Source organism: Equus quagga, chromosome 4 (assembly GCF_021613505.1).
Source record: "Equus quagga isolate Etosha38 chromosome 4, UCLA_HA_Equagga_1.0, whole genome shotgun sequence".
Lineage (NCBI taxonomy): Eukaryota > Metazoa > Chordata > Mammalia > Perissodactyla > Equidae > Equus > Equus quagga.
Window position 1 is genome coordinate 81,928,132 of NC_060270.1, and position 72,089 is coordinate 82,000,220.

Here is a 72,089-nt window from a genome sequence, read left to right on the forward strand (position 1 = left end):
ATTTCATGCAGTAATGGCAACAATTTCACCTTGCATGCATAGAGTAATTTATAAGTGCATAAGATGACTTTATTTACTATATCATTTGAACTTGTTATATCATTTGAACATTACAGTTATCATGTGAGGTTAACAGAAGAGTACTAGTTGCTCTATTTTACAGAAAGGGGAATTTAATTTTAGTGGAAATAAGATATCTCCCATGTGACATAGCTATGAAGTGGCAGAAATATGATCTACACTAGTCCTCCAGACCCCTGGTTACAAATATAAACTGGACAAATTTTGAATGTCAGAGAAGGAGCAGGCAGTCACTTTGGCTCAGTTTATTACTAGAATCTTCCACGCAAGTCTAGAAGAACAGCTCTGTCTTGGTCCACGCAAAGTCTAGAAAAATTAATGGAATTTGATAGAGACTAAAGAACCTCTTCCCTGACATCCAAATGTAGTATCCAACTTTTTTTTAGCAGAAGCCCTTTTTCATAAGAAAACGTTTAATTTGAGCTTCTCTGGTTGAAGGGGACAGCGACCCAGAGAACTGGAGACTTGGCTTAACTCTGTCTTCTCCATATTGCTCCTGAGATGCCTGCAGAACCATAAGATTCCAAGAAAAATAGCCATTAAAAAAACAAATTTTAAAAAATCATTTTTAGTATTCAAGATTCCTCTTTATAAGCAACAGAAACCGAGTCTAGCTGATCTAGGCAGAAGAGGCATTTATTTACTTTAATCCTCCCAAGAATTTTGATTGTCTCACAGGGAGGCCTGGAAAAGTGGATCTCGGCACTGCTTGCCAGAAACCAGCCTGAAATGATGCCCTGGAATTGATGTGATGAGGATGCTGCTGCTGCTGAAACTGATGCTAAGGTGGACCTGCTTCCACTGTTGCCCAAAAAGTAATTCTTGGTGTCACAGTCACTGCCACCAGAGCAAAGTCGCTGTGACCTCTGTATCCTGGGGTCTTCAGTTCTCATTCAAAGTCCAGGACTGGTGTATCTGATTGAAGGAACCTCACTCTCAGGCCCTCACACCCTTCCTCCAGCTGCAAGGGAAGCTAGGGAACATGAGGAAAGGTGCTTCCTCTAACACAATCCACAAGGTGGGGGATCCCCTGGACACAGGGCCTGCGTTCAGATGCTGGGCAGCCAAGACGACTGACTGATGTATATTATAGCTTTGGTTAATATTTGTTGTTCTGAAAGCTGGATGCATAAAGGAATCACCTGGAGAGCTCTGAGGACAAATTAAATGACAAAATACCAGAGACCAATTGAATCCAAACCCTAGAGGTAGGGCCCAGGTATCCAAACATTTATTTCAGTCTCTATCCGGGATTTCAATACACTGTGAGGGTTGAAAACCACTGGCCACAATGCTCTCTAAAGTAGTTCTAGTTCTGCTATTTTTAGGGTTTCATTACAAAAAGCCCTGTGGTCTTTCCACAACTTTTTGCACATTTTACTTCCTAGGATACTGAGTTTCCCACACCAAAATGGAGCAAAAGCTAGGAATAATCACTTTAATTTTTGCCTTCCAGCCTGTTCAAATTTTGCAAGAGGAAACCTCATTCTTCAGGTAGAAAGAGTAGCTCTATATCCTCCTGCTGCTCAAACACCCCTGGTGGGCAGTCCATGTATCCACAATAGTCTGACATGAGACATATTCTTCCTACCGTGCAAAGTGAGGAATGAAAGGGAGAGAAGAAAGTCTGTCTCTGGCTTATAAAGGAAAGGCAGCACAGCTTTTCTGGAACATATGGGCACTCCCATAGCAGTCCACTCCATTCATTAATTTAACCTACATCACGTGCCAGTAACTGTGCGAGGCATTGGAGATACACACAAATCCAACCATGGCTCAAACACACACCTTGCTCCCTTGGTATTTCTGCCTAATGAAGAAGATTTTCATAAATGTTTTGAAGGAAACGAGCTAAATTATATCAGAGAAAAATAGGCTGCAGGGGGCGAGGAGGGGATTGGATTATGGGGATCAGGGATCATTCCTCTGATGAAATGACTTTCAGGCATCGCTACATGAGTTAATGTGGCCAGATCAGATCTGGAATGGAGCCACCAACTCTCTTCCATGATTTTCCTCAAGCCAAAGGCGATTTCTTTTTCTCTATTTAAAAAGAGGAAATTAGACAACCAGATGGGCATTTGCTTAACTGGTTTGCTTGCTATTTATACTTTGAAACATATTGAGAAATACTGAATCTACTACAGAAAGCAAAACACACAACATTTGGCAAAACCAAAGTCTCATGAGGAAATTTCTCAGGAAATGCTGAGGTCCATCTTTCCTGAAGTATTTTTGGCTAATAGGACTAGCTATGTGCTTTCCCAGTTAGCCTTCTCAAATCATTTGTGGAACAAGGCACAGAATAAGCAAAGGTTTTTATCTCTAGCTAATCAACTTCTGCCTCATGAGGGAAAATCTGTCTGTCATGTTCATCCTTGAATTGATTGAATTCCTCTCCTTCAACACATGGGAGATGAGATCTCAGGCACCAGTTTCTGGGTTTGAATTTTCAATTTGATGCTGCCTGTTGTGGACGTGGCCTTTGACTGAGAGAACTCTGAGCTACTTATTTCTGTAGCTTTTCTAGACCAAATTAAAAGAGTAAGAGTGAACCCATCAACACAGAATTCGCTGCAAAGCTATCCCTACAAAACAAGCCCACAGTGGAGATTGCTGACTCACTTCCTACCCACACCCTTTGGGCAACTGACTGCATGGATTTCACTGGGTGTGACCCTGCTGTCACCTGCTTTGGGCTCAGTAATTTGGCAGAGCTACATGGGTTGTAGACTGAAGCCAGTGCTTAGAACCAGGGATCCTAGCTCAAGTATAAGCTTTTTCATATACTAGCACTGTGACCATGAGCAATTCACTGTTCTGGACTACAGCTTCCCCATCTATAAAAAGGTAATAATGATCCCCACCTAAAGTAGCAGGTTGATAGAGAACTATAGGAGTGAGCTTAGGATTATTGTAAACTATAAGACATTTTCCAAATATAAGGTAAGATTATTATGATGTCCTTGTCTTCATTTCTCCCTATTCCGTCTCTTTCAGACTCACAGAGGTCTTGCAAAAAAAGGAGCCCCACCCTCACCAACTTGCTGTGTGAAACTTTTCCATCAGCACATTTTCCCCACCATCAAAATGCTCTTTCCCACGTCTGAATTCTCTTCATCACCATCATTAATTTGAGGCCTTGGTTTTCTTTTATAAAGAAGAGAAATCAGGAAATCATAGCAAACCCTGGGGAAGCAGGGAAACTGAGGAGAGGTGGGAGGGAAGGGGGCTTTGAAATAGTAACTAGGGAGGTGGAGAAATACCAGTCAGATGTCAAGTCTACTGGTGGACACATGTAACATAAAGCCAAACTGTCATACTTTTTAAAAATGTTGTAGTTTGATAATGTTTGCTTGTTTATTTATTTTTAAATTTATACACAGTAAAAATCTCTCTTTTTGAGTTCCAGGAGTTCTAGGAGTTTTGACAAACGCCACCACCATGCTCAGAGTATAGAACAGTTCCATCATGCCAAAAATATGCCACCTTGCTGTCCCTTTGTAGTCTGACCCTCTCCCAAACTTTAACCTCTGGCAACCACTGACCTATTCTCTGTCCCTACCAGAATTTTAAAATTGGAAATGAAAATTTCCCATCTGGGTGGTGAATCTGGTTTCCTTCTTACCTCAGCATTGCTCTTGGTCTGGATTTTTGTTGCACTGTAGCTCATAGTAATAAAATTCAAAGAAGAGCTATTGTCTTCCTATCACACATTCCTATCACTGTTTTGGCAACTGCTCTCCTGTAAGGATGCCAGAGGAAGGTTCTGGGGGTGGGGATATATTGTGCTTGCAAAAATGAACAAGATCTCACAGAAAGGCCATTTTCGGCATAGAATTGCAACCCTGGTATAAAATTAGAATTGCTTCTCAATGAGAAACAGCCTTTATTAAGGAAAGTACAAATTCTTCCAGGAGAATCCCAAGTTTGATATAACTTTTAATTAAGTTTCTCAAAAGCTGGAGCTCATTTATTCTTCCCTCTGTCTGCATCTAGCAGCAGTGTGCAAGGCTCTGTATTCACTGAGACCTTGCTTTGAATTCTAATTCCAATTTGGGTTTTTATACATAAGTTGAGTTCATTCCATGGGTTTTCTAAAATTATTTTCTTGAATATCATCAATATCTACCTCCCCCTCTCCTCCATTTTCATGATGGAAATCTCTCTGGATAAGGCTATTAAGGAGTTTGAGCTATCTCTTCTCAATGCTGGATTGCAGTTAGTATTATAAAACCAAATTAAACAAAATGAATTCCCTAAACAAATTAAATTCCAATATGCATTCATTTCTTATCCTGACTGGAGATAAAAAGGTGATAAAATGAACCTTAAGAAAATGACTCTAGCAGCAATATTATAAAAAACAGGTGAGTTTTTCCGTTTTAATCTGACTAGTGAAAGGACAAATACTGTGAAAAGTTTTAACCAACTTTGAAATTTCAACCAGCGTTTCCTTTGGCATCCAAACTAAAAGCAGACTGTAAAATAGGGCAGGAATTTGTGGGAGGCAAAAATCCCTCTGTGTCTTTTTGCTTTTTTGTGTGGTAGTATGATATTTTAAAGGCAGGATAGCCCCCACACATGTATTAAGAATTCCCAAAAGCAAATTTTCAAAAGTAACCAAGTTAATTCCACATACTTTCACTGTCTTTGACCCAATCTGCATTTCATTGCTGCTAGAACTGTACCAATGGAAGTACTTATTTGGAACAACAGAATAGAGAGGTTTTATATGCACTTTGTATACATTCTGCTTCCTCCTTTAATCCTATGTTTATTGACTGCAAATTTGACTGCACAAAATGCATTCAGAATTGATAACTCTGAAATGTAACGGCAATTGTGCTTACAGCTACTTAAACTACTTAAACTGCCTGACACCCCATGTATGACGTCTGATTACAGAACATCCTGGGAAAGGAGCGAGGTCCTTAGGTTCTATAGATATCAGCAACAACTCTTAGAGGCCTGTACAGGAAATGATAAAACAAACATTGGTATATATGCTTTTCGTTTTTAATTGGCCATACTGATAAACAGATCTTAATTATTTTCTATTGCCTGAGAGCATATGGATAATTACTATGATCCCCTTATGTTTTCCAAATAGTTAGTGGATTATGATGGTATAATCTGTGCTTAAAAATGAAAAATAGCATTGAGTTTAGAGAAAGTGGGTACCAAAGAGTCAGAGAAGGAGGCATACAGAGTGCCAAGTTTTTGAGAAATGTCATCTTGCTTCCAACCTGAAATATTAGCTGTATCTCTCAATAAGAGGTTTAAATCCAAATAATCTTAGAATTTTAGAACTGGAAGTGAGATGACGGGACGTAGTTCCTTACATTTGAAGAAACTCCAGCTAACTGATTTAATTCCTTGCTCGAAGTCACAGAGGGAGCTAGTAACTAGAGTGATAAGAAGTAGAACACACTACTCTACTTACTAACTCCATCTGAGTGCCTGAGGAAAACGGGACCTACTGACCCTGCTCATGGCCGGCTCTGAAACTTTCAGAGGCCAGAGTAGTCCAGGTGCCCACTGATGGTTCTTTCTAATGAGCTCAATGAACCCCTTATAGATTCCCAAGAAATAATTTTCAACCAAATGCCCTCCTCCCAAAACAAAGCCAATCTTCCCAAGGACCTGAGGAAGTTAATGATCACTGTCAATCATCTCAGCTCTTTAAGACTTCAGGAATACTGGCCTTCCTTTGACTCTGCACCTATCATGATAACTATAATAATATCATATAATATATAACATATAATAATATCATAATAGCTATAATAATAGCATAATACAGTGAGAATAGCTTTTATTTTCACTATTTTACTGTGATTATCTGGCATTCATTGAGCATTTAATATATTCTAGTTGTTTTGCTCTATGATTTTTTTAACTTAACTCTCATAGCAAATTAATATAGCAGGCACTTCTGCTGGTCATTGCCTGTGTGCTGTCAGATCCATTTCTGGGCCTTCTCCTGTTCTGTTCAATACTACAGAGGGCTAAATCCTGTATGTTACACTGCCCAAACTTTCCTGCCAACAAGTTCGCAGTTAGTTTCAGCAAAGGGGGAAACTGGCAATGATGAGACTGTAGAAACAGGTGAGATGTTGGGTATTTCTGCTAAATTCCTTAGGTTTCAGGTAACTTCTCCAAGAGGGACTGTGTCCCCTCCATTTTTTCTTTTTTTTAAAGATTTTACTTTTTCCTCTTTCTCCCCTAAGCCCCGGTACATAGTTGTATATTCTTTGTTGTGGGTCCTTCTAGTTGTGGTATGTGGGACGCTGCCTCAGCGTGGTTTGATGAGCAGTGCCATGTCCGCACCCAGGATTCGAACCAACGAAACACTGGGCCGCCTGCAGCGGAGCGCGCAAACTTAACCACTCGGCCACAGAGCCAGCCCCTGTCCCCTCCATTTTTATAGCTCTCACTAGGTAGCCCAGGTTCAGAGCTTTGGTACCACCATGTTCTTCCTTCATCCCTCCAGCCCTACAGGTGGTAGGAGCTTCCTGGCGCTTTGTCTCACCAACTCTGTTTGCCCTTTAGGTCTTCTAGTACCTTCACAATTAGATCCCAGTATTAAAAATTCCCCCCAGGGCTATCAGAAGAAAAAGGATTATCTCATCTATGAGACTTTTTATATAAACCACATGGTAACCACAAAACAAAAACTCAGACCAAAGTCATAAAACAAAAAAAAAGGGGGAAAACTGAGAAGCACATCACAGGGAACCACCAGCTGAAATGGCAAACAAACACAAGGAAAAAGAAATAATGGAAATATAGAGCAATCATGGGAAAAAAGATAAAAATGGCAGTATTAAGTCTACATATATCAATAATCATCTTAAATATAAATGAATTTAATTCATCAATCAAAAGACACAGAGTGGCTAGATGGATTAAAAATGAAGACCCAGCAATATGCTGCCTCCAGGAAACACATCTCAGCTCTAAAGACTAACATATGCTCAAAGTGAAGGGATAGAAGATAATACTCCAAGCAAATGGCAACCAAAAGAAAGTGGGTGTAGCCATACTTATATCAGACAAAATAGACTTCAAGCCAGAAAAGATAACGAGACAAAGTTGGACATTATAAAATGATAAAGGGGACAATCCATCAAGAAGACATAACATTCATAAATATATATGCACCTAACATAGGAGCGTCAAAGTATATAAAGCAATTATTAATAGACCTAAAGGGAGAAATTGACAGCAACACAATAATAGTAGGAGACTTTAATACCCCACTTACATCAATGGATAGATCACCCAGACAGAAAGTCAACAAAGACACATTGGCCTTAAATGAAACATTAGACCAGATGAACTTAATAGATATAATAGAACATTCCATCCAAAAGCAACAGAATACACGTTCTTCTCAAGTGCTCATGGAACATTCTCAAATATAGACCATATGTTGGGAAACAAAACAAGTATCAATAAATTTAAGAAGACTGATATAACATCAAGCATCTTTTATGACCACAATGGTGTGAAACTAGAAATCAATACAAGAAGAAAGCTGGAAAAGTAACAAATATGTGGAGATTAAACAACATGCTACCAAACAGCTATTGGCTCAATGAGTAAATCAAAGAAGAAATAAAAAAAAATCTAGAGACAAATGAAAATAAAAACACAAGATACCAAAATCTATGGGATGCAGCAAAAGCAGTAGTAAGAGGGAAGTTTATAGCACTACAGCCCTACCTCAAGAAACAAGAAAAATCTCAAATAAACAATCTAAAATTACACCTAAAGGAACTAGAAAAAGAACAAAAAAAGCCCAAAATCAGAAGAAGGAAGGAAACAATAAAAATCAGAGTATAAGTAAACGAAAGAGAGACTAAAAAGACAATAAAAAAGGGTCATGGGTGTTAGCCTGGTGGCGTAGTGGTTAAGTTCATGCACTCCACTTTGGTGGCCTGGAGTTTGTGGGATCAGATCCCAGGTGCAGACCTACACACCTCTCACCAAGCCACGTTGCGGAAGCATCCCATATACAAAATAGAGGAAGATTGGCACAGATGTTAGCTCAGGGACAATCTTCCTCACCAAAAAAAAAAAAAAAAAAGAGGATCATTGAAACTAAGAGCTGGTTCTTTGAAAATCTAAGCAAATTGACGAACCCTGAGCCAGACTCACTAAGAAAAAAAGAGAGGAGGCTCAAATAAATAAAATCAGAAATGAAAGAGGAGAAATTACAGTGAACATCACAGAAATACAAAGGGTTGTAAGAGAATACTATGAAAAGCTATATGCCAACAAATTGGATAATGTAGAAGAAATTGATAAATTCCTAGAATCATACAACCATCCAAAACTGAACCAAGAAAAAAATAGATCAATACAATACAGTTTAAATAATGGACAAAAGACTTCAACAGGCCCTTCATAAAAGAATATATACCTTTTATGGCCCATAAGTATTTGAAAACACACTCAAAATCATTACTCAGAGGAAAATGCAAATTAACACCACAAAGAGATACTGCTGTTTCACCCCCAGAAGGAATAAGGCAAAAGTGACTGGCACTACTAAGAACTGGTGAGGGCATGGAGCGACAAATACCCTTATACTATGTGATTGTGGATGTTTGCAAAACTTTTTTGCAATACCTTCTAAAGCTAAACTTTTACTTATGACATAATTTCATGGTAACAAAAATGAGTGCAAACTTCCATCAAAAGACATATATAAGAATGTTTTGACCAGCTTTATTCATAATAGCCAAAAGCTGGAATAGCCCAAATGTCCATTAAGAGAAAAATGGATTAAAAATTATGAAATAGTTATACAATAATGTCCAGCAATAAAAAAGAATAAATGGCTGCCCGCCTCCAAAAAATAGGCAAATTTCAAAAATATTATGATGAGTAAAAGAGGCCAGACACAAAAGAATATATTGTTTATGGCCCTTTTATATGAAGTTAAAGAACAGGAAAACTAATCTATGGGGATAAAAGTCAGAATGGTGGCTATCTGGAGCAGGGGTCGGTATTATTGATCGCAGACATGAGTTAATCTGCTAGGATGTATACACATGTAAAGCTTCCTCAACCTATGCACTTGAGATTTGTGTACTTTAGTGTATATAAATTATGCTTTGATGATTTTTTAAAAAGTAATCTTTGGGTCCCATGGACATGAGTATTCCTTTAAGTCTCTGGATGCATACATAAGGCTTCCCGGATGGGAAACTGTTCTAGTCCAGCATATCCCTAAGCACACGCCTCTGCACCAAATGCTGCAGAAGTTTGTTTACCATTACCACTCTTTCTATAAAAACTTCTCTTACATGAACCCTTAACCTTCGCCACATCCCTAATTCAACCTTAGACCTACCTCTTAGGGTCACTGAAGTCAGTAACTGAGATGATCTTACGGACTCAGGCAAAGCTTGTTTGATGAACTTTTCTTCTATGTTCATTTATTTATTTATTCAGAGAAAGACTAGTCCTGAGCTAACATTTGCCACCAACCCTCTTCTTTTTGCTGAGGAAGACTGGCTTTGAGATAACATCCCCAACTTCCTCTACTTTATATATGGGATGCCTGCCACAGCACGGCTTGATAAATGGTGCATAGGTCCATGCCCGGGATCTAAACCAGTGAATCCCAGGCTGTCCACTATGCAAACTTAACCACTATGTCACTGACCTGGCCCTTTGTTTTTGTTTTTTGATAACTGTCCAGTTCCTGATAACTTACCAGGTTCTGCATACTTACCAACCTCTATCTTTGAAAGGGGATCTAGACCTTTCCAGGTGATTTTTTAAAAATTTTGGATTATTAAATACGAACTGTTGACCTTAAACAGACAGCCAGTTACTTCTCCAGAAAAAAATAGGCTTATTCAGGATCAGCAAAGAATTGCAATTAGTGGTCTGCAACCATGGCAAGCCATGTGTAAGTCCCAGAGCTGCAAGGTCAGGAGAAATTCTTTCATAAAGGGGAAGAGGAAGTTGGGAGGGCTATTGTAAACTAAGAGTCCACTGGAGGAATTGAAAGTTCAAAGTGTGGTAGCTTTTCATTGGCTGAGTTGGGACAGTCTCTCATTGGCTGAGCTTTTTGTCAGTCAAGAAGAGGAAGCCTTTCTCTTTCCTGTTGGCCTCTTTTATGGACACAGGGCATGAGCACTCCCCCTTCTGGCCTCCTGACTCCATTTTAATGAGGTCTCTGTTTACCAATTTCACAGACTATTTCTTCTTTGTCTTGTCTCATTACTTGTTCCTACCCTTAATCATTTCACATAAGCTTTATGCCTCTAAATATCACTGATTACTATTCTATAGCTTTTAACATTCTTTGTTTACCCATTCACCCTCTTCTGTCTCAACTAATTATTCTCCAAATATTTCTTCTGCATTATTTCATTTGGTTTGTCTCCTCTCTGGGTATTTGGGGCCTTTTTTTTTCTGTTTTAAGTTAATTAAAACAAAACCATTATAAAGTCCATGTTAATAAAGTGCAATTGAAATAACTATGCCATTAAAAACAATGAGACATATGGCATTATTACCAGCTGTGTGAGCTTAAGCAATTTACATTGATAAAATGTGGCTAATGGCATTTTATATAAATTCAAGGGGCTGCTTACCCAGAGACTAGCTTCAGGTTATCATTTATGATTTATTGACAGTCTTTGGATACAGTGGCTCTACTAGCTACGTATATACCTATTTTTAGTTTAATGAGCCCATAGTAATTTATTCTCTTTTAAAAGACGAAGACTAATTAGAACTTCAAGAAACCTTAAAGATCATCTAGTCTACTTTCTTTCCCCATATTTATATATAGCAGGGAGGGGGGTTAATTTAGAGTGGTTACTTCGTTTACCTGGCAAGAGGCTAAGCTTGTGTTACAGTCAGGTCTCTTGCTTCTTGGCTTGCTTCTACACTTTAGGAGAAACTTAGCCAAATGTCCTGTTGAAAGTAAGATTCCCGATATCTATCATATTTGCCTGAAATTACCAGACTAATCAAGCTCTAAAATTTTATGTACTATGATTTCAAACCTCCATTTAAGACCACAGTTGGGTCAGCCTGCCTGCTAAATTTCAAACAAACCAGCACATCAAGTGAGCCAATCAATTTTCATCAGATACCTTCCTCCTTTTCTTAACAAGGGAAAATAAAATGGGACTCTTCTAACTATTTGATTAAGATAATTTAACAATACTGCCATTATAATATACATATACGTTGTGCTATGGGGCATTCAACTAAGGATAAGAGGCCAGGCCAATAAGAATACTGTTCAGAAGGCTACAGACCAGGGTGAATGGAGATAGCTGAAGAACGCTATGTACAATAAAATGAGTCCTTAGGATTTTGCTATTGTTTATTCTTCTCTTTTGTTCCTTTGTTTGTTTTTTGGCATAGCACTTACAGAACAACAAGAATAAACAAGGGAAACCCTTTGCTTTTTGACTCAGCATGGATAGTATTATATTAATAGGTGATAGAAAGAATACAGAATTAGTCCACTTTTTCTTTGTTTCAGTCTTCTCTAACATGGCAAATGATCTTCATGTTGGAAAGGTACAGAGTGGTGGGGTAGTATGATGTAATTAAAAAAAGAAAATGGTCCACGGAATTAACCAACATGAATTTGGATCCAGACTCTTCTCTCATGAGTTACATGATCTTGTACAATTTATTTGCTCTCAGCCTTGCTTCATGATATCAATAGTTCCATCCCCAGAGGGTTAGGAGTATTAAATGAAATAAGGTATGGAAGGCACTTTGACACAGTAACAGCTTAATAAATGGTAGGTAACAGGGGACAGAAGCCCAAAATAGGTAAGGAAACTGCTAAGAATTCTAAATTAGGCAATCTTTCAAGGCCTAGAAGAATCACATCCCAATATACTAAAATGATTTGTAAAAGCAATAACGATGTTGTTGCCAGTAACCTTTGAGAAGTCATGGAAAATAATAGATATGCCAGACTGTTGCCCCCATTTTCAAAAAAAGCGGAAAAGACGGATTCTCAAAATTTAGTAATTCCAAAAAGCCAGTTAGATGTTTTAATCCCTAGGGACACTCCAGATGCATTAAGGATTATGAAACAGATATCCTATATGCAATTGTAAAAGGAAGTTGTGATTGTCAAAACCAGCATTTACTCAAAATCAAGTCATGCTGAAAACAACAAGATTCCCTCTTTTATTTTTGAAGGGGCCAAAAGACTAACCAGAGAAATGCTATAAACATAGTGTATTGGCATTTCAACAGGGAAAGTGACAAATGTTTTATGAATCTTTGATATGTTAATGTCCATTATGACTATCCAGAGGAAGCAACTGAATATGCTACTTTCTGAATTATTTGACCATGGAAGTCATTTTTTTTGGAGAGCACCTAGTAACACCTGAAAGAACTTGGGTTGTGCAGAACATTGTTGGGAAACACTAGTCTAGCCTAAAGCTGGACAGTAAGAGTCTGCACTGGTTAGGCAGCCTTTGGTACATTGTATTTGTTTCCAGACACCAATTTTTTAAAGGAACCCTGACCAACTAGAGCTTGTCCAAAGAAGGAGAGCAGCGTAATGGATTATATAAAGCTATATTGTAAAGGAAATAATTAGGAACCGTTATGGACTGAACGTTTGTACACTCCCCAAATCATATATTGAAATCTAGACCCCCAATGTGATGGTATTACGAGGGGAGGCCTTTGGGAAGTGATTAGGTCAGGAGGGTAGAGCCCTCTTGAAAGGGATTAGTGTTCATATACAACAGATCCCAGAGCGCTGTCTTGACCCTTCTGACACATAAGAATGCAGTGAGAAGACAGCTGTCTAAGAACCAGGAAATAAGCCCTCACCAGACACCGAATCTGCCAGTGCTTTGATCTTGAACTTCCCAGCTCCAGAAATAAATGTGAGAAATAAATACTTGTTGTTGAAGCCACCCAGTCTATGATATTCTTGTTGTAGTAGCCTGAATGGAGTGAGAACTATGAACTATGGAAGGGACACCTGTAGGAGTAGGGCTGTCCTAAGATCCAATTTCAAGTTTTTCAACGGGTGTTATATGGAGAAGGAATTAGACTCATTCTGTTTAGTTTAAGCAAGCAAAGAGAGGAACACTATGTAGGAGTTACAGGGAGGCAGATTTTGGCTGAATGGAAAGACTTTTGTGAGAGCACTGGTCCTGGGATTTGACAGACTAGAATTACATGCCCAGTCCTGCCACTTCCTCGTTAGGCATCCTTGAGCAAAGGACCCAACCTCCCAGAATCTCGGTTTTCCATCTGTAATATAGGGAAGCTTACAGAGGTACTGCAAAGTGAAAGTCCTATACTAAATTTGAAAAGATGCACACAGTTCCTGGCACATAGTAAATGCTCAATAAATGGAATTGTTAGAGGTATTAACAACAATTAGAGTTGCTCAATAATGAAAGAGATGAAGAACATCTGATAGTGGAGAACATCTCAAAAGAGGAAATGCTCAAGCACAATTTTAATCATTTAAAATAATTAAAAGCCTCCCGTGGGCAACACACAACGGAGAGAATAATCATGACTCAGTTCCTGTCTTTATGAGCTGGCAATCATGTGAAGCTGAGTAGGGATGTTGAGGATAGGACAATGTGGACGTCACTCATACAGGGGGTTGCCAGGAGCTGTAGGTGGCTTGATGGCACATAACATAACAACAAACAATCACATGGGACTAGCAGGGGAGATAAGGCAACTATATTAATAGACCATAACACAAGGATGAATGCTGTCAAAGTTGTATGAGGCTCAGAAATTAAGAGCATGAGTGCTAATCCTTTTGAGGGAAACATGTAAGGCTTCAGGAAAGTGGCAGCACATGAAAAATGGGGAGCTTTTCAGTGAGTGGGGTAAGAGGGAAAGCCAGCCATTATAGAAGGAGGGACGACTACGAGGGGAGACTACATGCAGGAAGGCACGGGGATATATCCCGAGAAGCCGTACTTTGAAGGGGTGCAATGGTAAGCCTAAAGGAAAACAGAACAGAAGTCTGGATGACTTGGGAGGGCCACAGAATGAGACTTGGACTTAACTTGGGGAACAGTGAGGAGACAGTAAACATTTTGGAGAAGAGGAGTGACTTTATCAAAACTGTGCTTTAAAACACTGAACTTGGCAGAGACAATAAAATTGACCAGGATCTGTGTGACTCTAACTCAGGAGGGCCAGTAAGAAAAATAGCACTGCAGGTGAAAAAAAAAGAGAATCTCAAGTAGGGTGGAAGCAACGGGAATGGAGACGAAATCCTTAATGAGACACACATGAACAGCAGACTCTGCTGGAGAAGATTTGACGAGTGAGGCAGTTTTCTCCGCAGGAGAAGACTATGTTTCAGTTAAAGGTAGGTTTTAGTAGGAACTTTTCAAGATAAGGTCAAGGAAATTTCTTCTCAGTAGAATAGCACACAGTAGTCCCCTACCAAATATTTGTTCCATAGACAAATACATGAATGAATGATTTGGATTAAGTTCTAAAGACAAGAGTGGAAGATGGTAAAAGAAGAACCCAAAATCTTGAGAGAGTCAGTTGGAGGAAGGTGAGGCTGGTTGGACAGCAATGGGAGTTAAGAAGTAGCATAGCGGGGCCTAGAAGCTAGATTAGGAGTCAGCCAACTTGAGCCCATGGGCCAAATCCAGCCCACAACTCGTTTTTGTGCAGTCCATGAGTTAACAATAACTTTTACATTTTTAAATAATTGAAAAATATCAAAGAAGAGTAATATTTCATGACATGTGAAAATGATAGAAAACAATTTTGTGTCCATAAATAAAAGGATAACTTTTTCGTTGTTTTATTATTGCAGAAGGGACCAGCCTGCACCTTACAGGAGCAGTAACAATGTGCTAAGCACTTTATAAACGTTATCCACATAATTCTCACTACAACCCTAAGAGACATAATTCATTGTTCTCATTTTACTGATGAGCAAACTGAAGCTTACGTTGCAGCCAACGTCACACAGTTCATTAGTGGCAGAGGCAGAAATGACACCCACATCAATCTGCCTTTCCAGACTTCCCATTTTCCCCTGGGATTAAAGCACTGGCTTTAAGACCAGGGAGGCCAGGAAATGCTTATAAAAGAGGGTTGGGGAGTGTGCCAAATGCTTAGAGGGCAGTATTAGAACTGAGTCGGAGGAAGGGGATGGTTTATGTGACGACGCAGTTCTAAGGGATGTGTATGAATTAACTCATTTAATTCTCATAACTCCTCCACTAGTTGGATACTATTATTAAAAGTCCTGTGTTGGATAAGTCGTGGCCTTCTTAAAGACCACCTTCCAGGTAAAAGGCCCAGTGTATAGATACTTTAACACTTTGGGTCTTTTGATGGATGACACCCCTGGGCCTCCAAAGGCTCATCCAATCCTAAGTACCTATGATCCCCTGTTCAGAAGCATTTAGGGAAGGATTCCTATGGAATCCTTTTACCCCGTGTCCTGCATTCCTGCCCTAAGACTCCTCTGGAATCTCCCTCCTTTCCCCCATAGGCTTCTGAGACTTCCTAGCTCATAGTTCTCTGGTTCCTCCCTGATGCTTTCTCTAAAGAGACTGTCCTGAATCACAGCAAGTCCAAGTGCTGAGGGGTGGGGAGGCACGAAGCTCTTCCACAGAAAGCAGGGATGCAGAGGACAATCTTATGTCAAAGATTTCAGCAGCTGTAGATTTCTGAAAGTGGTATCTAGCCTTGTAGCCAGTGTGTTTATTCCTGCCTTTGTCACCTTTCGCCCTTAAAGCAGCCACTTCTCACTCGGAACTGGCTCCTGGCAGCTGCTGTCCTAACAGGAAGTGATTAGAATGCGGTCTGTTTTCACAACTCTCTGAACTTCAGGAGTTTTAAAACAAGTTTCAGCAGTGGATTTACTGCCTTGCTTTATTCTCCCTCTTTCTTATAAAACAACTGTGTAGGGGTTAAAGTTTCAGCACAAAATCCTCCACAAAGACTGACTTAGTTACTCTCCTTACTTAGTAAAGTGACCAGCCCCTCCTGCATATTAAATTCAAAGCGAGCTTGGTTTTTTTTTTTTTTGGATAGAAATTGGTGGGGGTGGGGAGAGAAAAGGAACTGGGAGGAGAAGGAAGGAGGGAAGTTAAACCTGTTTCCTTCCCTGTCTTTCTCACAAAAGCAAATATGGCATCTTCCATGAGGAGCTTGTTTTCTGACCACAGCAGATACGTTGATTGTTTTCGGAAGTTTCTCGACAATTCCACGGAACACCAGTGCATGCAGGAATTCATGGACAAGAAGCTGCCAGGCATAATAGCAAGGTAACAAAAAAGGACGTTTTTGTCAAAGGGACAAGCCTTGGGCTCGTTTGGTGCAGTGATGGATGGGGCGAGCCAGGGGCGCGGGCTGGGCGCGGGGATAAGAACGCGCTACCGAGAGGCTCGCTCGGCCCCCGCGCCCCCGCGCCCTCGCGCCCCCGCGCCCCTTCCCCTGCGGAGCTTTAGTTAGACCTTCGCTGCAAATGTTCAGAGGCGCAGATTCGTGCAGGATTTCCAGCTGCACCGAGATAAACGTTAACCATTGAAGGCACAAATCCACGTTCATTTGGGAGAAGATAAGATACAAATCTTTCAGCTCAGATTTTTCAGCTGCCCCTCCAAATTTTACATTTCAAAAACGTCCCAAACAGAGTCTAGTATTTTCATTAGAATCAAATATAAGTAATTGCCAAATACTGTTTGCCCCTGAGGGTTGAGAGGGTGCCTCTCAGTTCTCCTAACATCTATTTAAATTCATTTTCCTTATCCATTATTATAGTTATCACTCTCCAAAAAAAAGAAAAAATGTCGTTTCCTTTCAACTTAATATTAGCAAAAAAGCATTTTCCCATTATCAGTGAAACTCACTAGTTCCTATCCTTCTCTCGCAGACTCCTTTTTTTTGGTGATTAATGTGTTCAATTTGTGCCAGAGCCGATAAGCATTATAAGAGTAACAGATTCCACATGCTAAAGATAATCAAATCACCCATCTGGGGGTGGATTGCTGTAACATACTCTGTTTCAGGAAATAATGATGGAAAACTGGGAAGAAATGACTGTGGATCCAATTTGCAACAGCGAAGGAAACTGATATTTTTATCTTTTACTGGATTTCTCTATTGTAGGCCTAAATTCTTTCACCAGGACAGTACCTCTGCCTGACCAGAACAGGCATTCTTGGATGTATAAGGAATTCTGTTTCCTTTTCTATTTTTCATGGTTCAGTTTTTAAGTGTGATTTTTAAAAATAGAGTATTATAGAATATATTAATAAGTAATAGGATAGTTAAAAGTCAAAGCAGACAGCAAATACAGACAACTTCTTATCTAGGAACTAATTATAGTGTACTTCTTTGGGTCTTTTTGCTCATTTCTAAAATTAGAGGTAATGAGTTAATTTCTGAGTTATTTTGCAGTACTAGACTTCTGTGTTCATGTCTGTAGCTTATCCAGATCCTTGGTTTCCTTCAGCCATCAGTTTGGTTTGAAGAGGCACCATAGATGGATGTAACATAGTGAATGATGAGCCCTGTCTTCAAAGTGTATACAGTGTAATTGGAGATACTGAATATAGAGTTTATGAAAGACTGAAGAACTTCCAAAGGCATAACTAAGTTTGCATTATAGTGGTAATATATAATTAGGAATGATCTAAATCGAAGTATCATTCATTTGAAAAAGTACTATTTTCCTGAGGGTGATATTTGTCATGAGATTTAGCTGAAGGACCTTTAAAATAGCTGCTTAAAGTTGTTTATAAGTTATAAGTAGGCAACATGCCTGCTTCATTTTTCATTTATAATTTTTTTTAAAAAGCTAATGTTTCTAAAAAGCTTATAACAACAATAACGACAAAAATACTGGTTCCTTGCCCTACTCCCATCCCTGACTCCCACTTTCCAGAAGTGACCACTGTCAACATGCTAAAATCTTTTAGTTGTTTCTTAGGGAATTTTCTTTCCTAATTCTAAATAACACGTTATTCTTCTCCTTCTTAATTTTACTGTATTAAAAGAGCTAAATATACTTGCACATTTCCTTCCCTATCATATCAATATATTTATGTCAAAATTTTTGGCTATATAATTTGTTCATATCATTTTTCCTATGTACATATTATTCATAATTAAACAATGCATTATACTAACAATTACATTTCCTTTCATGTACGGATTTTTCCTTTTCCTAGAGTTAACTATTTTCTTGATTTTAGTTTCTTTTCTTAGTTTTCTATATACTTAACCATTATTTATACACCAAACATAAGTATTAATTTCCTCTCAATATATTCCAAGTGACCAAGTAATCTGTAATATTTTCCCCAAGAGAACATCTTTTCTGAAGCTCTCTGTTCTTTTATTCCAACCTGAAGTGACTGGCTTTTGGCCTGCTATACAACTACTAATGAGGGAATTTATTTCACCTTCTGGAAATTCTCTTCTCTTCTCTCCAGTATTGGATTCCCTGATTCTGGATCTCATGCCATTCTTTTCTTGGTTTCCTTAGTCTTTTTCTTTTTCTTCAGCTAATCCTTTAAGAGCGTCCCAAGAAGAGTGCATGGGAGGTAAACTTTTCGAGACTTTGTGTGTTTAAAGATGTCTTCACTCCATGCTCATGTTTGTTAGATAGTTTGGGTATAAAACTCTATCCTGAAATGATGTTATATCAGAAATTCAAAGGTAATTTTTCATTGTCTTTTATTTAGCTACTAGAGTTACTGTAGAGAAATCCAATGCCCTTCAAATTCCTCATCTTCGGCTTGTGACATTTTTGTTGTTATTTTGTTTTTGTTTTCTCTACTTAGAAGCTTTCAGGATCTTCTCTTGTATCAAGTATTTGGAAATTTTTAGATAATGAGTTGTGGTGTGGGTCTTTTTCACGCATTTACGTGTGTAGTCCCTGGGCCATTTCAATCAAGATTCAGATCCCTCAGTTCAGGGAAACTTTGCTATTGTTTAATCATTCCTCCCCTCTGTTTTTCTCCTTCTGGAACTTCTAGTCATCAAACACCAGACCTCTAGAACTGATTCTCTAATTTTCTTATATTTCCAGTTTTCTACAATTTTATCTCTCAGCCCCTTTTTATTTTTTGCTATTATATTTTTAATTTACAAGAATGTCCTTTTTTTTTTATACCATCCTGTTCATCTTTCACAGATGTAATACCTTCTCTTATCTATTATAAAATTTTCCTCTGCTCTCTATATGTCTCTGCTGAGTTCCCTTTTTCTCTTTCTTTTGGTCTCTGTCTCTCACTGTAGTAATTGGATATGGACTCAGCCATATGCTAGGGAATTCTCAGATTCTCTGTTTCCCCAGGGAGGAATCCTTCAGTGATATCTCTGGCTGTGGAGAGGGGATGGTGTAAGTTACAGTAAATAGCTATAAATAGTTGTTGGTTGTTGTTGCATGTAATGGATTTAGATCCTTGCCTGGAAAATAGTAAGTTTTCAGTAATTGTTAGTTATCACTGTAATATGTGAAATGGGATAATAATAATACCTGTTACAGGGGTTGTGAGGATTCAGAGTTAATTCATGTAAATCACATAGTTGTGCCTGGAATAATAATGATTGCTAATATATGTTGAGTGCTTGTCATGTGCAGACACATTTCTAAGAGATTTACATGAATTAAATCATTTAATCCTCACAACACCTCCATAAAAAATACGATTTCAGTCCTATAAGGTAAGTGGTATTATTATCCTGTTTCATAGGTAATAAAGATGTAGGGAAGTTAAACTACTTGCCCAAGGTAACATATAAGGAAGCTGAGATTTCAGTCTGGGTCCTTTCCTGCATAGCCTCATTGTGGTACCCACAGATATAAGCATTTTTAAGAATTAACCAAGAGGATAGATAGGGACGAGTGTATTAGGATGCATGAGCTGGAAGATAATTAGAACCAAGGAAGGCAGTTCATTCATAGGTGTCCTTGACTCCTTCCAATTTCCTTAAGAACCTTGCTTCCACCTGTCTTCATCCTATTAGTCTGTGTAGGCTCTTTTACTTCAGCTGCAAAACAGGCTCATTTACCATCCCAAAGCCCAAACAAATACCATTCTTTCAGTTCATGTTCACCTCTAGCCATCATTCCTTTCTCTGCTCACTCATTCATCCTATTTCAATGATCTCTAGATCTTCCTCTTTAACAAGTTCACTTTGAATCCCACAGCTATCTGACTTCTGCTTTCAATCTTCTTTTAAAACTGCTGTTATGAAAAAGATATTCATATTGCCAAATTCAATGCATATTTTTCCTTTTTTATTTTTTAGTAGTACATTGCCACCTGTGACACTACTGATGGCTTTCTCCTCCTGTAATTGTCCTATCATCCATCTAATTGTCCTACCATCTCTCTGAGCTTTACCATTTTCCTCTACTTTGAATATTCCACATAATCCAGTGACTTTTAAAAGTTGGCATTACATCATCATCCACCACTCTTCTAACAATGTGCCATATCCTTGGGTGGTGGAATCTACTTTCCTAGTTTTGACCATTACTTTATGACAGTAATTCTCCAGAATACATCATTGATCCTGACCTCTGTCTCACCCAGCTTAAATCTTGCCTATCTAAATGTCTGTTGAATTCAGATTTCTCAAAAACAGAAAACAAAAAAAAAGAAAAAAAAAAACCCTGACGAAACATAAATTTGCCGCTAAACTATATTCTCCAGCTTCCTTTTTGGCACCACACTTAATTAAGTCATCAAAGCTGGAGACTGGGCAATCACTGTGCACTCGTTGTTTTTCTGACCCCTTTACATCATCTAAAGCAAGTCCCACTGTTGCTTCCCATCGCATCAGTTCCACTCTATTTCTAGTCCTAGAGCTATAATGCTGGGCTTTATTATCTCAGATTCCAAATTGAGAGCAAAGTAGTGTCTTATTCATTTTTATATCCTCAATGCCTAGGATGGGCATATAATAAATGTTTAATAAACCTTTGTTTGTTGAAAGGAAGTTAGCCAGAAGGAAGGATGGAAGGCAGATATCCTGGAGATAGTGGGAATCCCCTTAGCTTTTCCCCCCACCTACAATGAATGTCTGATGATATCACTAGACTCAAAGGCCTACTTTTTCTTTTTTTTACATTTAATATTTTCTTTTCTTTTTTAATTGAGGTAACATTGGTTTATAACATTATATAAATTTCAGGTGCATATTATTATATTTCGATTTCTGTGTAGACCACATCATGTTCACCACCTAAAGACTAATTACCATCCGTCATGGTACACATGTGCCCAGTCACCCCTTCCCGCCCCCTGCTTCCCCTCTGGTAACCACCAATCTAATCTTTATGTGTTTATTTGTTGTTGTTGTTATGAGTGGGATCGTATCCTGTTTGACTTTGTCCATCTGACTTATTTCTCTTAGCATACTACTTTTTCTATTCTTGTTCTCCAAACAATCTCTAAACCAATGGTTTTCCTACCTCTGAGAAGTTTATAATGCTGTTTCTAAAAGTCTCCCAGTTAAAGACTGTTAATGAATGGAACCTATATTTCTACAGGTTGCTCAAGACAACAATATAACCACTGAAATGATTGGGACCTTTCATGTTGGCCTAGTTTTTGTTCACTGTAATTTCAGTCTCTTCTCTTCAACTAAACCTGATAATCAGATTTTACAAAGCACCTAACACATTTTTCTTAAACTACATGCATTTGTTTTTGCAGGATTGGAGACAAAAAGTCAGAAATTAAGATTCTAAGCATTGGCGGAGGTGCAGGTATGAATAACACATTTTAAAAATTTGTATTTCACTCCAAACATCATGTTGTTTGATGGCTATATTGTTCATTCTTTAAGAAAGCTATTTTCCTTTGCTGTTGGAAAAGATTAGCTTATTAAAAGTAAGGGCAATACCACTTCAACTAAGATGAATGCCCCTGTAGATTTATAGGATTTGGGACTTCAGCCTTCATTACTATCTGTAATGTGGATAAGATGTGGCTTTCTTTTTTATAAATAGAGAAACATATAGGACATGTTTGGATAACTTTTATCCAAAATGATTTAACTGTTCACAGAAAAGGAAAATTTCGTAATACATTCCTTAAGCTTGCTCCGCTTAAAGTGTGGTCCATGGACTGGTTGCTGGTTTGCAAGCTGTTACTGGTCCACAAGGAGATAAGAAGCATGCCCTGGACTGTAAATCAACACACAGCTCCCTTCACTGAAAAAGTACTGTTGTGGGGAAAATATGCTTAATGACATAGACTCTTGTGACCCCACTCTTTGAGTTGCACTGGCCTAAACCATCCCCTTCCTCTGCTCCAGTTTCAATACTGCCCTCTAAGCATTTGACACACTCCCAAACACCCTTTCATAAGCTTTTCCTGGCCTCACTGCTCTTAGAGCCTGTGCTTTGAGCCCAGGGGAAAATGGGAAGTCTGGAAAGGCAGATTGATGTGGGTGCCATTTCTGCCTCTGCCACTAATGAACTGTGTGACGTTGGCTGCAACATAAGCTTTAGTTTGCTCATCAGTAAAATGGGAAAAATGAGTTATATCTCATAGGGTTGTAGTGAGAATTATATTGATGTTTATAAGGTGCTTAGCACATTGTTATTGCTCCTGTAAGGTGCAAGCTGGTCCCTTCTGCAAAAATGAAACAAAAAAGTTCATCTTCAGACTTTGCCTCATATCAAATTCCTGAGTAGTGTTTGCTTTATTTTTTAAGTTGCTAGTAATTTGGAGGTCTGAGTTAATATATTAATATATAAAATATAGTCATATATATTATATTATGTATGTATATATTTATACATATCTTTATTTATTTATTGTTTTCTTTTGAAACAATGACTGAGTGATAGCTTAGTATTGGTTACCACTTGATAAGTGGACACTCCATTACCACTTGTTACACAGTGCCAAGTGGTAACCTCTTGAGTGCTCCAGTGCCACATGAATGAGTGAATTGTGGCACATATTAAAACAAAGGTGGCGCTGGCCTGATGGCGCAGAGGTTAAGTTAGCACATTCCGCTTTGGTGGCCTGGGGTTCACCGGTTCAGATCCTGGGTGTGGACCCATGTATCACTTGTCAAGCCATGCTGTGGTACACATCCCACATATAAAGTAGAGGAAGATGGGCACGGATGGTAGCTCAGGGCTAATCTTCCTCAAATAAATAAATAAATAAATAAAACCAAAGGTAACCAAGAGCTCTCTAATAGAATGGGACAGCTAGTTTTTGATGTCATTATTTGTTCAGTTTTTAATAAAATACACTGTGATATAATGTAATAAGGACTAACTCTTAAAATCATTTTACTTTATTATCATCTTTCACCAAGGACACAAAAACCAATAAGAACAAATAATAAAGGATATTGTCATGAATGATCTTAGAGAGAGTGTTTAAGCTGAAATACTCTATTATTGCTTACCGATATTTTGAGTCCTAAGGACTCTAAGAGTGGTGAACTGCACAGAGTGTCCTGTTAATTCATTTAACCAAGACAGTCATTTCTAGTGTGTTTTGCATATGAGTTTCAGGCAAGCAACAGGCAATGAGACTATCATTTGATAGTGTCACTTGTGCTTGGACAAGAAGAGAAGCCCTACAAGGAAAAGTAATTAAAAATAATCTTTATCATGGCCGAGTTAATTGACCTTTTAATATAAAGTTAATTGAATTTCTAATGTAAATTTATACAGATGCTTATAAGCTATCTAGAGCAAGGAACATTTGGCCTACACAGTGATTCCTTACATAAAGGTGCACATAGGAGCCAGTACAGAGAACTTATCAAAACAAAGGGGGCAACACTTGCAGTTCTTCTGATTGAGCACTAACATTGTATTAATAACTGGCTCTGCCTTGAGGTGAATATGGGTACCCTCTAAGGTCACTCTTCATGAGAAATTGATCAGAAATATAAGAACTCCAAGAGAAATTCAGGCTATAGATACTTTGCTTTCACTGCTCAAGTAAACTACATGAAATCAAGAGCAATACATTTAAAATCCCTAGGTCTAGATGTCCCTGGCATGAAAGAGCAGTGTTTGGGAAGAGAGGACTCCACACGCAGTTTGAGTGCTCGTATCCCAACTAGGAGATGCTCACCTGATAACCTGTCATTGCCTAACTGCAAACACTGGGCAGAAGAACAATATATTGCAATACAGTGAGGAACTTCCTGTCCTTACCTTAGAGCAATGGTCTCCCCACATGTTCCACAATCTACAGTGTGCCTGAGATGTTTTTGCATTATTCTGCGGCTTGAATATCCTTCCAGATCAGTCACTGAACGCCAGTCTCTGGCAAACAAGGCCATTGGCCCTGTCTGGTACATTGTGCCCAGCTCCCATAATGCATCTTACAGGGGTCTACTTTGGCCTTAGCGTACAGGCCCCTCTTGTTTCACTTCCTAGATGTTCTCTTGGTTGCCCAGACACCTGCAGATCAATCATATTCTGCATATCTTTGGTGCAAATATTCTCTCTGCATTCATAATGGTGCTCCCACTTCTCCCCACCACAATGGAAAAACATACCAAAAGCAATCAAACTAAAAACCCCCTAAATAAAACTGTTGCTTTCATATCACTTGATGCTTATGTTCTTTGAGAGCCTATTTGATTTTCTTTTCAGAAACATGAGCAGGGGGTGCATACGCACCCTTTTCTGTTTTCTGCCTTTTTTCTATAGAGGTTAGTGTTTCTGTGGAGAGAGGTTCCACAGTTTAAGAGAGAATCTAAGGTTTTGGAGAAGGGTGTTTGGCAACTCAGTTCAGAAGCCAAACAAATATTAGGGCTCGGAGTAGTTCAAAAGAAAGGGAGTCGATGGCAAACTTTTTGATGTTGTCTTTAAGCAATCTACCACCTCAGTAAAATACAGTCAGTCAGCAGCACTGTTACCCACAGACTATATGTTTACTGTTAGGAAAATGTATGAAATAAATGTTATATGAACCTGAGAAAAGCGAGAGAGGAAATCAGGAGAAAAACAAATCACAAACGGAAATACAGACCACGTAGCTTTTACAAAGCCCAAATTGGGCAGTGTAAAGCCGCGTGTGTATGTGCATGAGTTTGTGTGCTTTAATGCAACACAGTGAGCAGCCAGGATTGCTTTATTCAAGGTATTCATATCATGTTCATTTCAGCAATTGTTTTTAGATATTGAGAGCAATTGCATTGTATTCTAAATCTCACAGAATATGCTTTTTGGTCCACCTTCAACAATGATGCTTCCTAAAATTAAACCACCCAATGGAGCTTCATTATTATTCAACTTTTAATGAGTGTTGTCTTTATGCTAGATGGTACATGGAGAAAAAGAAACCCATATTCTTTTTGGTAAGGGAGAATGCTATTAATTTACAGTACATACATTTATGCCTGGAAAAAGGTTTCAGAAGGCAGTAATGGCAATGTGTTCTCCTTGCTCTGGGCTTTGCTTAAAGGAAAATCATTCTATCTGCTGCATTGTTTAGTTCTCATGTTCAAATGCCAGAAAGTTTTGTAAGGGTTAGACAGGACTATAACTCAAATAATCTCATTTTATCAGCTTTTTTATTAGCCTGTTGTGTACCAACTCAATTGCCACACCATATATAATATAATAGTATATATGCTTGTAGATAATATTTTTTAATCCACTGAAGCAACTCACATATGAAATACAGGTGGTATGAATCCTCTTATAACATTTTTTTGGCAATGATTTTGATGACATATGTTGAGAGCAGTTATGTGGTTTTCCTGTTCTGTAACATATAGACACCAGCATTCCTACAGAGATTAAAAAACAAAAGCGAGTTTAGAGACCAACACCCTCATTTTACAAATAAGAGACCTGAGAACCATGAAGGCAGAACAAGACCCAGGTGTCTGGACCTTAGTCCGGTACAGCAAATTATACTAAGCAGCTATAGAAGTTAATTATTGACTTGGCAAAGGAGAGATTAGGTACTTAGTAATGACCAGCTATTTGAACAGTCTTATTTTATCAGATTATTAATCTTGTCTCCTTTCATAAGCGACATATTAAGGTGACACTGAAGTTTAATCTTCTAAGTTGGTTGGATAGAAGTGGAACAAATGTAATTAGGGCAAGAACTGGAAGAATCAATGTGTCAGCTTTAGAAGCCAGGAGGTAATAAGACACAAAAGTTAATGTGTTCCAGTGGTCTAGAGTAAGACAAAAGTCTGTATCAGCAAATTAGGAATGATTGGGGAAATACTGGGAATTGGTGGATTTTTTTTTGTCCAGAAAAAAAGAATGTGAATGAGTTTATAGCCTTCTTCAGATATTTCCTGTTGAACAAACTACAGAATGGTTGAATTGGGCCAAAGGTTGAGAGATTTCTTGGTTCAGTATTAGAATTTACTAATGATCAAACCTGTTCAGAAATGGAAGCACACATCTTGGGAGATAGTTTATTCTGTCACTCTAGGAGGGCCAGCATAAGCTGGAAAAACACTTTTCAGGCACGCAATAGAAGGGACTCAGGCACTGATTTCTTGGGTGTTTGGGCCATTAAAAGTACTTTCAGTCCCGAAAATTTATGGTTTTATGAGTAACCTTCTAGAAAGAAGTAGGCATTTCTCCAGAGTGGTGTGGCTAACACCATGTTGACTATATTGAGGAAGTGTAATTTAAATGGGATTTCTGGATAGATGAACACTTTTTAATCTGTATTCTAATTGCTTATAACTTGAAATGAGTAAGAACTATTGTACTCAAGCGCAGCATGCTAGCAGGTACTTCATTACTAGAAGGATATGGACTCTGGTGATTCACTAATCTACAGGCTTTAGGACTGTCTACTTCAGGTAACCATAGTTTTGGGCCTCAGAAATAAAGTATTGTTAAAGGCATTTATAACCATATTATTAAAAAAAAAAAACTATTCCTCATATATAATTTTACCAAAATAGTTTCCCCCATTATATTGTATTTAAAACTTTCAGTAAACATGGAAGTATTTTTAAAGACAAATACATTGCTGATTTGAGAGAACTAACATAATGCTGCAACATTGGAACCTTTGTCATTAAAACCAGGGTAAACAAGATTGTTTTGGCTAATTCAATAAGCCTTGAAACAAGAAAACAGGGGATAATGAGCAGAGTGAAGACAAAGCTACCATTATTTGCAGATTAAATGACTGCATACTTAGAAAAGCCTATAAACTCAGTTGTGCAGCCTTAGAATTAATAAGAATGCAGTAATGGCCTGATATAAGTAAAATAGGTAAATAGCAATATGGTAGATCCACATTCTTTTTTTGTTAACATTTGAGTGTTTTTCATTCACAGTTTTGATTATTTACAAGGTACTTGAAAGCCCTGGCATGTGGTTGTCTATAATTTTGCTGAAGGTCAAATTTGTATCTCGCCAGTTCTTGTGCTAGGGTGGGATGCGGACTCTTAATTATTGAATAAGCTTCCACTTAACATACACTATTAAATAAAACTTCGCTATTTAATATACATACACATGCAACCCTGGCGTAGGGGGTCTGTTGTCATCTTCATTTTATAGATGGTGAACCTAATCACATGTGCCACAAGGGGTTTGGGGGTTATGGAGATTGGGGTCAATACCCAGGGTCTTCTGTCACTTTGTCTCTATTAATATCAGCAAATTGATAGAAATGAAAAAAATATTTGATTAGTTAGCTAATAAGATATTTAATACAAAATATAAGAAACTTATTTGAAGAAAAGTTCAAATTTTTACTGAGAACAATTTGAGAAGGTTTAAAAACCCAAAATGCAATATAGATGAGGTTACAGAGATATGGAAGCTTTCATGTACAAAAGGTAAGGATATGAAATGAAACAAAGTTTTCCTAAAAGCAATGTGGCATTATGTTTCAGTAACAGTTCCTATCTTCATCTAATACACAAAGGCCTGGTCATGCTGATTGTAAAAATATTGACATACTGGCTAAATAGCCACTCCCCTGCTGTCTCATCACAGCTCCAGCTGCTGCTTCAGCCCCTCCTCCTGGACTCCCGGATATCCCCCACCTCCCACTCTGTACCCCTGCCCGCCCCCCACCAAGAGCGCCATCAATTGGACTGGTCTTGGACCCCCATGGAGCCTCTAGGAACATGCTACAGTTCTTCAGCCTGCATCTTTTCTCAGCACCTGGCACCCTTGTCCTTAGGCCTGTTTTTTGTTTTGTTTTGTTTTTTGTTTTTAATATCACTAAAGAGCAAGGGTCCAATTCTAACCATTAAATCTGGTTCTCGGAATTAACCTGAAAAAATTAAGATTTTGCACAAAAATTCATGATTTATTGTCAGGCTGTTCTTAACAGAAAAACATTTAAAACTAACTATATATAAAAATATATTTCCATATATAAATATATATTCATATATATTTCCACATATATATGTATACATTTACATATACTTTATATAAATGTATACTTTTATTTTATTTATATTTATAAAAGATAATAACCAGTTATACCCATTTTAAAGACTATAGTGTCACCACTACAAAATTCAAACAAATTTTGATATATTCACGGTTTAACTCTCAAGTGAGAACATTAAAATAATCCATATACACAATGATCTCACCTGGGTAGACTAAAGAAAATTATTTACTTGAGAGAAAAAAAACGGAAGAGCTTAGGAGGAAATAAACCAAAACGTTAACTTTTGTTTTCTCTAGTAGTAGATACTTTCTACTTTATACCTTTATCTGTTTCAAGTTTTCTACAGTGTTTATTTTATAGCCAGGAATAGGAACAATAAAACCAGTTAAAACTATAATTTTACAGTTAATGAGAGATGACGGTAGAGAGTAGACTCCCTGACCTCTGACAGCTCCTTCAGCTATTTGGCTGACGCCCAGAGCATTGTTCCGGCACATATGTTTTCATGACAATTTTCCTTCGGCCATTTTTGACTCACGTAATAGTATTTATGCCTGTACAGATACTTTAAGAACAATTTCACGTGTGTTGTAGCTTAGCAGAGCTTTTTTTCAGAGCCTATAGACTCTCCCATGCCTGCTCCGAGTACGTGAGCCATGATGATGAGAGTGAGGGTGATGATCAAGAGGACAGTGGTTGTCCACTGTTCTTCGAGGTACTTGATGTTTTCCGTTGATGATTTCTTGCTTGTTATTCCACAAGGACAGCAGGCTCTCAGACTCTATTCACAGTAGGGTATGAAGGACTGATAATTTTCCTCAGCAACATTTGGTGTTTCAACCACTATTAACGTGGCAGGCAAATGGAGTGAAGCTCAGATGAGAGACCCTGAAGGTTATTTGAGAACGCGTGCGCCAGAGCCAGAGCGCGCATGAGTGAGCGCATGCGCACTCATATTGATGACGTCACACCAACTACATGATTCTCTTGGACTACCCTTGCCACGTCAAGTAGTTTCATTTTATAATCCTGTGTTTGGGCATGGAGAAGGTAGGAGAAAGTTAGCACTTCATTAAGGGTAACGCAATGTAACTTTTAAACATTACAACATTGTATGTGTAGAATTTACTTCTCTTTCTAGGTATGTGCTGAAGTAGCAGTCAAGTATCTGTTTAAAATTTATAAATTAAAAGTTAACGCAGGATTCAGTCTTTTCTGAGTTGTCTATCAAATTCTCTACACTTCAGTGTTCAGTACCCTTTGTGGCATTGTCTCGAAGTTTGTATTTCATGGAACATTTTGGTAATGTGGCTTTTCTTAGGCCTCTTGCAGTTGCAAAGCATTTAGGCAGTATTGTTCCTGGGCCAAGAGCCAGAAGACACAGGAAAGCAAATGGCAAGGCCCTTTTGACTCAGAATGTATATGTGTAATCCCTTTCCTGAGGCCCTACACCTTTTTTAATATTCTACTCTCATCTTTCCATACTGACAGAACCGCCTCGATACTGAGGCACCCAGGGGAAAAGAGAGAGAGAGAAGGAGAGAAGAAAAGAAGTGATCTTGTCAAGAATCTTCTCTCTTTCTCGCTGCAGCCCCAAATCAGATTATACTTGCTCTGGTTGCAAACCATAGCTGAAATTATTTTTCATCTCTAAGCATAGAGTTATCTGGTCAATTTTTCTCCCTAGAAACAATTTTTTTGTGCCTGATATTCTAGTAGAGGGAACAAGAAAGATAATAATCTTAATGCAACATGTAATAGAATAAAGTTTTTCCTGCTGATAATCTAAAGAATTCACATATATTTTGATGTGAGAAATGAAGCAAGAATAGATGGAAATCAAAGGGCAGGAGATACAGCCACAGTCTTTAATTCTCCATTTTCTTGACCTGCAGTTTTTCTCATTTGAGGAAGCCCCAGGGCTCTCAAATTGGGATTTGTGTTTCACTTGATGTCAGAAGGACAAGCCATCACGAATACATGAGGAGTGCTCTTCCAAGTTGTCATTTTCATATGGAGCTGCCCATTTAGAAAGGCGAATATTCATTTCCCTCATTCCCAGTCTCCTTCAGACTTCCCTTAAATGTCAACTTTTTTATGAAGCGGACTTGACCACCCAATTGAAAATTGCAAAGCCCCCCATCCATGGTGTCCCCTCGCTCTTTTTTGCCTTGGTTTCCTCCATAAGACTTATCAGCATCCATGAAGGTGGGATATTTTTGTCTGTTTTATTCATTGCTGTGTTTCCAGTGATTAGAAACTTGCATTTAGTAGGTGTCCAAAAATATTTGTTAGATTAATGTATCATACCTTCAATTTATTGAGCAATTACTATATATCATGTACTCTGGTAAATTATCTCCATATAATGCCTCTAACCCTCTAACCTTTAAAATGACCCTGTAGCATAGACCATATTATCCTTAATTTACAGATATGCAATTTAAAGGGCAGAGATATTAACAAATTTGCATAAGATAATTCTGGTGAATACTAAATTTGAGTTCAGTTTCCTCTCTCTCTAGCCTCTAACTTTTCCTTTTCATATATTTTTTTTCCATTTTCAATTGGATGACCTTAGATTTCAAGCAAAAATGTACCATTCCCCTGCCATCTCATTAAATATATCCTTGAAGTTCAGGGAGTGGAGAAAATTTGTCTAGAAGATCAGATCTCCCCCTTTTCTTTGTTTTTGACTTTTTATAAATTCTACTGTCAGAGGTTTCAATTATATGTCCCTCTTTAAATATAGGCATGATGCATTTAAAATATGGCTTGGATGAAAGCAAAGATATTATAACCACAAAAATATCGGACTGTAAAATTAAGTAAAACACTCAACACAGCCCAGAGAGGAGACATGAGATGTAAACCTATAGTTGTGGCTGATTTGAGGGACAAGGTGGTACAAAGGAAAGAGACTTGCAAGGAAGGAGATTTTTTAAAATTTAATTTTCAGGGGCCAGCCTGGTGGCGCAGCGGTTAAGTTCACACCTTCTGCTTTGGTGGCCCGAGTTTTGCTGATTCCAATCCCAGGTGCACACCTATGCACCAATCCTCAAGCCATGCTGTGGCAGGCGTCCCACATATAAAGAAGAAGAAGATGAGCATGGATGTTAGCTCAGGGCCAGTCTTCCTCAGCAAAAAGAGGAGGATTGGCAGCAGATGTTAGCTCAGGACTAATCTTCCTCAAAAAAAATAAAATAAAATAAAATTTAATTTTCATTTAACTTTCCAAATCAAAAAGTCAGCATATCCTGTTTGAAAGAAAATAACACAGGAGGGAACAAAATAGAAAAAAACCTCACAATCCAGCCTAATAGAAAACAATTTTTGGTTAAAATAAAATTTATTACCTTTTGGGGCTGGCCCCGTGGCCGAGTGGTTAAGTTTGCGCGCTCCGCTGCAGGCAGCCCAGTGTTTCGATGGTTCGAATCCTGGGCGTGGACATGGCACTGCTCATCAAACCACGCTGAGGCAGCGTCCCACATTCCACAACTAGAAGGACCCACAACGAAGAATATACAACTATGTACCAGGGGGAGGGCTTTGGGGAGAAAAAGGAAAAAAATAAAATCTTTAAAAAAAAAAATTATTATCTTTTGAAGTAATTTATGGCCAGATAACTTCCAAAAATTCACTAATCAATATTTTTCAATGAAAGTTGTTTTTTGTCCTTTATATGCTGTAGTAACCTAAACGATCTATGTACTGTATATTATAGAAGAGGGATCACAGAGGAACTAAGCTTGGTTGAAGACGTGTTATTTTCCAGGCACATTACTAGGCACATCATATATGTTATCACATTTTATTCTCATAACTTTATGGGGCTTCATTTCAAAATGAAGATGCTGAAGTTCAGATATTTTGAGGCTCAGATGGTTTAAAATGTGCATCATCAGGTATAGATGGTGGAACTAAGATCTAAGCCCAGGTCTAGTTTTCCCTAAATCCCACAGACTTTCCCTCATATTATAAAACCTCAGCCACCATATCATGCAGGACCTGCCCAATTGCTTATAATTATGTTAGAGAAAGTTTTAGAGTCTTATGTGGTCCAAAACCTGGCAGAGAGCTAACAGAAGGATACACAGATAGCCCAAGGGTTCTCTCTTCCCCAACGTGTTCTCTGCTCTCTGCCCTGGGCTCACTCTCACCTCTTCTCTCACTACAGCCAGTGACTTTGTACCTTCATTGTTTCTGTACAGGATTCCATCACGACAGTGTGATGATTTATTGCACTAAATGTGGTACCTGTCTCCCTTTACCAATCTGTACATTTTTTCTTTTGTTTTATATTTTGTGTGATATCTGTTACTCATTGCATGCTTTTGTTCACTACTCTACTCTGAAGATTCCCCTATATCGCTAGGTGTGCATCTGCTCTGTGGATTCTGGCAGGTAGAGAATCCTGAGTGCTGTGCATCCACCACAACTTTTCTGTCCTACAGTTTGTCTCCATCCTCCTTTCATCACAAGTAAAGCTTTAGTGAACTTCACAATACAGTATCTCCTTATAAAGCTGTGTGAGAATTTCTTTGGATTACATATATTTCCAAATCCAGAACTCCTGGGTCATGGATATATTCGATTTGAATTAAGTATTTCCAAATTAGTCTCCATAATGGCTGCACAGTCTACATTCTGACCAGTCTCAGTGAAATTTTCTCTATCTGAATATCCCTGGCAGCACTTAGGAATTTTCCAGCTTTCTGCCTTTTTATCAGTCCAATAAGCATAAAGTGATATCTTATTGCAATTTTAATTTTCCTCTCTCTGATTACTGAGTTTGAGCAATTTTTAATATGCCTATTAACTTTAAAAAAATATATCTCTATAAACCCAATACTTCGGACATTTCCTGGCATATAATAGATCCTTAGTAAATACATGATTGAAAGAAAAGCATTGTAGCATGCAAAATTCTCAAAGTAGCCTTTGGCTTAATCAACTAAATTTTCTTTTGGTGAGGAAGATTGGCCCTGAGCTAACATCTGTTGCCAATCTTCCTCTTTTTGCTTGAGAAAGACTGTTGCTGAGCTAACATCTATGCCAATTTTCCTCTGTTTTGCCTGTGGGACACTGTCTCAGCATGGCTTGAGGAGTGGTGTGTAGGTCCACACCCAGGATCCAAACCTGTGAAGCCTGGGTCGCCGAAGCGGAGTGTGTGAACTTAACCACTACACCACCAGGCGGGCCCCTAATCAATTGGTTTTTGATACTTTCTTCATGTTATCCCCAAGTCTGAACAACAAATAATTATTCCAACTAAGTTTTTGAGCACAATCAGTATATTAACCAGTTGTCTGATTTTATGACTAAAGATAGTTCATAATTTTGATATAGAAAAATTAAAATAAAGAAATCTACAAAAACAAATTTAAGAAAATAAGTTATTGGTACAGCTACTGTGGAAAACAGTATGGAGATTTCTCAAAAAATTAAAAATAGAAGTACTAGGGCCCAGCCTGGTGGCATAGTAGTTGAGTTTGTGCACTCTGCTTGGTGGCCCAGGGTTCAAGGGTTTGGATCCTGGGAGCAGACCTACACACTGCTCATCAAGCCATGCTGTGACGGCATCCCACATACAAAATGGAGGAAGATTGGCACAGATGTTAGCTCAGGGATAATCTTCCTAATGAAAAATAAACAAAAAGAACTACCGTATGATCCAGCAATTCCATCTCAGGGTGTTTATCTGGAGGAAATGAAATCACTATCTCAAAGAGATATCTGCTCCTCCATGTTCATTGCAGCGTGATTTATAATGGCCAAGACATGGAAACAACCTAAGTGTCTGTCAACAGATGAGTGGATAAAAATACACAGCCACACACACACACGCAATATTATTCAGCCATAAAAAGAAGGAAATCCTTCCATTTATGACACGATGGGTGAACCTTGAGGGCAAGTGAAATAAGTCCGTCAGAGAAAGAGAAATACTGTATGATCTCACTTCTGTGTGGAATCTAAAAAAGCCAAACTCACAGAAACAGCAGATTGGTGGTTACCAGGGGCTGAGGGTTGGGGGAAAGGAAGAGATGTTGATCAAAGGGTACAAACTTCCAGTTATTAGGTGAATAAGTTCTAGGGATTTAATGTGGTAACTATAGATAATAATACTATATTGTATATTTGTAAGTCACCACCACCACAAAAATGGTAATTATGTGAGGTGATGGATACATTAACTAACTTTATTGTGGTAATATTTCACAATATGTATGTGTATCAAATCATCACATTGTATACCTTAAACTTGACAATGTTAATATGTCAGTTAGATCTCAGTAAAGCTGTATGGTATAAGGAGTGAATGTGAGTTATACCTTCCCATTTTATAGGTGAGGAAATGAAGTCAGGAGATGTTTAATTGTGCTATTCAAGTTATGAGGAATTGTGGTAGCCTGATAGGGAAAAATGAAAAGAGCTGGGCCATTTGACTAGGGTTGGCGTGAGTTCATTAAAATCATTATGAGATTAATAAAAGATTTGATATCCCAACAATCATGCCATGAGGGTCTATATTCTGTCTCTCAATAGTAGCAAACGAAGATTATCGTTTTACAATAACAAGCAGAGCAGTTTAAGATAGAAGAGACCTCACAGGTAAGACTGTCAGTTTCTCACTGTCTCCCTCCAATGTGCACAGACAAAATGGGTGTGTGGTAGAGGGGTGCCACAGCAGCCCCAAAAACATGGGTGAAGAATTTATAAAGCCCCTCCAACTCCATCCGTTAACTGCCCTGGGATCTTGGAGGGCAGACACATATATCCATCATTAATTCAAGTGGAAATGTATGCTCAGCTTAAAGACATGGCGCCCGAATAGGTTTTCACAGTGTGCCAGCTCAGAGTGGGGCTGGCAGGGCTTTTGCTAGGAATTTCCTTCCGGCTTCTCTTCACATCCTGCCCTTTAAACATGCTTTTGTATCACTGCAGACCACCTAGAAAACCTAGTTTTCCATGTTATGCCTCCCTTCTTTATAGATACTTTTTTCTTCTAGTCATCCAAGTAGCTATTTTACTGGGAGCTGTCAGTCTGTCGGTCTGTCAGTCTATCCATACATTCATGCATCCATCTAACCAATTATCTATCTTTTTTTAAGCAACAAAAGTTTCATTTTAGCCTCCTTTACTGGTACACTCATCCAAAAGAGAAAGTCTCCAACTCAGAAGATCATCCCTTTAAGTCACCAGATAAAGATATCTATGATCTAAGTTATGGTCACATTCTTCAATGTACTAACATTTACTATAAAATAGCCGGGCCTCATCAAATCAAATATATATGATTTTATAAAATCAAATACATGCATCCCATATATGAGAGAACAATTTCTGTACTATAAAGGATACCTTATTTAAAGATGTTTAATTAGAAACTTAGTGGTAAAGAAGGTTCTAACCTTAAAAAGTAATTATTGTGGAGAGTTTAAATAATTACAATAAGCTAAATGCCGAATTGTTGATAATGTGAGTTGTTCCATATTTGGCTGTAAATGTCTCAGGATAGTCATTTGCATAAAAGAGAATAGCCAGAATAAGTTTAGCCTTACACCCATTTCATAGCAGAGAGGATTTTGCGATGGGGGGGGGGAGGGGGCATTGTGAATGGTAGAGGAAAGGGTTTTGTAATTTAGAAATGAACATTTCAAAAGTAATTAACTCAAATAAACTCCTGTAGAACATTTTAAATTATAGATGAGCAAAAAGAGGGGAATGGAAAATAACCTGTAACTCCACCAGCCTGAGATAACCTCTGATTGTAATTGGGTGCATATCTTTCTAAATGCTGTGTATTGACATGAAGTTACTCCGTAACCCATTGATTCATAGTGACACATTTGGACTTTTCCTAACTTTGCTCAAGTTCCACATATCAATCAACTGAGAAAATCAGTCACATCATCATAAAATGCACAGATTCCAAAATCATTAATTTGCTTTGGTAGTCATGAAAGTGGGGGGCTGGGAGGGAGGGGAGGAAAGGGGAGGGGAGAGGAAGGGAAGTAAATTGGAGTAGAGTTGTTTAATCATTATAATTTTTCCATTTGTCACAGGAAACTTTGCAGATTTTGTTCCAAAACTTCAGGGGGAAACACATAATAAGGCTTTGGTTAACCTGAACAACCACTGGTGTTTATGTATCTAATGGCTTAGGATGTCAAAAATTAAGTTGTCTACAATTGTCAGAATTATAATCAAGCAATGCCTAACGAGAGGGCACCTGTGAAAGGAGATTGACTATGAAATGAACATGTATTGCCTTATTCCCCTTAAATGCTGTTTTCTGGAACTCAAAGTTAAGATTCCCGGAAGTCTTTGGAATGCACAATAGAAGCAGGCTGCTGGCTTCCACATTTCTTTTGTTTACCCCTCAATTTGCTGAGAATGTCTGAATGATTTCATGGACTCATTTCTCATTTACCTTCCCCCATTCTTTTGGCACGTTAGTTTGGCTTGTATGTTCTTTAAAAGCATTTATAGGGCACTTAACATCTGATAACTGGAACACATTCATAATGTTATGGCTCCTGCTCAGAAGGATTCAGCTGAGAAAGAACAAATGGTCTTCTTCCGCTTTTTTTGTCTGAATCTCTTTACTGCTGGCTCATGGTACTATAGGGCCTGATAACCTCTCACATGCTCTTCAGTGATTGATGACCAAACCTGCTCAGTTGTTCCATCTAGCATTTTAGAGGCCTTGATACTTTTTAACAAGCTCATTGGAATCAGGCCTTTGCTAGTGAATAAAATAAGTGAAGTAGACCAATAGTTTACATCAGGGAACACAGAAGGTTTTCTTTGTGTTGCCAACTCCAGTCAATTGATGGGTAGTTTCTGTCAGAAGGATTCTGATGCTGCTTCCAGGCTCTGTGGGAAAGACTACCAAGGTAATTAGTCACGTGTGGAAGAGTTTAAGATGCATAGGGTTTGGTCAGATAAAGTGAGGAAGTGAGGGGAGGGTATTCCTGGTAGAGGAGAAAGCACTGGCAAAAGACAAAAAGCATGGAAGATCACAGTGTATATGGGGGTGGGGGGAGGGCGGGCCGAGAAGGGTGGAAATGCAAGAAATTCGGGGTTAGTTGAGCCAAAAGTTTCAAAATATGAAATTCTGAGAGATGAGAATAAGGAAGCAGGCACGGTGGACTATGCTCAGTTAGGAGCTTGGACTTTATCCAGCTGACTAGTCATTAGAAGGTTTTAAGGAGGGAAGTGATGGGCTTAGGGTTTTAAATGGTTGTTGTAGTGATGGCTTTGAGGGAGACAAGGTTCAGCAGAGATAGGCTGAATTTGGGGGATGTTATTGCAGTATTCCAAGACATAGATAATTTGGGCCTGAACAAGGGCATTGCTGGTAGGGACAGAAAAGAGAAAGTAAAGAACCATTTACAGGAGAACTTGCTGATGGCCATGGAAGGAGGATGAAGGAAGGAGCAAAGCTTGGATGACTGGATGGATAGTGAACAGTAGAGTGATGTATCAAGAAAATATTTATAACTAAATGCTAAATGTTTAGACTAGACTGTAATACCATGGAATATCTGAAGTGCCTCTCTGTTGACTCTCTTTTTGTTGAAGAGGTTCATATAAATCATTTTTAAAAATGCATGTCTCCTATTTCTGAGGGATACTATGAGGCAAACTATGTAGGATATGGAACCAAGGAAAAGATTATCTTATGGAAGATCTCGATCTCTATCTATCTATCTATCTATCTATCTATCATCTATCATCTATGTATATCTCACAATAATAAATAATACAGTCCATTATAAATAACAAAAATAGCACAGAAAAATGACTGCCTTTTGAGCATGGTGGCATTGTTTATTGTCAAATCCGGGATACTTTTAAGAGTGAGATTTGGAGGGAGTAGGTAAAAGAATTAAAATTATTTTAATTTTCTGAAATATTTATTTATTGAACAAGTTGTTTTTATTATATTGGTCGATTTATAAAATAGTTATTTTAAAAAACTATTTTCAAAAATCAAATTCTAATGATAGTATTTTGTTAAAAATAAAAAACTTGGGATAAGAAACAAAGCCAGATGGGACCCCAGCACAATGAGCATGAAGTGGAACTGTCCCTGGCAAACAGGAAGTATGGTCACCCACCTTATGAGGTCAGAAATGAATGTTATGTGCTAACTTCTAAGGAAATAGTTTCATTATCTCCTCTGGTGGTTCATTCATTTCTGCTAGGGATCCAGCAGTGGATGCACAGATGGTCCATGTGCACACTTCGGCTCACAATCTAGAGGTTGTTATGTGAGCCCACGGTTGCCATGTCTCAGGGGCAATTTTAGCATTGTGTCCTCTAACATGTTGCCCCAAGAGGAGGGACTGGCTGGCTTTGAATATGGCAGAACATTGTGTTGCTTGGGAAAGTGACAAGATAGGAACATACTCCAGGGATGTGCTAGATCCATTCTGCCATTTGGGTAGATCCAAAATGTTGGGGTCCATCTTAGGAGAAGAAGAGCTCATCAAGCCCCAGAGGGAAAATTATTGCATTTCACATTATTGAGTTTCAAAATGTTGGATTTGGGATCCTCAGAATTGAGGATATTTTATTTAAAATATATAGCTAGGCTGACAGAGTCAAGAACAGAACTTCTGGCCTCTGGTTCTTTGGGGCAAGCTGGAATCTCTCTATTTCTCATTAGCCTACAGCTTTTCTTATCAGCCTTTTGCCTTAGTTATTTTTTTACTCTTCAAAAATGTTACTGTAGAGAAGAAAAAAGAATTCTTATGTCCTTTTAATATTTGGTATCCTCTTGTTTCTCGGTATGAAGTAGTTAGAAGAACAAACACTCTGGATGTACCTTATATATTAGGCATATTAATATCCCGTGAGTATCAAATTACTCAAATCACTTTATCTGGTTGGAAACAATTTCATGGAGTTTGTGATAGGACTGTGGTCGAGATCAAGTGAGACATTCCAGGTAAAGTGCCTAACACAGTGCTTGACAAATGGGTGGCCAATAAACGGCAGCTACAGTTATTAAGGAAGGAATAAAAGGTTTCACGTTGCTAGGGCCACCTTTAGAGAAAACTGTCACATAGGTTCCTTCATCCTCCATTTCAGCTTCCTTCCTACTCATTAACCCTCTCCCCATCTCCTATTACCAGTACTTGGGGTTCTCATTATACCCTTAGACTGCCCTCTTTTCCTAGTCTAGCATCTTTTGTTCCTGATTTATCATCCTCATCTCTTTCCCTCCAGACTTAAGACCTTTGTTTTGGTTGTCTGCCATATCTAACCTTGGAAAGGTTTTGTTAATGTTGTTTATGCCCAAACATCAAAGACCAACATCATTTTCATGTGCTAGTCTTGCCAGAAGATAGTTTAATTTTAGTGAAGGTCAACATCATAACCCAAGAGAATAAAAGTGCAAAACTTAAGTTGGAGGCATCAGCAGTAGGAAGAGAAGAGATATTTTTAAAGAGAAGGACTCAATGAAAACGATAAAAATAATGAACAGCTAACATTTATTGGGTGACAACTCTATTTTGCACTGTGTTTTATATGCATTGCCTCATTTAACCCTTACAACCAATAAATTAGGTACTATTATTATCACTATTTTTCTGATGAGGAAAATACAGCTTGGAGAGATAAAGCAAATTGCCAAAGGTCATATACACCTAATAAGTGGAGAAGACAGTTTAGAACTCAAGTTCATCCAACTTACCACCATCTCTCTCATGCATTCACTTATAGGCTAAATTTTCATCAGGGCACGTATTTATGTGCTCTTCTTATCATTATTTCCTAGAGCCTAGTGCAGTGGTTGGCACATAGTAAACAATCAGTTAATAGTTGGTAGATGAAGTAATGCATAAATATCTATTTGGCCATAACCTCCTCTCCATTTACTCCTCTGGGATCACCTCTTTCTTGGAGGCCCTGCCTTGCCCAGTATGCCAAAACTCTGAACTTCCAGTAGTCCCACATATACTGTTCTGCTTCTTGACTTCATGCCTCTGTCTTCCTGTCCTTTCTTCCTACAGTTACCCATTTTCCCAGATGTTTCTGGACTAACTTCCATTTGCTCCATAACACAGAGCTCAGGAGTGACCTCCCTCCATGAAGCTTTCCATCTCTCTGGCCTCTGCTGCTATCCTCTCCCTCACTATCTCCATTCCTCTTCGTACCTCAGACCAACCCAGCCACAGTTCTCTCCAGGTCTACCTTTTCCACTAGATCATGGTGTTTTGGAGGGCAGATGTCTGACGTATTTTTGTATCCTTTTTTTGTACCTGACATTTTTTGTATGCTTCTGGCCTGGCCTAGTTCATAAATTCTAAGGTGCATTTTTTCATATTTTAACATCTCTGAAATTGAAATACATCTTCCAATTGGTGAAATCTTAAAATTATAATTGACAGTGGGTTTTTTTTTTTGACTTAGGGATACAAAAGGAAGGGTTGATTGCATCCTGTAATTAATGGGATTTACATTAGATTTAGTGTAAAGAGGTTATATGAGTGAATGAATGAATGAGTGACAATCATAGCCCTCTTCGTATCACATTATTATTCCTACTTACAACCTAGCTGTTCTGCATCACAGCATCATTACAGGGCAACAGTTGAGCATTATTCTTTATTTATGATGGGCTTTCCTAGTAAAAGTAAGACAGATAATAAACTAGCTCAAATTATTCTTCATGATTTCTTTCTGGGCTGATGTGACTGTTCCATATGCTTGTCTTCCAGGTGAAATTGATCTTCAAATTCTCTCCAAAGTGCAGGCTCAATATCCAGGAGTTCATATCAACAATGAAGTTGTTGAGCCAAGTGCTGAACAAATTGCCAAGTACAAAGGTACCTGTAACCCATGATGCTGTATGTCAATCTTATCCCGAAAGGCAGATCATCCCTAATGTGTCCCTTCAATCATTTACAACATAGTTACTGCAGTATGTTCTTTGTAAGCTTATTGGGAGGAGAACCTAATTAATTTGTTTTCTTGGCAGGCATGGCTAAACACCTCACAATAGAAACAGTGAATAATTAGAGCCCATTTTTTACTGACTCTCCATCCATTCCCTAGTCACCAACTATTATTTTTGGATGTTTATTCTTGGAGAGAGAGTCATTAATTCATTCAGAAATATTTAAAGAGAATCCGTGTTTATAAAGAGTTTATGTTTAATGGGTTACAGCAGGAGTTGGCAAACTTTTTCCTGAAAAAGGCCAAATGATGAATATTTTAGACTTGGAAGACCACACAATCTCAGTTACTACTAATCAGTTCTGTCATTGTAGCACAAAGCCATCTGTAGACAATGCATAAACTAATGAGCATGGGTATGTTCTAATAAACTTTTATTTATAAACACTAAAATTTGAATTTTATATCACTTTCATGTATCACAAAATATTATTATTATTTTGATTTTGTTTAACCATTTAAACGTATAATGGCACAAGATATGAAAGACAGAGGCATGAAGTCAGGAAGTAGAATAGGGTATGTCTTTTCTGTGCTTTATTTTTTGTTTTTGGTGAGGAAGATTGACCCTGAACTAACATCTATTGCCAATCTTCCTCTTTTTGCTTGAGGAAGATTGTCACTGAGCCATCTGTGCCAATCTTCCTCTATTTTATATGTGGGATGCTGCCACAGCATGGCTTGTTGAGCAGTGTGTAGGTCTGTGCCTGGATCCGAACCTGCGAACCCTAGCCTGCTGAAGCAGAGCATGTGAACTTAACCACTATGCCACCAGGCTGGCCCCTAGGATATGTTTTTAGCTTGCAGTCCACTTAAAAACAGGTAGTAGGCGAGAAATGGCCCACGGGCTGTGGTTTGCTGACTCCTGGATTACAGAATTATATCACCTGTTTTACATCAATTTCCATTGATAAAACTCACCAGTTGATTCCCCATTAATACTGAGATAATGTAACCTATGTCTGATCAGGGTTCTCATAATTATTATTGGCTCTTTCTTTCATCTCTAATTTCATATACTACTAGAAAAAAAATCAGGATGAACTCTCTGGTCTTCCAGAGCTACATAAAAAAGAAAAATGTGCTTTATATCTGTTATGTATATAACATTGATTGCATGAAAATTCTAGATGGAAATGGGTTCCACATTTGCAATTAAAATTGATGGTGTGCTACGACTTCTCTGTATTTTAGAGCTTGTAGCCAAGACATCAAACCTCGAGAACATAAAGTTTGCTTGGCATAAGGAGACATCATCTGAATATCAAAATAGAATGATGGAGAAAAAAGAACTTCAGGAGTGGGACTTTATTCATATGATTCAGGTAAGAAACATTTATTGTTATATACTCTCAGAAAGGAGATTTTTCAGAAATCTGTATGAAGAGTGCCTAGTATTCTAACTTGAAAAAGAAAAACGAAAATCTGATTTTATAAGTGAGCATTATCCGTCCAATTGAGATAAAGAGGTTGATAATACTAAGAGATTCTCTGTAACATTCAAAAAGCTAGTTTTCTCTACTCAAAATACTTCTAGAGTTGTTGATATTGTTTCAATGTTGGCTTAATTAATTTTTGTAGGATTGAAAGGTCGTAGATCGATTTGAGGACAATAGAGGACATATGTCCCACATCCTAGCACAGTTCTCCAGTAGGTCTAATGGTCTGGATGGACCAATGTCCCAGAGTTTTATGACTTCTCTTGCTTTTGCCTTCTGTTGCCCTGGCTAGTGAACATGTGACAGAAGGGGCAGATTAGATGATTCCTGAGGTCAATAAAGTTTTACTGATATCAGACAGTCATTCAGTAGAAATTTATTTCCATGTTCTAGCACCAAGAGTGTAATTCTTGGAAAGGGGGTGACTATTCAGTAGATGGTATGGAGGCATATTTCCAGGGATTACTAATATTTCTCAATAGCATATAGGTGGATAGGCTTTGGATGTTGGCTACCATTAGAAGATGTGTATATTTTAGAAATACCACTTGATTAATAACAAGATGCTTCTTTCTTTCTATGGTCCACAAGTATAGTCACCCCAAAAGAATAAATGTAAAAGAAATCAAAGGAAAAAATGACTGCAAGATTGACATATCCAGGCAATCTTACATCTCTGCTCTCTTAGCTGACAAAATCATTTACCTATAAGGGAGTGCTTAACATTGTCCAGCAAGCCTATGGTGTTTCTCTATTAGACTTGCTTTCCCACCTCTTTAGATAACTAGTTCATACTCCCTCTCTCTCCTTAAACCTCCTATAACCCCTCTCCCACCATTCATTCCCATCTGATGACCTCACTTCATACTGTATAGCAAAAACAGAAACCATCAGATGGAAACTCATCTTTCACCCTCCAGATTTACAAACATAGCTGCACCCGTACCCACTATCTCCTTCTTCCATCTTACTACAAAAGCCTTTTATCAAAAGCCAATCCCTCCACTTATGCTGTGGATCCCATTCTTTACCTGTTATAAAATGTGGCAGCTTCAGAGATCATTCTCCCATTTCTCTCAAAACTTCCATGTTTGTTTTTTCTTTCTCACAGCAACTCTGCTTCCTCTGCATTACTATTTTATTCATCTCTCTTTCTTTATCTACTCTGCATTTTTCTTTGCTATGTTGTTGTCTCTTCATTGATCTTTAGAGTCCTACTACTCTCATGACATTCTTTCAACTTAATATTCACAGTCAACTGCAGAGAATCTCAGTGTTTATCAGATCAAATTTCAGAGCATCTGCCATGACCCACCTCCTCTTTTTTAGCCAGGTCATGTCATAGATTGTTAGCCATCTTATGGATTAGCTGTATCTGGGTACCTATCTATGTATGGTCCCTGTGGTGAATAGCATGGAGTGACATGATACTAAATATGGCTCCTGAGGCAGCAAGGGCCCTGTGCCTGTCCCTTTTCTTTCATTCACTCATATGAGAGGAGCATAGCTTAGGTTCTTTTTTGCTTTATGCCATAAATTCTGTCATGGGCATCTACATAGAATATTGAACTCTTGTCCAAAAGAGACAAAGATGAGATATAAGTAGTAAGTATTTGTGGGGGTAGATTCCAGGAATGCAAGCCCTTAAGGAAAATTTTCCACCGCCAATGTATAATTCCAAGTTCTATCTGTGTTGAGTGGAAAGACTTCTCCTGCACTTCCCCAAAGATGGTCCAGAGTGATTAAAAATGGGTGGGCTGACCCCTAGCATCTTGTGACCAAGCATGTAATCTCATGCTTTACTCCAGTCTATTTTCCTTGAGAATCTGTCAATATCAGAGTCTGTCATATCTTCTGTGATTTAAAAAAAGCATCTGTGAGCATATGGTGAAGACAGTGCAAAGGGCTTAATTTTAAGGCAATGTTCCACGAAATGGAGTCTGTTTTTATGGTGCTGGCACCATTTTCTCCCAGAAGAACTACAATTCACAAAATAGGGAGTAAGCATAGAATCAATGCTCCCATGTGGAGTGGAGACTAAGCGTCTCCAGCTATAAATAACTGTGTTATTGAAGCCAGAAAGAGTAAATTTAAAACTATTTGTCTCTGGTTGAGCAAATACTATAGTTTTCCCTTTCACCAAATATTTTCTCACATTATTGTTGTATCTCTCCTTACAATTATCTTTAGTCTTTAAACTTCTTGGTTTTTTTTCTACTTTTTCTCCCCAAATCCCCCCAGTACTTAGTTGTATATTTTAGTTGTGGGTTCTTCTAGTTGTGGCATGTGGGACGCTGCCTCAATGTGGCCTGACGAGCGGTGCCATGTCTGTGCCCAGGATCCGAACCAGCCAAACTCTGGGCCGCCGAAGCAGAGCATGCGAATTTAGCCATTCAGCCACAAAACTGGCCCCTTAATTGTTTTGTTGAATAAAAATCCACTCAACTTGAAAATCAAACTTTCTAATGAGTGTCTCTCCAAGTAACAAAGACATTGACATAGAAAAGTGACTCATTTCTCTTTTCCTTCATTTCTAGATGCTATATTATGTAAAAGACATCCCAGCTACTCTGAAATTCTTCCATAGTCTCTTAGCTACCAATGCTAAGATCCTCATTATTATTGTGTCAGGTAAGTTATTCTCATTCAACTGAATTTTAAAACAGCAATAGTGCATATATGCATGGATTCATGTGTTTGTAGGCAGCTGGTATATTTCATCTTCATTATGAAATTCTTGACTTGGCTCCTGATCATAGTCAATTAATTAACACAATATTAGGAAAGTCCTTCACAACAGCTCTCAGTTTAGGGAGTCTAGTGGAATTAAACATCTATTTATTTTTTTCTCTTGAGAAAATATGTCTTTGTTGTCTATATATAAATTCTCTTTTATATAACAGAGCAAATACAAATGATAGGAATTTTTTAAATGAGACTAAAAATAGTAAATATATTTACCTCCTTTTTGTCCCTTGAATATCTCTTTTCCCTCTGTGATGTTTATTAATAAACAAAGGTTTAACTATTTTAGATTCTATCAAATTAGATTAATTTGCATTTCTAGAGCCGTTATCAATATTGTTCATTATAGGTTTTCTCAAATAACTATCAAAAATGGTTTGCTTTGTTTGTTTTGTTTTCCAAAGAAGGCATTTGATCATGTCATGTTGCCTCCAGTGCAATAGTAAGTACCACACAGAGAATATAACTAAACATGTTAGCAAAAGAAACATTGACATTATTGAGTTCATTCGTTCGTTACTTCTTTCATTCAGCAATGATTGCCCACACAGTGCTAGGCAGGCCGATTCTAGACGTACAACAGCCTCTGTCTTCCTAAGCTTATACCAGACCCCATACTCAAAAATCATATGTCACAAAATTCATTTGTTCTTCAACATGAGGGACGGCTTTAAGTATGGCAAACATGGTTGTTGCCTGTAATCTTGGGTTTGAACTGATGTGGGAGTTTGGCAATAGAGAGTTCCTGTACACAACCTCTTGCCCAAGAGAAAGTTTTGATATACTATTTTTATCTCTGGTTAGTTAAAAATATTCATTTATATGGGAGATATCTGTCTGTCTTCCCATCTAGAAAGGCTTATGTAAACTGGATGCTTCTTACTAACCTCTCTCTAAATTAGGACACTTGGGTAAAGCATTTTGTACTATATTTAGGGATACAAAAGTAAACTTAGTCATCAACGTTGAATGCAGTCAATTCTTGATCATCTGTATCAATAATACAGAAACAGTGTTGCAGACAGAAATAGCAATTCATCCAGAAATCATATATACTTGATTTTAGAATATATTTCATATCAATAGCAGATCTACTCATTTATACTTGGTTTATTCTAACATATTTTCAGAAGTTAAATATTTGAATATCAGAATGCAGCTCTATGAGTATGAGTTTATAACTCCCAATAAGAAAAAGCCTGCCTAAGATTTAGAAATGGCATGAGTAGTCTACAAGCAACTGAGAATTAACTAAGTGCCTTATGGATACACTCTTCTGCTGGCTATACCATGAATGAGTTAATACAATCCATGTAAACTAAAATAGGCCCAGTGTAAACTAAAATAGGCCCAGTGAAATTATGATGATACATGAAGCAAGAATGCTGAGGCATTTCCCAGCAGTGTGAACTTGCTCTATGAGTCTTAGTTTATTCAAGGGCTATTTCTGGATAATCATACCTACATCATATTACATCTGTGCATATATGTGGTTCATATGTACTATGTATACATACATTCATGGGGAAAAATCAAAAGAAAAGGAGTAAAAGCTCAAAGATCAGCTTTTTTAGAAAAAGGTATTTTGAGTAGAAAATTATTCAATGTAATTTGATGGTGGAAATTTTTTATTCACTTTTTCAAGATGCAGTTCCACAATTCTTCATTACTACACATAGCATAGGATACAAGTGTCCCAAAAAGGAAAACATTGTTAATAGATATTGTTCCTAGACATATGAATGCAACAAATAACAGTTGTCAAATTATTAAAGGGACTCTAATGATGTCCTTCCTTTACCATATGTACTTCTTTCTTAGAAGAGATTTATACAGCTATAGAAGAAATGTTATATATATATCTTCTTAAAAGAAGAACCACTTAGCAAAAGGGGAAAATAGATTTAGGAATTTTATTTTGGTTTTTCCACTTCTCTCCTAAGGCTGAAAGTCATAGTTTCATTGCCTCTATTTATCAGAAGAGTTGTTAAGTAAATAAATTAATTAAAGATAAGTAAAATGTTTTAAAAAAATAAACCATCTTATCCAATGTAGTTTCCTTTACAGTTAAAGAAAATATTCTACCTGAAAAGGGAAATAACATTGTTAAATATGTTGATCTTGTCATCAACTTGGGAATGTCTCCAGATTCCCCAGTCTTATGGGCTCCTGCTTAACTCTTAAAAATCCAGAGTAAGTGAAGAGCCGTCATGTCAAGTAACTTGGGTTGTCCCTCCCCCTCCCCCGACTCCCGAGTATTCCTGGGGGTCCGGCTTACGTTTTCCTGATGGTGGCCAGCCATTGTTTGCTCCAAATGTCTGCTCCCAGTTTAACTTTTGATTTGTCTCCAAACCTTGCATGTGCTGCAACTACCTTTCCCATCTTGTTCTGGTTTTCCCCCAGCACGGACGTAGCCCTACCTCCTTCCTTCTCCAAAGTACCATTCTTTGATTTGGGGAGATGTTGAGATCTATGGAGAGGAAGAACAGCAGATATGGAATTCTGCATCAAAGTCCTACAGCCACTCTCTTTCTAGCTTTTCCTTTGCTAGGTCAGGGCCCACCTCCCTTGCACTAATTCCTCATGAACTTCTCAGACCTCACCCATATTCTCTCAGCTCAGTACTTTTCCTAAGACATCAGATCCATCATCCCATCTGTCTTATTTATTATATCGAGCAGCTTAACTCCTTTTTCCTCTACCTCTCTCCCCTAGGTAAACCTGTGTACCTATGAAACTGTCTTAACAATACATTTCCCTGAGATAAATTATTTTGCCCCCTCAGTGTATGGAAGAGACTGCAGTTTCCTTTTTAAAAAATAGCAATAATGGCTTTGTTGCATTAATAAAGCCAATACAAATACAGCAGTCCCTCCGTATCTGAAGTTTTGCTTTCCACAGTTTCAATTACCTGTGGTCAACTGCAGTCCAAAAAATATTAAATGGAAAATTCCAGAAATAAACAATTCATAAGTTTTAAATTGCACACTGTTCTGTTGTATGATGAAATCTCACACTATCCCATTCTGTCCCACCCCAGATGTGAATGATCCTTTTGTCTAGTGTATCCACACTGTATATGCTACCTGTCAGTCACTTACAAGCCATGTTGGTTTTAGATCAACTGTCACAGTATCACAGTGCTCGTGTTCAAGTGACCCTTATTTTACTTAATAATGGCCCCAAAGCACAAGATTAGTGATGCTGAGGTAGGGGAGGAAGAGAATTCCTCTATCCTCTAGGTCCTTCTGGCTGGTCTAAGATTTAAATTGACATGAGACAGAATAACAGGAGAAAATCAAACAAAGCTTTATAACAATGAATACATGGAAGAAACCCAGGAAAGCTGAGTAACTCACCAGAATGGCCAAAGACGCCACCTTAAATAACATTTTCTCCTAAAGACAAAGGAGTATGTTGGGGGCAATGGTTTGGGACTTCAAAGGAGAGGAAGGCAATTCACATGGAGATGGAAAAGCAAATGTTTGGTAGACAGCACTTTGAACAGAATGGACTTGGCAAGGACGCTGCCAGTCTACCTATCCCCAGAGTTATCTATGGTGATGGCCTGTCCCCAGGACAGGCCTTTTATCTTAAATTCTTTTAGGTAGTTAGGGGGAAGGTCAAAGTTTCTTTCAGAGTCTTTTGTTCTTAAAAATAAGCCAAAGAGACACATTTTGAGGTGGCCAATTCTGATCCCCCACACTGGCAATTCAGATATGCCAAAAAGAAGCCTAAAGTGCTTCCTTTAAATGAAAAGGTGAAGGTTCTTAACTTAATAAGGAAAGAAAAAAAATAGTATGCTGAGGTTCCTATCTATGGCGAATTTTATTACAGTATATTGCTATAATTGTTCCATTTTATTAGCAGTTATTGTTGCTAATCTCTTACTGTGCCTAATTTATAAATTAAACTTTATCATAGGTATGTATGTATAGGAAAAAACATAGTACATATAGGGTTTGGTACTATCTGTGGTTTCAGGCATGCATTGAAGGTCTTGGAACATATGCCCCTCAGATAAGGGAACTACTGTACACAGGTCAACTTTTGGAAAAATAGATCAAGCTCAGTTTCCAACATTGGAAACAAATCTAATCACAAGAAATTCCCAATCAGATTTATTTTGTATCATTGTCAATCAATAAGTATAGGATTTTTTAAATGTTTTTATTGCAGTAACATAGGTCTGTATTATTATATAAATTTCAGGTGTACATCATTATATTTCAATTTCTATGTAGATTACATCATGTTTACCATTCAAAGACTAATTACAATCCATCACCACACATGTGCCTAATCACCCCTGTCAGCCTCCTCCTTCCCTGCTTCCCCTCAGGTAACCACTCATCCAATCTCTGTCTCTATGTGTTTGTTTGTTGTTGTTTTTATCTTCTATTTATGAGTGATATCATATGGTATTTGACTTTCTCCCTCTGACTTATTTCATTTAGCATCATACCCTCAAGATCCACCCATGTTGTCACAAATGGCAAGATTTCATCCTTTTTTATGTCTGAGTAGTATTCCATTATGTATATACACCACATCTTCTTTATCTATTCGTCTACTGAGGGATACCTAGGTTGCTTCCAAGTCTTGGTTATTGTGAATAATGCTGCAATGAACATAGGGGTGCATATATCTTTACCCATTCATGTTTTCATGTTCTTTGGATAAATGCCCAACAGTGGAATAGCTGGATTGGATGGTAGTTCTATTCTTAATTTTTTGAGGAATCTCCATACTGTTTTCCATAGTGGCTGCACCAGTTTGCACTCCCACCAGCAGTGTATGAGGGTTTCCTTCTCTCCACACCTTCTCCAACACTTATTATGTCCTGTCTTGTTAATTATAGCCATTATGATAGGAGTGAAGTGATATCTCATTGTAGTTTTGATTTTCATCTCCCTGATAGTTAGTGATGTTGAACATCTTTCCCTGTGCCTGTTGGCCATCTGTATATCTTCTTTAGAGAAATGTCTGTTCAGATCTTTTGCCCATTTTTTAATTGGGTTGTTAGTTCTTTTGTTGTTGAGATGTATGAATTCTTTGTATAGTCTGGATATTAACCTCATATCAGATATATGGTTTGCAAATATCTTCCCCCAATTGTTAGGTTGTCTTTTTGTTTTGTTGATGATTTGCTTTGCTGTGCAGAAGCTTTTTAGTTTGATATAGTCCTATTTGTTTATTTTTTTCTCTTGTTTCCCTTGTCCAGTCAGACATGGTATTTGAAAATATGCTGCTAAGACCAGTGTTGAAGATTGTACTGCCTTTGTCTTTTTCTAGAAATTTCATGGTTTGAGGTCTTACATTCAAGTCTTTAATCCATTTTGAGTTAATTTTTGTGTACGGTGTAATATAATGGTCTACTTCATTCCACTGCATGTGGCTGTCCAGTTTTCCCAACACCATTTATTGAAGAAACTTTCCTTTCTTCAGTGTGTGTTTTTGTTCCCTTGTTGAAAATTAGCTGTCCATAGATGTGTGGGTTTATTTCTGGGCTCTCAGTTATGTTCCATTGGTCTGTGTGTCTGTTTTTGTGCCAGTGCCATGCTGTTTTGATTACTATAGCTTTGTAGTATATTTTGCATTCCAGGGAGTGTGATACTGCTAGATCAGATTGTGGACAGCAAATGCATTTGAGAAAGCTCCCAGGTCTTCTGTGGTGCCTGATCAACTTCCCTCCTTACCCTTGTGAAAAAACCATTGCCCTAAACTGCCTTCTTAGTGTTTCTTAAAACCTCATTCTCCATACCTTCCCAATGAAAATATTCCTTAAACTGGAATATTGCCCTAAAACTTGGAACACCTACAGGAAAATGTTTTATACTAGGCTCTGTTTTTATCAGGTTTCTTGCAGTCATTTTCTAAATGGAATTTGCTTCATCATTACCTAGAAGAGAAGTAAAGAAGCCTGTTCTGTGTATTTCCTTTGTTTCAGGGCACAATTGTTATCCATAGCTGCATTGCCGTGCAGAAAACTGAATGCTCATTGTAGACGGATTCAGACAAGCCTAGAACTAGTCATTAAATTAAATTTCTGAGAGCACACATCTAGATAGATAATGGTGTGTCTGGATCAACATCTTGCTCTAAACCGTCATCTTAAATATGCCACACAGCTAAGGCTCTTGCCTGGCCATCTCAGTCAGACACTGACCTGTTACTGAACTGATGAGTTATTTCTCTGAATAGGCTGAACTACTCATATGGACACTCATTTTTGAAATTTATTAGATCATACAATAATGAAATATGGAGTCAGTTTTTAGATTTAATTATGTAGAGCACCTAACTTGGCTACTGAGCCATGTGTGTTCAGCCATATTTAAAACAGAGTCTGTAGTCTTCATCCTACATTGACTGCATAGGATAGTCATTGTGTAGATTTGGTTCATTCAGTGGTTATTGAGCTCCTACAGTCAGTCACTGCCAGGCTCTGAAGTTTGCAAAGATGACTATGACTTTTCCTCTGCCTTTGAAAGGCTCCTAATCTATTGGAGGATTCAGATACGTAAACACTTTCAGCAGTGTGCTAAATTTCCTATAAGAGGCATATGCAAAGTTTAAGGAGAGTTCCTTCAGAGCAGAGGGCTCTGCCTCTTACCTCTAGTCTCAGATCTTTGCAAAGCCTTTGGCACCTAGAAGACACTCAGTAAATATGTTTGAATTGAACTGGATTACTGTTTATTATTTCTGCCTTATAATATCCAAACTACAACTAGTTCTGAATGTCCATCCAAAAAAGAGACCATGTTTTAGCTAAAAGTGACTTCATGATGGATGTGGAATCAGAGATTACAGAAAGTTCTGGAGATTTGAAGATGGATTTAATAAATAGGAATAAAAGACTCAATAAAGAAGATACACATGTTCACACACATGCGCGCAGACAAAAGCAATGAAGGGCAGGGAAGTGAAACTAATTAGGAAAAGAAAAAGACATTGAAATCAGAATTAAGTGACAGCAGCATTTACTGGTCAGCCTGTTAGAATACGTGTTGCTTGAGGGAAGAGAGGCTTTCCTTTGTGTTTCTAAGTATCCTTTACAGAAGTAGCACAGCTCAGTAAATAGTCATTTAATTATAACGACCAGAAATTCCTCATTATGAAGATAAAAGATTTGATTTGGGGATGAAAAAGAAGAGAAATAAGAACAAAGGAGGTGGATTTTTAAAATGAGGAGTATCCCACAATAAAATGATGTCTATGGCATGTTTTTCTGCAAATGTTGGAGCCAGGCCTTAATGGAGAGAGTTGCTAATTAAAATGCAATTTATCTGGTTAAGGGAGATCAGCCAGGAGAACACTGAAGTTTTCTGTCCTTCCTTCTCCTTACCTGACTAAGGAAGGAGGCACATCATGGTATGTTATTGTTAATACAGTGGGAAAAACAGAATCTGGTTTATATCGCTTTGAAAATAAAGTTAACACCATATGTTGTGCCCACTGAGAGCCATTATGATAATGCTTCCGTCAGAAAGTGTATAATTGCTCAGCTCAGAAATGGCACCAAGTCACAGAACACTGACACCAGCACATTTTCTGCAATTAGTGTTTGCTGCTTCTTTCTCTGCCAGGTTGAAAATAATAATAATAATGATAAGAGAGCCCCTCCTCAACCTCTGAAATATTTATTTTCTTGTTATGTCTTGTTTGTAGGCAAATTCTTATTTGGGCAAACAATCACTGTCTTCGGAATGAAAGATTTTTTTAATATATACTCATGATCCTCCTTTTTTTTCATTGAAATGAGGTTTTATTTTTTTTTCTCCTTCATTCCAATTCTACCTTCTCCTGGAGCATATCCTGCAGTGATCACTCCCTCTTCTGAAATATTAGTGGAACATCAATTATCTAGGCTATTTATTACTCACGATTTCCTGCCTTGGATAGTCTCTTTTGTTAAGTTAAATCGGGGGACTTTAGCCTAGTCCACGGATGAGGGCCAGGGGTCTTTGAGCATCCTATAACTATTTGCAGAACCGTGTGGGAAAGTATCATTTGTGTATTTTCCTGGGGAATCAATTTCTTTCATTAGATCATAAAGGAGGTTTGGGAAACAAAAAATCTCAAGTATTTGAAATCTTCACTGAAAGTTCATAGAAAATATAGGTTCTCTCTTATATTGCTTTGGCCAAGTCTAGCTTAATTTCCTAACACTTCAACTGTGTTTACTATAGACAGTCATGGTTCTAAGTGCCTTGCTTTCTTAACTCAGTTATTCCCTACAGCAATTCTATAAATAGATTCTATTATTATTCCTGTTTTGCAGATGATAAAACTGAGGCAGAGGCTCATAAAGCTGGTAAGAGGAAAGTCAGGCTTCGCACTCAGGGAGCTAAGCTTTAGAAACCACCCTTAATTACTGCACTGGATCAACTGTGTATGTAACAACCCGGAATTACATGCATTCATTAAAAAGTCCATAAATAAATGCTCATTTGTTTTGATTTATTATTATTATAGGTTTCTGAAGAGCAAGTTTGCTTTTTCACAGTCTCAAGATTACAACCAGTGGAAATACATCATCAAACTAATTCCGTATAATGTTCATTTATTTTGTAAATACTTATTACCCATCTGCCATTACACATTACACATCTTGCTGAGCATTGTGCAATGATTCACTTACATTATCTTTTTTAATACTTGCAGTTGCCCCTGATGTAAGTATGGTTATCCCCATCTTATAGATGAGAAAACTGAGGTCCTGAAAGACTAAATAACAACCTCACCTCATTCATGAAGTGTCAGAAGAACAGTCCAACCTATGTCTCTCTCCCTCAGATGCTGCATCTCTTAGCATCTACGCTGGGCTGGGTTTTCAGTTAGATGCAACAGATATTGCTAAAACATCTTCTAAACTTGGGTACAAAATTTGTAGGGATCAGCCCAGTTACTGGCAGTCTGAGGCAGCATCTTATGAGCGGATAGGCATGAGAGGCTACCTCATCTTTGGTTGGAGTAAATCATCATTGTATTTACTGTGCTCGTTCTTTCCATTTCAGTTTTTACTCTTAGACCCTCCAGTGAACTCAAGACTCACACAAACAACTGCCTTCCTCCTGTCACCCCCTGAATGTCCAATAGGTATCTCAAGCTTACGTTTCCAGAATGAGATGCCTGATGATACATTTAAAACTGCTCCTCCCTCATTCTTCCCATTTCCAATAATAGCAATTCTCTCTTTTCAGGTGCTTGGGCCAAAATCATTGAGGTCGTCACTGACTCTTTTCTTTCACTCATACCCAAATATCCAAATTTTTGGCAAGTGACATTGAATCTAGGAATGTAATATATAAAAGATCCAACCACTTCTCATCCCTTCCAAGTTCGCTGGTCCAGCTTACCATCATTTATCACCCAGATGATTGCAGTAGCCTTCTTATTGTTCTCCCTACTTCCGCCCTTATGCCCCTAGAGTCTAGTCTCATCTGCGTGGCCAGAGTGACCTTATTAAAACTTAAATCAGGTTAAGTTACTCTGATGTTGTGTTGTCCAATATGGAAGACACATTTGACTATTGAAGTTGAAATTTAAATGAATTAAGATGAAATAAAACTTAAAATTCAAAATCGTCCCATTCACGACAACATGGAGGGACCTTGAGGGTATTATGTTAAGTGAAATAAGCCAGATAGAGAAAGACAATCTCTGTATGACTCCACTCATATGTGGAGGTTAAACATGTAGACAAAGAGAACAGATTAGTGGCTACCAGGGGAAAAGGGGGGTGGGGGGTGGGCACAAAGTGTGAAGTGGTGCATCTACAACATGACTGACAATAATGTACAACTGAAATTTCACAAGGTTGTAAACTATCATAAACTCAATAAAAATTGTTAAAAAAATCATTTTCTCAGTCACACTAGCTACAGTTCAAATGTTCCATAGCCACAAGTGGTTAGTGGCTACTATATTGGACAATGCAGATATATAACATGTCCATCAGTCCAGAAAGTTCTATTAGATAGCACTACAATGACTTCCCATCTCACACCACATGACTTGGCACCATATCCACTCCCATCACCACCTATCCAACCTTATTTCCTTCCACTCTACTCTTTGTTCACTCATTTCCAATCTCACTGGCTTCCTGACTAGTTCTTAACATGCCAAGCATGTTCCTGCCTCAGCTCCTTCACAGTTGCTCTTCTCTTGTCCTGGAGTAATCTTCCCTCTGATATCTACATGGCTTGCTGTCATGTCTCTGCTCAAATATCACATTATTAGAGACTTTCTGTGACCACCCTACATAAAACAGCAACTCATCCAACTCTTTGAATCTCCTTATTCTTTGCTCTGATTTGTTTTTCATTAGCAATTAGCACCATCTGATGTATGATTTATTTACTTATTTATTTAACTTTCTCTCTCCCACCCGCACTTTACTGACTGCTCTACTCCAAGCCCCTAGTGTACGTACTGCCTGGCGGAGTAGGTAAATAAAAGGAAGAACAATTGAAAGCATGAACTTTGTTCTGTTGCACAGGAACCAGTGGCTGGAGAAAGCTATGGAAAAAGTACGGACCACGCTTGCCCCGGGATGACCTCTGCCTATATGTCACATCTGTTGACCTCACTCAAATGCTGGACAAGTTGGGGATTAAGTATGAATGTTACGACCTTCTGTCCACCATGGACATATCTGACTGCTTTATTGATGGCAATGAAAATGGAGACCTGCTTTTGGATTTTTTGACAGAAACCTGCAACTTTAATTCAACAGCACCACCTGATCTCAAGGCAGAAATTATGAAAGATCTGCAAGAACCTGAATTCAGTATAAAGAAAGAGGGAAAGGTTCTTTTTAATAATAACCTGAGTTTCATAGTGGTTGAGGCATAAATATCATGAGAGTGTCTTCAAAAATTATATTTTGAACAATGTTCATCATTCACTTATTTCTGTATTAAAATTACAAATATATCTCATAACATAAATAAAGCATTGTCTCTTTCATGTAAAACCTAGAAAATTCCAAGACATTCTTGGAGTTCCATGTAGAATCATATGACTGCTGGTCTTATCCCCATCCTTTCTCCAGGTAAAGAGACCGCTTGCAGACTAAATACTGCGTCAGCTGGAAAAATGAGACAACTAAGTTTCACTGGCTTATTGACAATAAAATCCTTTCCATTTGTTGATAGTACTGGAATTTCCCAGAATACTAATAAAGTGTATGCTATGAATTCTTTAAATACTAGTAAAGTATATACTTATTGATACCTTGAACACTAAGAAAGTATATGTTTACTGATTTCCCCCCTTTTGCAAAGAAGTATTTGTCTTTGTACATTCCTCTATTGTAGTTTCTGTCTTATTTTTATTGATTACTAAAAAGTAAGCACTTTTGGGATATTACAAAATTAACTCTTTGTCGTGTTGCCATTTCCTCCTATTTTGTTTTCCCTTTTAATTTTATCTATGATTTTATAATATTTTGTTTCTTGATATACTGATGTTTTTCTATTTTATTCAGTCAAATTTAATTTTTTTCTTTTTTTAATTTCTGGGTTTTTGACACGTGTGTGTGTGTGTGTGTGTAAGACTGTCCCTGAGCTAACATCTGTGCCCATCTTCCTCTATTTTGTATGTGGGAGGCTGCCACAGCATAGCTTGATGAGTGGTGTAGGTCCATACCCGGGATCTGAATCCATGAATCCTCAGCCACTGAAGCAGAGTGCACAAACTTAACCACAACACCACTGGGCTATCCCCCTGACACATTTTAAAAAGGTCTTCTAAAACCAAAGTTTTAAAATATTAACATTTTTTATCATAATAATTTTATAGTTTCACTTTAAAAAACTAAATCTTTGATAAGTTTGAAATTTATGTAAGTATAAAGAGTGAGGCTGAGAACAGCTGTTTCCCCTCAGAAAGATAGCCAGCTGTATCAACACAATTTACTTGAAAAGAAGAAAACCTCCAGTGACTTAAAATACACATTTTATCATTTACTAAATTTCCAGAAAAGCTTGAATCTATTTCAATACTCTATCGTGCCTTATGTCACTCAGTCTAAGATCTCCTCTAAGATCAAGTCATCTTCGGACAAGAGGATTTCAGGGGATTTTTGAAAACTTATTTGATATTTTTAATTTTATCTTTGATAATAAACATCTATCATTCTTATAAAAACAATACATCTATTTAGATAAGTAAGTAATTTGATAATAAATAAATATATTTTTAAAGTGAGTCAATAATTACCACTCCCTGTTGGAAACAAAACAAGAGTAAGGTATTACTCAAGAGCTCATGAATCCTGATTCTCCAGTGATGGAGCCTTCCACACAGCATGATATTCACTCTTTCACACTATAGAGCTACCGCTTAATGCTGCAGTAGAATCATTTGGAAGAGGTACTGCCCCTCCCTGATGATCTAGCTGAGGCCCAGGGAGTACACTGGAGGATAGAGCCTATTCATGCTGACAAACCAAGCTTTGTTGCTCATCATAAGTAAAACTGACTTGCATTGCTCTCTTTTCTTGGACAACTTCATCAATGTTTTTTGAATTATAAGTTCCAACAGATGAAATGACAGTTATCCAATCAGATTCCTGAATATGAACCCTGAACCATTAATCATACTGATATGTACTACTGACAAAGGAAGTACACAAGGCACACATAATTGATGGATATGGGCCATGATGATCTTAAAAAACTTCACCAAAAGGATGGAAATCAAGACTACAGGGCGAATTATGGCCTTTTCTAAAAAGCACACGCTTAAAGATAGAAAAGAAAAGCAGTCTATAGATGGATATTTGTAAATATGGCCCTTTTTGCATCTCTATATAGCCCTTAAAATCTCACCTGCTTCAATTTAATGTAACGGGAACAATCAAGATTTTTTAAAGAGAAAATCCTCATGAGTACCTACCAGTCAGTGGTGTAAAGCTGCATAGGTGCAAGGGATGGAACTGTTGGCTTCTGCCTGCACTGCATGATATTACAAAGGATTTGTGGCAGTCACATATTGACTTTTCAACTTTGTTCTTGTGGTTCTGAAAAAAGCTTGCAGCATGAATTGGAATGTTGTTTTATACATCATTGTACATCTCCCAGTGATTAACATGGTGCCATGCGTACGGAAGATTCTCAATAGTGGTGTTCAGTGAATTCTTCCTCAAGTATCTATCTTACACCTGTGTGTTTATATTCTTATTGTAAACATATCTCAAGAAACACAAGAAAACTGTTTGTTGCCCTTAGTATTAATATAAACCTTAACTTTATTTAAAGTGTTTCTGGCCCTTTTTTAAATTTGTTGTTAGGGAGTATTGCCAAAATCCAAAGAGAAAACATTAAGTGGAGCACAGTATTTGAAGACCTTGATATTTGCTTATAAAAATTGGCAACTTTCTTGATTGAAAGCTCTGCCAATCTGGGCAAAAAAATTTTCAAATTTCTGGTGTGCATCCATATAAACAGATGCAAGGGTCACACAGAATACTAGATCTTAAGTCTGTGAAACTGCACAGACCCAAATATATATTTAATGTATTTAAAATGCTTATTTAGTAAGAAGGCTAACAGAATATTTTGTCATATTAAAAGCATATTTGTAGGTATTTATCCGATCAGAATATTATTTCTAAGAAAACAAGGACTTCTTGCTAAGCCCCACAGGGGAATAAATGTATAAAATAGTCTTGTTAGATGGAGTGGCAAGACCAGAAATCTTGGGTTCAAATCCTGGTTTTGTTAATTACTTGCTAGGTGATTTCAGGCAACTTATTTTTTTTCTATTCTCACATTTCTTCATCTTCAAAATGAAGATAATCATAGTTCTTACCTCAGAGGATTGTCATGAGGATTCCAGGAATTAAGCTACATAAATATACTCATAAAGTGTCAGACATGAGGAATTTCAAAAATGTTAACTATGATTATTAATTGCTCATAAAAATTCAATATAAAGTGCAGAGAAGACAAAAAAAGTTAAAATTAAGGAAAATTATGACTGAAACTAAAGGAGTCAACCTACTTTCTTGACCTTTCTAGCCAAAGGCATATGGCCTTTCCGTGTCTATTAGAGCTGAGCTGGTGCTTCACAAAGCCCAAGGTGCCACCAGGACTGGGACAGTTAAGCCTCATCTTAGGGAATCTGCCTGCCTGATGCTCTAAGTGCTTATTCTCTGTACCATGAGAAGTGGCCCCCTCCCATCCCTGTCTGAGGGTGGGCAGCTGACAAGGATGGCAACTCATAGGCTGGCCAGAAATTAACTGGAGTGGTTTCTCTTGAAAAATATAAAATGGATTCTTTTAGTTCTTCTCCTAGAAATGTGGAATTACAAATTTTAGGAAATTAGGCATTGATTCTATCACTCATTCATGAAATATACATTCCACCAATACTTACTGTGTGAGGCATTGCTCTAAGCAAGGAACGTACTGTAATAAAGAAAACAAAGTTCGCAACGTCCCTAACCAGATTTCTATTGGGAGAGCAGACAAAAAAATAAATATATGCCAAATAGTGATAGGCACTGTTAAGAAACTAAAAGTAGATAAGGAGAAAAGGGTACCAGAGGGTATAATTTTAGCTGGAGTAGTCAGGGAAGACCTTTTTAAAAGGGTAAGATTGTGAACAGAGATTTAAATGAAGTGAAGGAGCAAGCCATGCGAGGAGTTGGGAGACCATTTCAAGAAGGAAGTGCAAGGACAAAGGCCCTGATGTGGGTGGGAATGAGCTTACATATTTGAAGAACAATCAGGAGGCTAGGTGGCTTTCTACATTAGCTGAGCTGACAAGTCATAAGATAGATTCAAGTTCGGAGGAGGCACTGTGGGCCAAATGCGGGAGGAATTCACTAGGATGCCACAGTTAGAAAGAGAGGAATGGAGCAGACTTGAAGAGAGAAAGGGATGCCGGGAGTATAAGACCACATGGCCTTTGAATGAGAGATGAGCATTGGCTGCCTCAAGTAATGCTCTTCGCCATTTCCAACTCCTCTCTATGTCTATCCTGAAGACAAATATCCTTTTCCCCAAGGTATCCTTGTGGGTGTCTGCCTCTGCCCTCTCAAATGTCCTAGTTAGAACAGCATGTAAGATCTCATCTGATTCTTAATGAGTTTGAAAGATTGATGATTATCCCATTTTGAAAGTGAGGAAGCTGAGATCCTGACAAGTTAGTTCAGCTTACTTAGCCCAGCAATCAAAGCATGTTAGTAACAGGTGGTAAGCTAGACCCTAAACCTTCTGACTTCACACTATGTGTCCACATATTAGGCAAACTAAATTTATGATCCTCTTTCATCTTAGATGCAGCTTATCTTTAAAAAGAGTGAGACTTTATAGAACTAAATTGCCTTTGCCCTCAAATGTCAATCTGCACACTGAAGGGGATCTGATTACAAAAGGGAAGATGAAGCAGTCGAAGGGTCAAAGGGTAGTATAAAAAATCAACTCCTTGAATGATGAACTAGCACTCTTTCTAAACACCAGGCTTCACTAATGTTTGTTTTAATCTAGTCATAAATACCTGGGTTATCCCAACCATTTGCCTTGACTTTTGCCTTTATTTCTCTACCTCTGTTCCTACGAGGTCCCAGGCATCATCAATTTCATGTTTAAATTATCTGCCACCCACATCCTAGTTCTCCTATGATTCATACACTGTGCAATACACATCCATAGTATGCGATCAACTAATGCAGGGTAGTTAAAGCTACGGATCGTGTAACCCATTTCTCAATGTGATATACACCATGAAAAGGCAACTGCAGTAAAAAGGGAGATGATTTAAGAGCCTCCCTGGGCAACGACAGTCACAATTTCCAAACGTGCCAAAAATTCATTAGGGCTCCATGTCAGATTGCCATAATCTCTGTACCAATGGATTAATAAATACAGTGATGTGCTGTTCTGGAGGCTGCAATGACACATTGTGGATATTCTGTATAAGCAGCGTCTTCCTATGATCACATTCTTCTCTTGAAGAATTATCTGTGTTTCCTGATTCGTCTTAATGATACTTGAAGGACTTTGCAAACAACCTGCCCAGGGTAGAAAATGTTGAAATAAATCACAGGGGCCATCAACCACAGTCCAAGCTTGGTGAGTTCTCCAAAGACATTTGATACAGAAGATGCAGGAAAATGTCAGTACCTCTATTTATGTCTTACAGCTAACTAATTTCATGCTAATTTCATTTCTATACTGTGATTCCTTTTTCTACATGTGTTGATGGATGGGCTTCAGGAGTTAATTCTCTAGTTTCCGATGCAGGCAGACTGGACATAAATCCCAGGGTTTTGTAGAAGAGGCCGTTGATCCATGCTACTTATTATCAGCACAAGCACATTGCAGCCTTGGCTTATTTAGCAAGATATTGCTACTGTTCTGGACGTTTTCCAAGAGGCTTAATCTACTCCACAATAGCTTTTAATGGGAGGTGCTTTACAGCCTTTGTGGTTTGTTTATTATTATTTTTATTAATATTTTTACTTCTCCAGGTCTGATTGGGAGAAGAATCTGAACTCTTTCTAATTTTATAAAAGATATCCAGAAAATGGGACAAGGAAATTAGCGAGGGCTTACTGCTTCAGAAGAAATCTCATGGGATGGATTTGTTTGGGCAAAGTTGGCAACCCATCGGTTTCCCATCTGTGTGTCCTAGGAAAGTTGGAGTAAACATTGGCTCCCAGGCTTAGCTGCTTCCCTGTGTTTTCTTTGGTCTCTCTAATTTATAGATTTCCTGCTTGAAAAGGAGTTGATCGTGGAGGAAGATTCTTTGCTAAATAAAACCAACCTTAAAGAATTTTAAGTACTCCACATTAATAATAGTTAATAGTTATTGAGGGCTTATGATGTGTTTGGCACTGTTACATTATTTAATCTAATCCTCATAATATGCTTATGAGGTAGTTACTATTTTTATCCCAATTTCACAAAGATGGAAACTGAGGTTTAAGTTGCTTATATAACTTCCCCCACATTCTCATGGCTGGTGGAACCAGAATTCCATCCCACACAGATGAACCCCAGAGACCATGTTCTTAACCACCACATCTTGGCTGCCTCTAAAAGTGACTCGTTGATTCTCTGTTCCTTTCTCTCCTAACTCTCAAAGCCTCATTATAGTAATTACCTCCTAGCCTCCGAATTTTCACTCTATTTCCTGGGGACTAATCTCACCTGGTGACTCTGGTACAAAGAGAGCACCTGTCTGGCTTAGTCAATTTTGATCCAACAATGTATTACCTTCAAAAGGCAGCTCGTACATGGCTGTGGCCTGACCTCTTGGGCAGGGAAGGACAATCCCAGTGAATTGATCTATCATTTTGATCTTGTGTAAACGTATTCTCAGTTATTGGGTATCCACAGAAAAAGAGACTGTGTAATGGCAAATAATAAGGCCTGTGTAGCTCCAGCTGGCCAGAGAGTTGTAAGGTAACATGGCAGAGACTGTTTCCTAATAGCAATTCTCCTTTTCTTCTCTAGTAACATAATATCTAATTTTTAATTAGATACATGGCTGCCCAGAGCAAGACTACATTTCATACTCCCTTAGAGCTACATGTAGTCAGATGTCTAAATTCCAGCCAATGGGATGTGAGAAGAAGTAACACAATTTGTGGGTTCTGCTGACAAAAGAAGAGGTATGTTCTCCTCTTCTGCTTTTCTGGATGACTGGAATGCAAATGTGATAGTGAGCTATCTCAGATCATGCAGACAAGAGCAGCAATGCCATAGATAATGCAGAGCAACAGGTAGAAGAAGCTGGATCCCTGGACTTGAAAGAGCCACGTGGCCACCTCAGGGTGGACTGCCTACCCAAAGACTGTTATATGAGAGAGAAACAACATTCTATTATCTGTGTACAATGTTAACTTATTGGGAGAAAGATTATGCCCTGACTACCACAAGTAGGGTAATCAGACCCAAGTCTTTCCCATCTTTTTCAGAATCTTTTTTCTAATCTATAAACCAGGCCAAAAGGAACACTGAGAAAATAAGAGAAAAACTTTGGAAAATACAACATAGGTTCTATTGGGTCTAGGAGCATGGGTCACTATTTTTGAGGAAAAAAAATTTTTTTCCAAATAGGGCAAAATACCAAGATGAGAAGTGTACCCATTTTATCAATCACCTGAATTCTAGATGTTTAACCTGCGTGATGTCAAATACTCACCTAGGAGATGACTTATTTATTCATCACAGTATTTAGTTCTGTTTCAACAAGTTATGGAGACATGAATATCAACAAATGCTGTAAATCATACCCAAACACTGCTTTTAAAGTGTCAGTAGGTAGAAGAATCACCTGGGAGGCTAATTAAATATGCAAATTTCTTGGTTCTACTCTAGATCTGAACCATGTGTGAGGCCCAGGAATCTGACTTTTTATAGATCAACCAGATGATTCTCTGGCTCACCAGAGCCTCGAAACCTGTAAGGTACTGAAGCTTGTAAGGAATATTGATAATAATCATAATAGAATAATTATAGATATATTGTCATTCACTGATGTACCTAGACAATATTTCTCTAAATGCTGCAAATAATAAAATATTTGAGATGAACTGAGCACTTATGTGTCAGGTACTATACAAAATTTTGACATGTAATTACATTTAATTTTCAAAATAAAAAGGGATTCTTTACGTATTATTCTCAGTTTTTAGATGAAAACTGAGTTTGGATAGGTTTAGATGGATTTGTACACAGCGTAAGCTAAGAAGCGGCAGAGTTGGGTTTCTTCTCCAAAGACCAAGAGCCTAACTCTTATTTTATTATTTTTGGTGAGGAAGCTTGGCCCCGAGTTAGTATCCATTGCCAATCTTCCTCTTTTTCCTTGAGGAAGATTGTCCCTGAGCTAACCTCTGTGCCAATATTCCTCTATTTTTTATGTGGGACGTGGCCACAGCACAGCTTGATGAGTGGTATCTAGGTCTGTGCCCAGGATCCGAACCCACGAATCCTGGGCTGCCAAACCGTAGTGTGCTAACTTAACCACTATGCCACTGGGCCAACCCCAAGCCTAACTCTTAGATGCCAAGGCCTCTCATTCATTCTTAGCTCCATCATCCATCAGAGGGAAAAACCACGGTTCAAAGGTTATTCAAGTAAGGACAGTAGTAAATGCACAGGTGTTCATATGTCCATACCCACCATTTGCGAGATGTCATATAGGACTTATAAAAAAAATGAACTCATGGATTAGAAGAAAATGAATAACATTAAAAACATGTTTTATGAATTTAAAGACCAATTTTTTACAAATCTTAGCTGTTACAAACACACACACGCGCACTGGATAAATGCTTTCAAATGGATTCCCATGATTGTGCCTACTCTATTTTCATATTCAAAATTCACTACAATTTAACTCAAAATCTTTTACTGAATTGTTTCTTTTTTTTTTGTTTTAATTTTATTGAATTTTGTTTTTTGGTGTATAATTGTCTAAGCTGTGGTTAGCATTTTTCAATTTTGTCAGTTTTTATAAATGTATATATATGTATATAGACCATATATGTGTGTGTGTCTGAGTGTATGCCACACACACACACTTCATATAAACAAAAGTCATTTATATAAGCACTTCCACACTTATATCACAGCTCTCAATCTCTATAGCGAGAGGAATTGTGATGTGGAATACAAATTTATGTTAATTTAACATGAATACTTGTGGGTTTTCTTAATTTGAAATAATACTTAAATAAGCAAGACACTAGTATATATCAAATCTTAACTGGGTCCTTAATTATAGCAGGAAGCTAAACAAAGAAATTAACATACAAAATTTACTTTTAACTCAAAGACATCAATATATCTCATGCTTTTGTTGTATAGCAAGAATTTTTAACCAACAGTACTACTCAGAAGAGAAAAAGCCTCCATTTTCAATAAAAATAAAAATGCTAAACTTAAATAGATTAATATCTAATTTTATACTTTCATTTATATTACGTGCAAAATTATCTTAAATATTTGTTATGGATGAAGTGGCTTTCTACCAAATTGGGCCTTTTCATAGTAGAAAATGTTAACATAAATTGTAGCATAAATCATTGCCTTGTAGAATACCAGAAGGCGCATATAAAAACCCATATCTTTACTGCACATATTTCCCATTAACCATAATCTATTAGTAATTGAAGTTCATTACAAATTCTTGTAGACTTTATTGCTATCATGCTGCATGACATACCGAACCTGGCTTGCATAACAAGAAGCCCTTGCTGGGAAATATCCTATTAACAATGACAGTGCATTTGTCATTGTGATAATAAACCCAAGAGCTGCCTGTAGACTATAAATTATCCAGGCACCATTTGTGCTGCCCTGGCTTGAAGGTTTGTCAGCGCTTCCATTTTAAACCCCTGATTTTTAGTGAGTTGTAACTCAACTATCAGAATCTGCAGTGAGCTGCAACTTTGCATCCAAGGACTAAGCTCAGGACTCCTTTTGGAACAGTTCTTAAGTGTGATTTACATTTTCCAATCAAAAAGAACAGAGGTCTGCTGGCTTGTGCACAATAGTATTAAAAGCATCTGTAAGACATAATCATTTCCCACCAAGAAAAATATGTTCAGATCCTGCCCAGATACCCATGGCTATGTAAATCAGAGTTTGTAACAGTCCCAGTTTTGTGCCTTAAAAAGACATTATTTAATTTTTCGTAGGGTAACAACTAAACTCAAATGTCAGGCATTCAAGGCAACTACATATGCCAAGTGATTTTTCCTTCCATGCAAGAGCCCCCACACCTGCCCCCTTCAGATCAATAATTTGAAAAATAGAAGAATTTACGTGGAGCACTGAAAAAACATTACTGAGAAGGGAGAGGAGCTGTGGAGAAGTAAATGTAATATTGAAACAGAAACAGCCACAACTGTGTAAATAGATGTGCTTTGGCTTGGAGGCGAGCTTTCCCAGTCTGTGGCATTTCTCAGCCAAGCGGCTGGAAGGCAGCAGCACGAGAAAGGGCGTTCTGCATTACAGGGCAACTGGTTCCAGAAGCTTCCATCTTTCTTACCTCAAAATGGGGTATTAGATAAGTACAGTTACCTGAAAAATCTCCCCAGTTCCCCAATTAAGAACATGCATTTCCATGGATACAATCACAGTAACCAAGACTGTCAAGTCTTGGGGTTCTGCAGAGAGGGAATGACGGATAGAGGCTGACCTTATTTGGACACTTGTGTGTGAGACCAGATGTTGGGGACAATGGGAAAGCAGGCAGCGAAGGAGAAGACTCAGACTGGCTTTCACAGTGGTTACTGACTGCTAAGGGAGACGGACAAGAAAGAAAACAAACGTAATACAAGATAAAGTGAGACATAAATGCAAAATCGAGCTGTAGAAATGACTTGAGGGAATGTAAAGCAATTAGTTCTTAGTAGAGGATTAAAGAAACAGATTTCATGGACAGGACACATTGAGCAGGATCTGGAAGCAACTCCATTGTGCTTTTTTGTTGTTTTCTTTACAGACTCCTCCCACTCCCATTCTCCCACGCGATGCCCTTTTCTAGGATCCATCACAACATGAGGAGAATAAACAGATTCTACTTTCAGGAACGACCATTAGCTTGGCATGTGGTGGATTAATTTATATTTGCCCAACTTCTAATAATGACAAATATAAAAATCACAGCCAGAATGAAACAATTGCTTAGAGAGAGTGCAACCAAAGCATAGCCAGAAGGAATGAATCTGCTTTTTCTTTCAAGGAAACTCTAATATCTAGGTCTCAGCCTTCTTCCAGTGGGATACTGGGCCTTCAGTTTTACTCAGTCATTAAGTGGGGAAAAGCAGAGAAAATAGGCTCTTTCATTGAGTTTATTCCCAAACATCTTTGAATGAAAATTCGCGTAGTTCAGAAGATAGCAGTGCAATCCTTTGCATAGCAAATTTACTGGGAGGGACGAGCTACAAAATCCCAAATCTATATCCCAGGCACTATGCTAAGCAATATAATATGTATTTCATTGCACTCTTGCAAATCATGAAGTAGGTCTTAATATTTCCATTTTACAGAGGGAGAAACTGATACTTGGGTAAGTTGTCGAACCTAAGACAGGTTAAGATTTGCCTAAGGTCAAACAGCTATTAGGTGGCACGGTGGGAATTCAGCCTAGGCCCATCTGATTGCACAGGCTGTGCCACAGTCTGTTTTTAAGTCAATCTCAAGTAATAATAAACTGGTGCATTGAGAGATCCAGTTCTCACTCTCCAAAATTTAGTTCATACTACTAATTAACTATGCTTCAATTTTTTTCTTCCTTTCTTTTTAGGTCCAAGTCATTTGACTGATGCTCTTCATTCATGTATCATTCTGCCTTATTTTTATTCTCAAGAGCTATTCCAAACCACAGTGCTATCACGTTTAACTAAAAGCAAAAAAAAAAAAAAAAAAAAGAGTAAATGTTATTTAGTCATAAAGATAATTGGTTCTCTGAAAATTACATGATATTCTCTTTGACTTATCTAGAACAAAATCCATAATTCAAGATAAACCTTTCATTTGAAAATAGTTCTGGTCCCTATAACAATGAAGCATATAGAGTTTGCCCCCCTAGATAAAAGTTCTGCCACCTTAACTGTAAATTCCACAATGCACTCGACTCATTTCTTCCTCTTATAGCCTCTTTGCCATTTGGTGATGGATATCTGTTCCTTCACTTGCTTTCTTTTCAAACTCCATCCTAGTGCTCTAATAAATCACAGATTTTTTTTTTCCTAGCAAGTTTTATGTCCTTTTATAATGGTGAACATGACTTGCATAGTATACAGAGTACTGAAATATTCTGAACAAATGGAGTAGGGTCATTTTGATTCCAAATATTTGCCCAGGCAATAGTTTGCCATTTGGAACCAACCTGAAAGCCAATGAAAGCATGACGAGCCATCTGCTCATTCTCTCTTTCTCATTCTCAAGAATTTAAAACAGTTATTTCCATTTGTATAGCACCCTTCTTTCAAAGAGTTTGCCAATTGCCATGTCTGTTATTTCATTTATCACCCCAAACACTCAAGCTTTTCACTAAAGTAAAAATAGATAATTCAGGAGAAAATAAAAACCTACGATATGTCTTATCAAACAATATCCCCAAAGGTTTTTCCTCACGGGGAACCAAACAACAAGAGCATCAGATGTCTTGCTCCGGGGATAAAGCATATGACTACAGCATGTAATGATCTCCTCTCCCTGCCCTGGCCAACCTCCCATGTCTTCACCAACTAAAGATGGTTTGAACTAAGAATAGGGGGTACAGTTATCGGAAACTTAAGAATGTTAGACCTAAGAGAGAATTCTTCTTGTTGTTAGGGTTTAGGGTGAAACACATATGCCCAACTCTATGTCAGATATGTGAGGTAACACAGAAAATCCATTTTAAATTAAGGGTCTGATAATACAGTGTGTCTGGGTCTTCCACTTTCAGTCAAGCCCAGGGAGACAGCAAACATCATGGAGTAATCTTTCTGCAATCATGGGTGGCTACTGCAGAGTAAAACTGTCACTTCTAGTGACTAAGTTTGTAAGAACAAGAGAAGGCAACAGAGGACACCACACACTAATATGTGTTCCCATAGGTTCGAGAGTGGCTTGAGCAAGCATTCCTAAGATCCCTATCCACTCCCCTCACTACCACCCAAATGGGTCCAAGGGCTGAGAGACGGCCACTCGTCCTCAACAGATCTCATACTGATGATGTGGAGACGCAATCATAGAGGGCTGCTTGGGTAGCGGGACTGGAAGCCAGTGAGAGCCCAGCGGATGACAGTGATCATGATGCATTGCTGACAGAGGCCATGGTACCATGTTTGCTCACATCACTTTAACTATACAGATCAAATGTAAGCACTGGCTTTCTCTCACAATGAATTTAAATCCTCTCCTACCCCAAACTTCTAGTGTTGACACTAGAGAGAAGGATAGATAGAGAAAAAGTGTCTGAATTTGAGCTTCTACATGAAATGACTAAATAATCTATTATTCGTCTGAATTTGCCTAAACGTGACAGGATTATATTTGTCACCATTAGGTGGAAATGAAGTTGAAATAGACAAAAAGTAAGTCTGATTTGTGGAAAAATAAATTAAAATTTTGCTTTTGTGACTTTCAAAATATGTATCTGTCACTCACGTAAGGACTCAAAATCTATGTAAGTCAGTTTCTTCCTCCTCCCATCCTTGAACTCTATATTACCAATACTGGGGCATGACATATTGTCCTTAGTGTGACAGTGGAAGGAGCATTCCCATAATAATAAGACAGGCTCAATTTCAGATCTGGTACCTTACATTGTAATAACCCCTTCTTCCCAGTTCCATGCAAATTTCTCAATCTATAGAGATCTCACCATCTTGAGCCAAACTCTGCTTTCCACCCAATTTCTATACCCTATCTCCTAGGTATAGTGCATCACAGCCCAGCGAAGATTATCTCTTAAATACAACCCAGTACATATGTATTCATGCCTGTGCACTTTGCCTCATGAGAAGAAATTAGTCACTCCATAATTAGACAAAGCTATAAGTCAGCAGGTAAAGAAAGTCAAAGTTTCAACAAAAGAAAACCACACAGTCTATTCTTCATTCTCTATACTTTAAACCCCGTTAAATCCTTTTCTGATCATCTAACCACTCAATTCCTAAAACTCTTCCTCTGTGACTTATAAAACTCCTGGTCCATTATAATTAGATACATTATGTTCTAGACTCTGACTCTCTCTTGAGGATACCACTTCCCCCATGGCCCTTTCAAACCAAAGCTGTTAGCCCTTCTGCACTCTCACACACTGGGCTGGCAGGAGGGATGGCTGTCCTCTTATCCCTTCATTGCTCCTTTCTTCCTGTTTTCTCTTCTTTCTCCATGGAAATACTCAACTTTGAATCTCAGATGATCAGGCTATTCCACAAACCAGTCCTCCTTGCTGTAGTTATCAACTCTTACACAGACCACTTCTTTTTTTTTTAATTGAGATATAATTGACATACAACATTATATTAGTTTCAGGCGTACAACATAATGATTCTATGTTTGTATATATTGAGAAATGATCACCACAGTAAATCTAGTACACATTCATCACCATACATAGTTAAAAAATTTTTTTTCTTGTGATAAGAACTTTAAAGATCCACTCTCCTAGCAGCTTTCAAATATACAATACAGTATTATTAACGACAGTCACTATGCTGTACATTGCATTCTTATGACATTTATTCTATAGCTTGAAGTTTGTACCTTTTGGCCACCTTTACTCCTTTCAAAGCCCCCCCCAAACCCCCCAATCCCCTGCCTCTGGCAACAACCAATCTGATCTCTGTATCTACGAGCTCATTTTATTTTCCTTATCTCACTTAGCATAATGCCCTCAAGGTCCATCCGTGTTGTTGCAAATGGCAAGATTTCCTTCTTTTTATGGCTGAATAATATTACTTTGTATATATATACACAACATTTTCATTTATTTATTTATTTTTATTTTTAAATTTATTTTAAATTTTTTATTTTTTAATTGCAGTAACATTGGAATATAACAATTTATAGCTTTCACATATACATTGTAATGTATTTTGAAACTGTGTAGATTACATCATGTTCACCACCCAAAAACTAATTCTAGTCCATCCCCTCACATGTGAGCCTAATCACCCCTTTTGACCTCCCCCTCTTCCCCTATGGTAACCACCAAGCCAATCTCCAATGTATGTGTTTGTTGGTCGTTGTTTTTATCTTCTACTTATGAGTGAGATCATACTGTATTTGACTTATTTCACTCAGCATAATACCGTCAAGGACCATCCATGTTGTCACAAATGGCCGGATTTCATAATTTCTTATGGCTGAGTGGTATTCCATACCACATCTTCTTTATCCATTTGTCCCTTGATGGGTACCTAGGTTTCTTCCAAGTCTTGGATATTGTGTATAATGCTGCAGTGAACATAGGGGTGCATGTATCTTTATGCCTTTGCGTTTTCAAGTTCTTTGGATAAATACCCAGCAGAGGGATAGCTGGATCATACCGTAGATCTATTCTTAATTTTCTGAGGATACCCCATACTGCTTTCCATAGTGGCTGCACCAGTTTGCATTCCCACCAGCAGTGTACTAGGGTTCCTTTCTCTCCACACCTTCTCCAACACTTGTTATTTCCTGTCTTGTTAATTATAGCCATTCTGACTGGAGTGAGGTGCTACTTCATTGTAGTTTTGATTTGCATTTCCCTGATAGCTAATGATGTTGAGCATCTTTTCATATGCCTGTTGGCCATCCGTATATCTTCTTTGGAGAAATCTCTGTTCAGATCTTTTGCCCATTCTTTAATTGGGTTGTTGGTATTTTTTTGTTGTTGAGATCTATGAGTTCTCTGCATATTTTGGATTTTAACCCCTTATCTGATATGTGGCTTACAAATATGTTCTCCCAATTGTTAGGTTGTCTTTTCGTTTTGTTGATGGTTTCCT

The 72,089-nt window shown here is 37.9% G+C and overlaps 1 protein-coding gene across 1 annotated transcript; it reads left to right on the forward strand.

Annotated features, from left to right (window-relative positions):
* Positions 1-16,164: 16,164 nt before the first annotated feature.
* On the forward strand, positions 16,165-56,841 carry HNMT (histamine N-methyltransferase). Its single transcript, XM_046657825.1, has 6 exons — positions 16,165-16,379; positions 21,789-21,841; positions 41,204-41,311; positions 42,636-42,766; positions 45,418-45,511; positions 56,133-56,841. The coding sequence occupies exons 1-6, from the start codon at positions 16,243-16,245 to the stop codon at positions 56,486-56,488; spliced, it is 879 nt and encodes a 292-aa protein (XP_046513781.1). The 5' UTR covers positions 16,165-16,242; the 3' UTR covers positions 56,489-56,841.
* Positions 56,842-72,089: the final 15,248 nt, after the last annotated feature.

Coding starts and splice junctions, on each gene's coding strand:
- HNMT (XM_046657825.1), top strand. CDS start 16,243: ATGGCATCTTCCATGAGGAGCTTGTTTTCTGACCACAGCAGATACGTT. Junction 21,842..41,203: donor AAGCATTGGCGGAGGTGCAG/GTATGAATAACA, acceptor CTTGTCTTCCAG/GTGAAATTGATCTTCAAATT. Junction 42,767..45,417: donor ACTTTATTCATATGATTCAG/GTAAGAAACATT, acceptor CTTCATTTCTAG/ATGCTATATTATGTAAAAGA.